Genomic DNA, 72089 nt, shown 5'->3' on the forward strand with positions numbered 1-72089 from the left:
ACTGGAAACTAATATATCAGCATGTTATCAACATTGTTCTCATTATAAATGCAAAATGTAGCACGTTCAAGCTTCTAGAAAAAAATTATCATAGCCAAACTGAGATATGTCCCATGATTTTACTCACTTCTATGGGAAGAACCAGCAGTTTGCTTCCCCTCTGCAGTATTACATTTGATTCACTGTCACCCCATGAGGAGAAGACAAATGCATCCCTAGTGACTGTTCACCCATCCTCCCATCTTGGGAGAAAACTGGGAGAAAAAAAAGTATAAAATTACAAAGTGTAATCAATCCTACAAATAATAATCAGTGCTGCTTGAAAAATAAACAAATAAAGATTTAGCCTCTTATTACCACAGTAGATTTCTTAGCGTAAATTCAAACCCTGATTTAAAAGCACAATCGAAGTTAATACGGTGATCAAGGAATGAGTCACATACAAACTTCTTAGTAAAAAATTCAGGAAAAAAAAAGATTTTCAGAGCTGTATTGCTAATAGTATTGTATGTGATTGTGAATAATATTAAAAGAAATTTACACAGCACAGTTGTTCCTACCCTTTCCACAACCCTATAAAGTTAGACCCTATCTAATCAAATAAAGCTTGTTTGTTAATTATGAAAGTAATTTAGGCAAAAGATGAAGCAAGAGGAACATATTTGTCCTTTTGTTGTGAAGGTCATAATACATAGAGCTGAGAAAATTTTGAAGAGGATACTTTAAGGGATATGTCAGGAGTTCTTACCAGCTAGCAGCAATTAACTACAATGGATAGAGGAAAAGGAAAGCATTATAAACTGTCCATGCCAAGATGCAAATAGGCAAATTGAAGATTTTCTTTATTTTTATTTTTGCCTTGGGGTTACTATTTGCTGGTAAGAGCAAACATAGCCCAGAAACCATTCAAGCAGAATTGCTATCTGCACAGTACCCATTTTATTTACATTGTTCCAGAATTGTAAGCCTCAAGACCCAGACTGGTTCCTATGTAACTGGGAAGGCACTGGAGAGACCAGTCAGTTGTCACTTTTACAGTACTCTGACCATTAAAATGCTCTTTTAGACATCCCTCAGTCTTGCTGGCAAAGAGAAAGTCATAGTCACTCTCACATCTGCGCTTTTCTCAGTTAGGCTTTCCTCTGTTTATTACACTTGAAGCACGTGGTCCACATATGCATGGTCTGTGTGCATCCTTGGTTGATGCAGAAGGTTTGCACCAAGCTGAGAGAGAACCAGGAGTTCCTAAGGAATTTCTCCCCTTCAACAGAGCAACACTGTTGAATCTGAGCAATCAGCTCAGCAATCAGCCAGCCTGATAAGAATTAAAAAGCTGTGTCTGTTGGTTAAGGAATTCAGTCAGAAAAAGAAAGAATCATGTGTTTTTGGTCTTTGCATCCAGTTCTGCTGCTTTACTTTAGCTGTGAGGCCACATGGAAGAATTGTGGTTGTATGGCCTGTTTGGAAATCAAGCCTTAACTAGTTACATAAGAAACCTGCAGAAAAATTGCTGAGCCTTAACCTTCCAAGTGCTCGTCCAGTCCTCTATTTAAACACATTGCCTTTCCTGAAAATCAGGACTGGGAACTGCCCTCTCCTGAGTATAAATCAGCATGGAAATTGACTCAGTGTTTTTTAGACATAGCAACTGTATGTTATAGTATTAGCTGGAAGTAATGAATACATTATTAACTGGGTTGTACAACCAGTAGTATCCATTTATTCACACTGCTTTTGTTTTATGATTCATCTCTATTTTCTCATCTGTACAGGGAATATGCATTATGTACATGAAAAAACCACAGAAGATGCTTGAAAAACTCTGTCATCAATTCCTCTTTTCCATACCCTTTCTTCTAATGATCACCTCTTTATGCCTGCACCATCATCATGCTGAAAGCAAATGAATTATAGGTTTCCTAAGTATAATTTCATGTAATTGATTACTAGCTAAAACAAACCTCAGAGAAAGCTCTGTTCTTAATTTTGGAGGACAGTAAGAAATCTTCTGCAGCACCAGAATTATTTATTAATGTACATAAATATTATATATGTTTTTATTATTCATATAACATTATAAATTTATTGTATTATGCATATATATGCACATATATGTATCACTTGTAATCAGTCATCATATGAAAACTTCTATCAAACCAACACATTGTTACCAATTCTCAGAAACTGTGGATGGCCTACGTGCCAGTTTTGTCGTCTCTTATGTGGTCACGTTTATACTTCTGCCAATGCAAAAGAACAGGGATATCTGAGCATGTTTTGACTTATGGCTTTCAGATACTTTAGCAAACTCATCATAACTGCAAAGTTGGCCATAGCATGAAAGATTCTGTGATGTATATTCATGTTTTCATCACTGACTCTTGCTACTCTTTACTAATTAATGCATGAGTAACAGTGAAGGGAGAGTAAGAATTTATTTTAGAGAATGAAGGAAAACTGAATACCAGGTAATCTACCTTGATAGCAGGCATGAAATTTTTATCAGAGGAGGAATACTGTGGACCAGACATTATTTCTCAGAAGTGTTTACAGTAGAAGATTAATTTACATTACTGATAAGGTCAGATTACTACCGCTTACAGTTTTATGCCATTTTACATTTTCCAACAGAAGATTGAGAAGGGAGAGGAGAGGAGAAGAGAGGAGGAGAAGAGAGAAGGAGAAGAGAGGAGGAGAAGAGAGGAGGAGAAGAGAGGAGGAGAAGAGAGGAGGAGAAGAGGAAGAGGAGAAGAGAGGAGGAGAAGAGAGGAGAAAGGATGAGGAGAGGGAGGAGAGGAAGGAGAGAGAGGAAGAGGGAGGGGGGAAGAGAGGAGAAGGGAGAGAGAGAGGAGCGTTGTCAGTTGGAGGACAGCAACAATATCATCTAGTGCAACTGTCAGACTACTCTGTGACTGACCCAATGTTTAACGTATCATTAAGCACATTATCCAAATGCCTTTTAAGCAGTCTTAAACAAAGACAGGCCTGGGGCATCATCCGCCTCTCTGGGAAGCCTATTCTTGCATCTAACTACTGCCTTGGTAAAGAATCACAGAATATTCTGAGTTGGAAGGGATCCACAAGGATCATTGCGTCCAACTCCTGGCATTGTCCAAAATCTTGAACTCTGGCAGCTTGGGAGCATGACCACTGTCTGTTCCATGCACACCGCCCTCTGGGGCAGACCCTGTTCCAAACCCTCAGCTGCCCCTCCCCTGGCAGAGCTCCATGCCATTCCCTTGGGCACTGTCACTGTCACAGAGCAGAGCCTGGGGCCTGGGCTTGGCTTGGGCTTGGGCCTGGGGCACCCCAGGGTGCAGTTGGTCCTTTGGGCTGCCATGTACACTGCTGGCTAGCATTCCCCTTTCCATCAAATGGAACCCCAAACTCCCTTTCTGCAGCTCTTCTCCCCAGTCTCATCCCCATCTGTACAGTGAACCAGGGTACACTCATGCCAGGTGAAGAATCCAGAATCCAGTTAACAACCATACAGTAGGAGATTGCCAGCCCTCTACTTTGTTTAGACCTGTCTGCAAGGCCTCTTTACAATTGAAGGAGTCAACAGCTCCTCCAATTCAGTGTTGTCTGCAAACTTAGAATAATTTCAAGGCCTGTATCCAAGTAATTGATGGCAACATTAAAGAGTGTTGGCTCTAAAATGGAGCCCTAAAGGACCCCACTAGCGACTAACTGCCAACTTAATGAAACTCCATTTACTATAACACTTTGAGCCTGACTCATTGCCAATGGTCACTGCACTATGTTTTTGTCGAGCTGCATGCTGGACATACTGTGAGAAACAGTATTGAATACTGCTGAAATCCAACATGACTGCATCACCTGGCTTCATTTAGTCAAATAGATGGGTAACCTTGTCATAAAAGGAGATTAAGGAGATTCGCTAAACATGACTTCCCACTCATGAACCTGTGTTGGCTGCAACCAATGACTATGTTGCCTTTCAGGTATTTTTCAATTTCACAATATCATCAGACAGCTCTTTGAGAATTCTGACATGAAATTCTTCCTAATATCCAGTCTGTCCTGTCCATGCGTACCATGAAGGAAGCATGACCACAACCCTCTCCATTTCCCTTCTTTGGGAAGATTTAGAGGGCAATGAAGTCACTCCTCAGACTCCTTTTCTGGAAGTTGAAAAGTAATGGAATTTCTCACACTGCATCCTTGCCAGTAACAGAAATCTCCCCAAGTTCTCAGTGGGCATTTGTCAACAAGAGCAAAGATTTCAGAACTGGTTCTTCTAACAATTTAACTTGATAGAGAGCAAGCCAGAATAAGATGCAGGTCATGTATCTCTCAATTTGAGCTTCACACCTAAATAAACACAATTATAAGGAGAACAGAAAAAAAAAATGTGTTTGTCCAGGAGCTGCCCTTCCAAATTTTGAGAAGCATTAGATACACCAGGTGAGGCAGCCCACTGGTTATGCAATGGGCACAATGAGCAGTGTGCTGGCAGACTGTCTCACCTCAGTGGTGCTCAGCAAGCAAAAATTCAGCCCTCTGTCATATAAACTGCAGAGGATTCTGTCTCCTCTAGCTTCTCTGAGATTTGTGTTTAAATTCCAAAGCCGGTGGTTTTAGTGCTGTATGGTAACCCATTCTTTACAATGTTTTTATTTGCCACATTATTTTGTTTGTCTCTTCAAACTGCTGCAAATGTGGTTTGCTGCTGACAAAGAATTAAAATATGTCAGTGCAGACTTGGCTGCTTTAAACAGATGTAGAGACTAATATATTTTTCTCACCTCGGATTCTTTTTCCAGTTTAATTAAGAGATTTATAGGGGTGTATTAAAGTATTATGATAATAAATACTTCATATTTTCTCTCACAAATAAAATAATTTCTCAAGAATTCAAGGCCATAATGATTCCTGCTTCTCAAGTAAGAGGAAAAAGGTTTTTAATTACTTCTGCACAATGCACTAAAATGTGCTTCATGGTATGCTTCTTGATGCAGACAGTTTGCAAGGTCATCTCTTCTGTGCTTCCTGTAATTCTGGAACCCAAGGCAGTCATGATGAATGGGCTTATTTAAAATTCAAAGGAAGAGGAATTATTAAGTAATAACAAGCATGAAGTAAGAGGATTTATTAAGTAATGATCTTGGTGAATTAAAAATTAAGATCATTATTATTTTCAAAAAGGAAACAAACGCATTTTTCCTGTTCAAACTTGTTTATTTCTATTTATTACTCAAACTTTCTAAGACTCACCATACGAAAAAGCCAATGACTTTTTTACTTCCTTTTGAAAATAATCTCTCCGAGTTCCAAAAAATGAGTAAATTTACTTTATTCTTTGAAAAGCAGCTCCCTCTGAAATGCACCCCTGGTTATTTCAGTTGACTGAAGGCATCACAATAACACAAAGAATTTTAAAGCCTTAAAGATGTTAGAAGTATTAATTTATCTCCCTGAGAAATCAGTAAGAGTTAAATATGATGTATCTTTTCAAGATACGCTTCTCTACGGATTATAAGGCATTTAGATGCACTGCTTAATCCCCACAGCTTCATTCAGTCTGCAGTGCACAGGTGCCAGCAGGAGAGGCACTGTGAGTAGGGTATGAGACACAGATGTGCCCTCTGGCTTATTCTCCTTTTTAGTATCTTTTACTCTCTGGCCACATCTATAGGGGAAGAAAAATAAGGACCAAGATGCTCCAGGAAAAAAAAAAAAAAAAATCAGTTCTGTTAATAATCTCTCCAAAGCTCAATACTATATTGTTTGCATGGTTTTATTACTTTAAGTCCGCATGCTGGACACAAAAGATCTAATAGGATATCTAGTTTAAAAGAGCCAGTTTGTGGGATATCTGTTCTTGAAATCTGTAGAGGGAGGTACAATTCTCTTGTGTCTTACTTCTTCCAAAAAGTGAGAAGGATGCTCTTTTCAATCTAATTATTTGTCATCTTGTCATTAAAAGCTTTTTAAATCCTGATCACTGAAAGTATCAGAGGATGATGGCATGGTCTCCTAAACCACATCAGAGAGGTTCCGCTGTGAGCTGTTCGAGTGAAATGAGCATTTCTCCAGGAAACTGTCCCCTCTACTAAGGATTTGCAGTACACAGACCATCTTAGCCTAGGGTGAGTTTCAGAGATTAGAAAACTGCTGTTTACTTAAGTATTAGGTGACTGATGGAGTATATTGTCCTCCTAAAGCCTTTTATCTGAGGTATGAGAACAGAATCTAGTAACATGTTTCTAATCTACCTAATTTGTTTTTCTTCCAGTTCTTTATGTACTTTCCTCCAAATCCTTGTGCTGCTCAGAAGAGGAAGAACAAAGGATAAATATCTTGAGGTATGACAATCAGAACTTCTCTGGCTGATGTGCTTATTAGTGTGCAAAGCTCCAGTACAGCAGCCATATACTGATTGCTGTAGCACTTTTAGTTAGAAGAAACCCTCATTAATTGTTTCTGAGAACACCCTGACCACAGCCACAGGCTGCCTCATTGACGAGTCTGTTTACATACCTCAGCAAAGCTGTCCCACCTTGAAAAACACTGAGATACTTTTACTTTGAGGGAAAAAATCAAAGACAATTGTGAAGACCGTGGCTGACGAGCTTGAAACTGTGCGTTATGGATGGAGTAATGTTTAATCTCTTTTATAACTGAAGTGATATACCCTAAATAATTAAATGCTTTGTTTTTTTTTCAGTGTTTCTCTAGTGAAATGCTGCTGAGAGCGCTGCTGGTAGGGTAAGGTTAGGTTGGGCATAAGAGAGAAAAGCAGGAAGGAAAGAAGAAATGAGAATTATAATGAATTATTGTAGGTGGGGCCAGAGAAAAGCCCTGAGCTCAATTAAGTGAAATGAATTGTACTTCTATTTCTATGTAAGTTCCTGTATAAGCTGGACACACTGTATTATGCATACATGTACATTCATGTGTGCCTGCATAAACATCAGCACAACCCTACCCACTGCACAGAGTAACCTTCTCACTCTTAGGTAACCTTCATTTTTTCACGTTTCACTTGCTCCCTTCCTCTTCATTTCCTTCCTTCATTAAGTCTACATACAGACTGTAAGCTTTTCCGAAAGGTTACTGGTTCCTACTTGTTTTCCAAAGGAAGCAAACATATATTCATGACAGAAAATCAATTTGTCATTAGCCATTCAGTAGTAGCATGCACTCATGCATAGAGAAGCTGCTGGAAGCTAATTCTTTTAAACAGTGCGATGGAAGTGATTTTCAATAGTTTTTACAAGGCAAACCATGAGGAATACAGATTTCTGAGGGATATTTCATGTAAATAGGAAACAGGAAATTAAGGCAGAGGTGGAAGTAGGAAACAGAAAAGAACCTGATGCTGCCACATGCAGCCTTGAAACCTCCATTTACAACACTGCTCCATGTATCTGACGTCAATGGCTTTTGGAAAAATACTCTAAATTTTGAAATGAAAAATGTTGATAACAATTTGAGCCAGTGAAAAAAAGAGCAGAGGAATGAGCTGAGCTTTAAAAGAAACATTTTATTTGGTAAAAAATAAAAGTAATAAATTATTTCAAGACATTTTTTGGGTTTGTATCTGTACACATACAGTATATCCGTAACATAGTTGCTATGTAATCTGGGAACTCCATCTGAAGAAACAACCGATTTACATATCAAGTATCAATTTTAAATGAGAACAGCACAATCGATTGCTGTAAGTACTGGAGCCAACTTGTCAGCATTAAAACCACCTTGATGGAAGTCCTTTTCTTTCCCCTCAGAAATTACTCAGAAAGACCTATTTCAAGTTTGATGTGTTTGTAGCACTCCTCATGGTTGTTTTGCATCCTCTTGATCAGCGTTCCTCAGCTTTTATTATTATTCAGTGACTGCAATATTGAAATACAGCTTCCATTTTCAACTAGTAAAATTCACATTATGAATGTGCACTTTTATGACTCTTCTGATTTGACTTGCTTCCATTGCTCTGTGTGGAAATATATGCTAAAGACTTTTTGTTTGGCTTTGTTCTGCTTTTAATAATCTGAATTCAGTTCCATGACACCTTTTGAAATCATGTGGATCAGCAGGAATCCACAGAACCTGCTCTCAGAAAAGCAATCCAGACCCTGAAGCCAAGAACAATATTCTCATACTGGCATAAATGAGATGTTGAAGAAATATGCCAGACATGATATCAAAATGCAGTGTTAACATGGGTAAAATTAGATGTGGCCCAAAGAAAATAACTCATTTAAGAACAGATAAATCATATACTCAACAGTTTCCCAAAATACGTCAGCTAGGATTACACTGAGATTTTTACACCAGTATTTAGCAAAACACATATAGCCATGGCTGGTGTAATGTTTTATCCCAGGAGGATTTAAACTGTCACAGAATCATAGAATCATTTGAGTTGGAAGGGAATGTTAAAGGTCATCAAGTCCAACTTAGGCTCAAAGTGTGCCTTCTTTAGGTAGTTTCATGTTAGATATAAGGAAAAAATAATAAAAAGAGTGGTGAGACACTGGAACAGGTTGCCTAATGATGTGGTTGATGCCCTGACACTGGAGACTTTCAAAGTGAGGCTGGATAAGGCCATGGGCAGCCTGATCTAGCTGTGGTGTCCCTATTCATTGCAGGGGAGTTGGACTAGATGGACCTCAGAGGTTCCTTCCATCTCTAAGGATTCCGTGGTTCTTTGATTCTGCAAACTCCCTTGCAATGAACAGGGACATCCACACCTAAATCAGGTTGTTCAGAGCCTGGTCCTAGTACTATCCTCCTGTTTTAAAGTTAAGTGGGAGTTTAATGCTTCACTGGATAGGTTTTTTCTGGGTATTATTCATGGTCTTGGGAAATTGAGGACAACTAGTCTGCATCGTGAGCAGGCTGATTGCTAAATGAGGCAAGAATAGACAATGTACAACAAACAAGTAAGAGTCCTGTGTTTGAATGCTAATAAATGAGTTGCATTCATTTCTCAAACATAATGAAATATTGCTAGTGGTGCTAAGTCTTTATAATAATGACACTTGGATTGTCCTCAGTTCTCTACTTCATAGAAACAAGAAGTAGTTTTTTTCCAGCTGTATTTACACATAGAAGCAACACTATCAAAATAAACATGGATCGTGAGCCTCTTTCTCCCCAGAAATCTTTTGTGCTTGTCCATGAATTTTTCAGTTAGCATAACACATCTGATGGGAGAAAGGTGCACAGTCTTCATAGAATACATCAGCTTCTTCTGAAGAGATATCCAGAGATCTTCCAGAAAAATACAAAGGTGTTTTCAAGATGTACAAAACCTTGATTTGGTAGCATAGGACCACAAATCCTCCTAGATTTTCAAAAATAGGACTTACTTTTTGCTTTAGCATTGCAATGTATGAAAATTGCTTTTAAATACTGACCAGGAGGATATTGCTAGAATCCAGAAGTGCATTAAGCAAAACTTAACAAGTCAATGTCATTAAAATGAAAACCACCAGCTTTGCCTTAGAGCAATGTAGCTCTATTCCGTGCTGTTCAAAAGCACGTGGTTTCTTCCATCCCATTTCAAGTTGTCAGAACGTGCAACATTTCTTTGGCACTGTGTTCAAATGTGAAAAAAAAAAGGAGACCAAACTGAAACTCCTTGTTAAGGGTTGGAAACAAAAATGTAATAGTCTACAAAAAGGTACTAAGACATCTGTAAGCACCTGTATGAAATTAAGAATGAAATGGCAAGATGGCATTTGAGCAGTGCAGACTTTTCTCATCACTGGGGTGCCAATGGAGTATGTATTCATGCAACTTAACACAAAATTGGAGAGTCAGATCTCATGTACCAATGAACTGCAGACTTATGTTGTTCTAATTCTTCTGCTTAAATCAAAATAAAGTTTAAAAAAAAACAAAAACAACAGCAAACCACAAATATTGTACTGTGCAGTGCAACACTGATCTGGGGAATAAGTTCTTACTGATCTCTGTTCATTACACCGTTGTACAGGCACTTGTGGTTGTACAGTTTATGTCAAGAAAGAGCAAGGAAAGAAGTGCTACAAATGAGGAAACTACATATTTATCGTACAGCGTAGTGGAGCCATTGTAAATTTTATTTTTACATTGTCTTTCCACAGATTTGGGGATTTTTTTTCTTATGACTTCTTTTATAAGCCACAGCATTCCCTTATATATTCCAGAAAGCCAAAAATGATCAAACACAGTTTTTCTCTGAATGGTATCGCTCTTGTACCTATCGGTGCACAAATGTCTATTACCCGATAAGCTTTCTTTCTGTCAAGGTTTCTAACAAAAAATATTACCCTTGTGAATTAGACAGCCGGAAATCCAATTTGTCTTCATTTTTATTTACACAAAGTTCATATTCGTTAGTGTGAATAGAGTGCAGTGCAAGCTCATTAATAAAATAACCAATGTTTTGCAGTCCAAGAGGCAGAAAAACTGTTTACTACAAGGCTGAAGAAATGAAGCAATTAATTCACTGGGTATTATGATCATATGCTGAGGTGGTTTATTTACAACACATATTGAATTTGCGCTGTATGAGGGGTCTGTATTTCCTGTATGCTCTGCCTTGTGCTGCTCATGGGGCTCCCGAGGGCCACATTCAGTACTGTGTAACTCTAATCATCTGGATCTGAGTTTTATCTAATGTGAAAATGACACATCATTTTTTAGTGCGTTTCACAACTCCCAAACCATTTGGCCAAATGACCGTCATGCACAGCAATACCTATTACTTCAGAGCCTTGCAAAACTGGGAGTACAGTGGGTGTGTGCAGGATGTAGCAAACCTGCAATGTGTAAAGCACATTTAGGACACACTGAACAAAGTGCATTTCCTTGGGAAGAGCAGAAAGATCAAGACAAGGTTGGGGAAAAGGAAGTTCAAAAATATAAGCACTATTCCTCCTTTCAAAAAGACACAGACTTTATTGATGCAAAGAGCACATGCATTTTTTCCACACTTATCTATTTTGTGGAACAGGTTGAATCCTCCACAGATAGGAGGCAAATCAGACACAAGCAGCTGAACACTGTTTTCCCACTTGTAACACACAATTTCAGTGGTAACACCAAGGCAGTTGGTCCCTGCCTCACCTGCCCTGGAGCCCCACCAGGGGCTCTTTCATCTCTAAAGCTGCAGGCAGGGCAATGAGCTGCTGCTCCGACAGTGCCAGGGTCACGTGCCTTCCAAGCAGCTTTCTGTTGCACCTCTAAAATAGTGGCATCAGTACATTATGTGTCTGATCCAACTTTCACTGAAGCCAGTGGTGATAATGTTCATTCAGTTCAATTAATCTTGGATCAGGCCTCAATGCAGGGTCTCTGAGGAGATACATGGAAATGAAAAAGAAAATTCTACTGTGATTAATTTTTTGCATTATTAAGCATATGAGCAGGCTCTTCACTGAAGGCACTTAATCTTCTGTGTATAAATACAGAATGGAACTATTTATCTAATATGGGTGACTTGGTAAATTAAAATACCTGCTTTCTCAGGACTCTCTAATGAGCAATCCACTCTGGAAATACAGAAAAAAAAATAAATCAAAATATGTTTCCCACATTCTACTATAAAATGCAAAGAACTGTCACTTCAAAACTTGCCAGATGGCCCTTTTTCTCTCTCTCTCGATTCCTTCCCAAATCTAGTATTACTTACAAATGTATGTCTGAGCTTATGAGTATGAGGAAAAACTCAATATTTTCCCTAAACTTATCTACACCGTAAGCTCTGATAGCACCTTAGCTTACTTCTTTTGCTGTACATTTAATTCAGGCACCATTCTAACATTCTGCCTTGCTAACATGTGGTAAGACTTACAAATAAGTGTAGTGCTGAAATGCTGTTGGCCGAGTAGCTGGGTAAATAATTTGCGCCTATGTTGAAAGTACGCACATAATACTAAGGAGATACATCTTGCCTTGGGATCTGGGCCTGAAATTGCTGCTTCTGACAGGCCTTTTGGGAAACATATCTGCTAAGGCATTTTAGCACGGAGTGATCAAGTGGCCAGTGTTCATTAAGAGATTCATAGTCTTTTCTATCCCAGATAAATCATAGGTAAAGGGGAGATTGAAACTTTCAGCAGAGGATTGAGACACAAGACCCTTAAAAATAAATACCATCCCCACAGCGAAACAGTAATCACTATAATGCATCAACCCTGTAAGTTTGCCTGAGAAACAGTTTGAATGAAAAGCTTGCATTGCTTCACTGAAATCACTGCCAATAGCTACAGCAAGTTCATGGGTCCAGGGCAGATTCTTAATGATGAGATTTCCATTTAAAATCTCCTCTCAGCACCACAGGTAGCACAGACAAACGAACTCAATTGAGCTGGTGCATGAAATGCCTTTTTGATATTTGTAAAGGACAAAGCCACCACCTCCACAGTAGGACTCTAGCATGGAATGCTGTAGGACCTTTTAGATCTAAGAGTGAAACTGTCTCATAAAACAGGCTCCTGAAACACGAAGACCCTGCATAAGGGACATTAAGCTTTCAGCAATGAAGTTTCCCAAATTTTTATTGTTGAAAATTTACAATATTGCCTAAAGCCCAAAAATTCGGTGTTGCCCAGTGCCTGCTGCAGGCACAGTTTTTCCTAAAAAAGCATTTTTCATGATCCCACTGGAGCTTATTTCTTAGTAGTTGCTCTCAAAACATGCCTAAGACATATCCAAAGAAGAGGCAGGAGTGCTAGCAAGGCAAGGATTTGAATATGCCTTTCCAAAATGATGACTGCCATAATCAGAGAAATGTCCATTTCCTTGTCTTCAGCCCTCTTATTATGTAATTATGTAAAGTGTGGAAGAACAGCTCTACAGAATTCAAATGGAACAAGACTGTCCCAAAGCATCTTGCAGCTAAATGGTTACGGGTGTTCTGCTAAAAGAAAAAGCCCACACCAAGGAGGGCCATGAGATGGTGGATGCTATGCCTACAAGCCGCAGGTAAGAAGTGGACGCCATGCTGCAAACACACCACATCCCTGTGTTTTTCTGTATGCACTGATCTGCCATAAGCACTTAGTATCAAGAAAATACTTATGACTGAGATACTGAGAGCCTGAATGAAGTCATATCTCCTTAGATTGTACCTAGGTGCCTGGATACCTTCATTAATGTTAAACAATTGCTGCTAGCACCCTTTATTGATACTTTCTTCAGGAGAGGTGTCATACTGCTTGATGTGGTGCCTTTCATCAGTCCCATTTTTAAATGTCTAATTGCTCCTGGTCTTCTGAGGTCTTCTATCCTGACATAAAACAATAGAGCATGGAATATTCAAGTATTGTAGTGTTGAGCGTACAACCTCCCTCACATGCCTGGTCTAAGCACTTGCAACCTTATTATAAAAAAATAGGCTATTAAAGGCAGAGTTGCACATAATCTGGCAACACTTTAAACAGACTGTTGCATATGAAACTCTAAGACTTACCTGAGACGTGGAAATCCACTTTTTTTTTTTTTTCACGGAAACAATAGAAAAATCTAGCAAAAGACTATTTTTAGAATACATTACAGAATACTGGCATGTTATACAAAAGTAATTAACTCATTGAAATCTAAACCAGTTAAAAGTTCTTTTGAAGGCACCTTCTTTATAAACTGTTGGGTTGGTGTTTGTTTTTTTTTTTGTTTTGTTTCCTTTTTCTTTTTTGTTAACATTCATCCTACATTCACATTTTAGCCATGTAAACAAGTCTGTGAAAGCTCAGATTAAGGTCACTTTAAGACATGTGCCAAATAGTTCAGAAAATGCATTAAATGGAAAATTCAATGAAGTAAGATCCATCTGCTGCCTAAACAGCTCGATATGGTGCTAGGGGGTAAATTATTACCAAGATGGAATCTATAAGAGGGTTTAAAAATGAGTTTAAAGATAAGTAACATGCAATGCATTAACATCTGTGTTTATCATTTGAAAACGTACATAAACGCTGAAAAGACACAAGCCGCTATTCCTAGTGCTATTCTATTTTTAAATGGAATATCTTTGGAAACAGTATTACTTGAAGTTTAAAAACACTCTCCATATTTCTTTCCCCCCACAGGAAATCTTACAAGATGCTAGCGCATACTTTCTTCACAAAGAAAATGTATAAAAGTAATCTTACAATATAAACACTATAAACAAATCCCTTGAGACGTTTTCTGGACACAGAATTTCTGTAAAGACTGAAGTATAATAACTCTAAGATAATTATGTAAAAATATGTACACTCATTCAAATGTCCTCGATTCTGAAGAAAACTAAGTTCTACAAAGTCGTTCATCAGTCTCATCCAGCTAGGAATGTACAGCTTTGCTACTCTTGTTGTATTCCAACAACAGCAACAGAAGTTTTATTTGTTTTTGTGTAGAAAGTTCCCAAATTTCTGCATAAATCCTCTCAGTTTATTTTCATTAGGCTGAAATGGATGATAAGCAGTTGAGTCGTAGCTGACCAGGTGATTACTCCTGCCATAGTTATTCCCTAAGGTCTTGTTTTTCATATCTGAGAGATGTGAACTGCTATTTAGTGTATTTCCTGCAAGTTGACTAGCATTTTCCATCTTATAGAATGGCTCAAAGCGACTATAAACACGCCTTTCACTTGAACGAGATCTGAGATCCTCTTGATGTTTTGAGCTTGCCAGTTGCGGAGTCATTGAAGTTGCTCTTTGTAGAGCACAAACAGGGGCGCTTTCAGGAGCAGCGTTTGTGGTAGTTTCCTTTACATCTTGATACTGAATCTGTTCCGTATTAAATCTTGGGGTAGATGCATCTCCTGCAGTTTCTATGAATTTAGTTTCAAGAGGGCACAAGACAGGACACTTTTTACTACTTTCATCAGATGGAGGTTTTTGAGGTTTTGGTGACTTTGGAGACTTTGGAGACTTTGATGGGCTCGAAGTGACATCTTCTTTACTTCTGTTCAAGCTGCCTTGTGAATTTGATGTGTTCCTCTTTCTCCTTGGGGAAGAATCCGTCTTATTCTCAGAGATTTTTGGTTTTTGATTCTCTTCTTCAGAAACTAAAGTGTCAGAACTACTACACATTCTGTAAAAGGCAGGACCTTTGTTTTTTACCAAGATATCCTTCTTGTCTGGTGTGAGATTAAGAAGTGACCGTAACTTTTGGGATCCTTTCTTTAGAAAACTTGGGGAACTCTTATTTTCTTTCTTTGATGTGCAATCCTTACCAGACTCCTCTTTGATAGCTTCAGCAAGAACTGCCATGGAGATTGCCTTGGTAGCAGTAGGGCCTTTCAGCTCTCCTTTGAGGTTCTTTTCCTCCTGTGGCGAATGGTTGGCCATACTATGCATACTTTTAGAGCTCTTTAGTGTATCTTCTGGAATTTTTGGACTAACTGGCTGCTTAAGCCTATTCCTAGTCAATGTGCTGTAAACGTAACTGGACGTGTGTTTATCGGCATGAGGGTCTAATATAGACTTTGAGTTGAACATGGGAAAACTTCTTCTTTTAAGGATATTTTCATTTTGAAGATTTTTCATGTTTTCTGCATGTTTTTCTGCACTGAGCACTGTGTATAAATAGACAGATGGGTCCCCTACTGCATCTGAATTTGCAATAGGCGTACTGTTTTCTGCCACTTGAATTTTGTGGTTTTTGGGTGCCTCTGATTTAGACAAGGCATTTGTGCTAAGCTCTTCTGAAGTATTATCTGTTCCATTTTCCAAACTTGGTGCATGATTAGATGTCCCTTTAGGTGTCGCACTTCCCTCTGACCCAATTATAGTTGAATTTGAAGAACTTGCACAGCTGCTTACCTCCTGTTGTTCAGGTAAAGTTGGCTGAAACACTATTGATGATCGTAAACGAGAATGGGAGTACAGGGCATGAGCTTTAATATTTTCAGTTGTGTCATAGCCATCATATCTGTCACCCAAGGCTGATCCATTAGACTCTACTGGATAATCAGATTGGTCATTTAAATATGACTTAATTCGCCAGTTACGTAGGAATGATTTTGTTGTGTGTTCGAGTGTTGGCATCCTTTGCTGCAGATGGCGGATTTGATTATCTGTCCCATTAAAAGACCTCCGTACAATCGAATTTCTTTCTGCAAGATTTACCTTCGGTCGTGAAAACTGATCAGCAAAACTTTGTTGGGGTGTATTGTAGTTATTTGCATATCCTCCTCTCAATGAAGATACAATACTAAGGCTATCAGATGGCATTTTCCAAGTATTTGTTGGATTATTGGCTCTATTAATAGCTCTGTTGAGCAGTAGGTAAGGTGTCCTTTCTGGCTTCTCCCCAGCATAACTATGTCTCTTCCAGTGCTCATTTTTTTCACTAGGTTGATACTGCTGGATAGAATTCTGAATATTGAAACTTGGATGAAATGGTTGTTTATTAAAAGATTGATTTCTCAAGCCAAATTTATCTATTTCATTTACTGCAAATCGTCCACGAGCTTTCAAATAAACAGGATCTAACTTGTGAATCTTGTCCTGTCTACCAAAAAGATTTCTTTGGCTAGAAACTGAAGCTAAGGAAGACACTGAGTGTTGGTACGTGTCATTATCCCAGAGTGTCCTGCGGCTGTTTACCCGCACTAATTCTGGGGCAAATGAACTAGGAACAGAAGAACGGGCATATAGTGTCCTGAACTCTTCATCAAAGGATTCAACCAGCTGTCCTGTTATAACTTGAACCATACTGAGGTTGGTTTTTTCAAAAGACCACATAAAGCTGAAAGAAAAAGAAATGACTATTAAAAACAGTTCTTTTGAACTAATATATATCACTGGTCCTTGAAAAAAAAATAAAAAAAGAAATCAAATAGACGTGGATTTAGTGAATAAAGAAATTGGGAGTAGGATTCATGCAATTTGCTTTTAGAGGATCTAATCTGATACAACTTGAACTCAGTGGGAGACTTCCACTGCTTTCAGCAGGAGCAGAAATAACTACTTAAACAGTCTTACAAATAGTGGATATTGCAAAAAGTATTCACAAGTGCAGAGCACTAGAACAGAAATACCTAATGGTGCAAAATTACCTCCACAAAGACTAAGCCAGAATTGACCATTAGTGTCAGAGAACACTAATGTATGGTTATGTGTTGAAACAAACTGCATTTAAAATAATACATTAAACTGTATGGTCTGAATGGTCTGAATATACTTCATTTTGAACATCTTCTCAAAAAGATGCACCTCAAAATTGTCAGAAAGTTTCATGTTCTAGCATGCACATGAGATTGAATATTAACATTTCTATTAAGTGCAACATAAAATATCCTGATGAAATGAGTTTTCTTTCTTTCAGTTGTGCACAGAAAAGCTGAACCATGCTTAAATCTAACAAGCTATGGCTACTTTATAGCTATAATATGAGATAAAATACATTAACACCTACATTAAGAATGCTTCAGTAAGCCTAATATCATGGTGTTGAAAGCATGCAGTTTGTAGACTACAGCAAATAAAAAACATCTGTCCCATGATCCTAATCTAATGCCAAAAATAATTGGGAAAAAAAAAAAGTTAAATGAAAGCAATAAACTTGTTCTATTTGCATTTCCTGCTTGTGAGGAAGATGATTTGTTGCATTCGTGTAAATAGCTTGCTGATTTAATTTTATTTGCTAGTTTTGAATTTTTTTGGGGGGGAATAGTGTGATGAGCTTAAACAAAATTATGATACATATTTATTTTTCTCTTTAAGTTTCACAGAAGTCCATATTGAGAACAGTATATTTTGTAATATTTGTTAAAAAAAAAAAAAAAAGTTCAGAGAGCAAGAATTCAGAAATACTCATATTTTTTGCTATATATCACTGAATTCTTTTTCAAAGAAAGCTTACTTTCTACAGAAACTGGTGATTCCAGCCTCTGTGCTAGGTCTTAAAGTCACGCTATTTTTCAAAAGAAATGAGAAAACCTATCACATTCTCACAGACTCTAAGAATGCGTGTAGATGTCAAAGCAGACAGACTCTCTCTGGACTCTCTTATACTGACTCATTTATGAACTTCTGACTTATCTCACTACCATTTACACATATCAATCTAAATTAGACGCTGTTTGAGTCTCAGAGGAAATAAAGAGACAGATTTTCAAAAGTTTACAGTAGTTGAAATATAGAAAAATCAGTGGGTACATGTATCAGTCACCCAGGCACTAGGCTGGCAGAAATTAATTCAGTAGGCCAAAAGAAAGAAGTGAACCATGAAGAAAAATAATCTGTGAGATAAAACTGGTACTGCTTTAACTTTTTTCCAACTCTGCAAAGCTGTAAATTCTTCTGACTTCTGCTTTGCAAGAATATATCAGAATTCAAACAGAAAGTAGAATAATAAAACATATCCTAATATAGACTGCACAGGAACATGATTTAGCAGAAGGCTGTTAGTTAGGGTAGTATGTTTAGGCCACGGTTGGGCTCAGTGATCTTTAAAATCTTTTCCATCCTGAGCGATTCTATGATTCTATGATTCTATGCCAACTTATCTTGGACAATTCTGAATTTGACCATGATATAATACAGAGTGCCATAGAGTCGGTCTATAATTTTAAATTAGTAAGATTGCCACAAGGAAAAAGTATCCAGTAAGTGAAATACTTAGATGACAGGTAATCTATGAGCACCTCAGTGACAGATCTTACCTGTAAGAACCATATAAAACTTTCTTACAGTCAACCAGAAGAAATTTTTGTTCCATTTTTCCATGGAATTTTGCTCCCGTTTTAGAATAGTAATCTTGTCCTTTTACTGTCCGCACCCTCATGTTCTGGAAAACATAATTGAAATACTTTAATTGATACATTGTATTTGACATTTAGCATATAGGGCTTTGAAAATCAGAGGTACAGTAGAAGAGTTACATTATCACATATCACTAAGCACCACAGGACAGTAAACTTTGATCGAACCTGTCCCCTGGAAAGGCAAAATGGCAAGTCATCCCTTTGTCTTAAAGAATGATGAGATTTCCTGGGCCATGCAAATTCCCCTATATGCCATAGAATTCACTCTCAGAAATGAGGTTCCAGTACAAGAAGTCTTTGACAAGAGAAAGAGATTTTGTACTCAAAATGTATCTTTTCAGCATCTGATTTCCAAGCATCTCTGATAGTTAAAGCATCACTATCACTTACTTTGATTGAACAGGACTGCTCTATCTATAAACACAGGCATCCCACTTTGTGGGATGAAATAGTGGACCATAATAAGACTTCTGAAGACAAATGAGTAGCTTGCTTCTTGTGACTACTGATTGACTGTAAAGGTTCAATTCTGACCCACATTTTGACGTTATAAGGCGAGGCTGAAAATCACAGCAGAAGTGTGCTCTGTGAAGGTTAGGTACAGGAAACTGATTAAATCTATTCATGAAGCAAAATGGATCAGACCATGAACTGTGTAAACTCAGGCTATAGCAGTTTTAAAGACAGTATGAACAATAATCCAGTGAACTTTTCCCAAACAGAAAAAAAATAGGAGAAAATACAAATGAAATGACAGACATTTTGAAATAACACGTGCTTGCTAAATCCCTCTATACTGTCTTGTTTCCACCTTAAAATTCTTAAAGATAATTAAAAAAAGTTACACATAAAAACTGATGAGTTGGTAAATTACAGTTTGACTTTATGGTTCTTTAAATATCGTTAGTTTTTATTTAGCTTTCTTTTCTCAAGGTATTTAAACAAACAAACAAACAAAAAAACATTTAAAAATGTATTTTTGCATTACAAATTTGCTAGAAACACAAGTGCTGTAAAACCTAGTAGTTATTTGGGCTCAGTTAAAATAAATGTGAATGCTCAGATTATTTTGAGAAACAGTTAAAAAAAGATCAATAAGAATCTAGTATGCATTATTTCAGGGGATGTTAACATTATTAATTGTCTCTTTGCATCTCTAACTGCTAATCACCTTTGATTATCTAGCATGGTGTCCTTTGTTATCACAACATTGACTTTCAACTTGGTATCTAAAAGAACGCCAATTTTCCCATTTTTCTAGAACTGTTTTGCTGAATTTTGAACAAACCAATTCCAGCAAAGAAAATTATTCATTCCCCACCAGCTACTTTAGCAGAAACTAGAAGTAATTAAACAACAACAACAAAAAAACCTTTTACTTTGAAAGTCAAATAGTGAACAAATAGTAATTACTTAAAAAATAAAAGAAAATAATGGAGTTTGCCCCATTATGAAGATTATCAACAATTGCTAACCTTTATTTAATGTAAATCAAAATGTGTCATTTAAAATCTGAATAAACTTCATAAAAACTGCATTAACTTCAATGCTAAGCATTTAAATTAATTTGATATATTATTTATGTCATAAGTGGAAGGCCACTTGAGATTCAGCTTATATATTTTCAAATAAGTGTAACAGAAAGCACAAATATAATGACATGCCAGTTGAATCTATCAAGTTTTTCTGAGATAAGGCCCAAAAAGTATTGGACAGAATATCACTGGGGAATCTGGAATGCTGTGGGCACAAGCAAAGGTAAGGGCTTGCAAGTTATCATACTGCATAAAAATCCCTTTGCCTTAAGTAATCATAAGTTAAAATACAGCCTCAAGTATGCTCTAAATCCTCTAAAAAATTATTATAATATATATATTTCACTGGTTTTTTTTTTTGTTGTTGTTTTTTTTTTAACATCTTAGTGACTGTTTTCTCTGCTATCCTGTTTTCCTTCTCCAATATTATTGCTTCTGCAGCATTTCTATCTTGCTCCCTTAATCCTGCCAACTCTTTCTGTGTCTCAGAATGTCATCCAGGAAAAGATGGGAACATGGCACTACAAAGGCATGTGCCAGAGATCACGCTCACTGTTCTTATGTAACACTTCCTCCACAACTCATCTGGCATCTTTCAAGCCCTCTAATTAGCTGCCAAGAATGCATCCTTTGAATAACCTCCAAAAATAAATAAAATATTTGAGAACATTAAGGAACTATGTGCTCTACTTAAGAGCACTAGCAGCAAATATACATATAATTGAATTGCTAGCCCTACTTTGTATGAAATGCTGGAATTCTCCTTCAAATGGTAAGTCTGTCTGGTCCTGTAAACCCCTAAGCCAAACCCAGGATCTTCTCCCCCCTACAAGAGCAGGTTGTAGTGTTGTGTTCCCAGTGTTTAAAATATTCAGTGTTTGTCTCTCTGTGCTGTAGTTTAAGGATGGCTATCAGGGTTATTCAAATAAATGACACACAGGTGATGAAGAGGAAACAAGCTCTTGCCTTCTCTTTACGCATAACTACTTTCCCAGGGAGAACCACACAACCACGACTTAAAATTCAGACTCATAATTTAAAATGATATATAATTATTCAGTAAAAATTCTCCAGTGTGATAGATAAGTACAGTGAGTATACTGGTCTCAAACATTTCACTTCAGCATTTTTTATTTGTAGAATCTGTTTTTATCAGTATTCAATTATTCATCCTGTACTTGCTGACAAGAATATGCATGAAGAAGGTAAAAGATGTCTATCTAATAGTTAGCCCAGCAGTTTTACAGAAGAAGAATATTTTTCACCATTAGTGATGTGATGTTCTTACTAAGAGTTAGCACTTGCTGTACAAATGCTAAGTAGCTTTCCAGCTAGGTTCTGCTGTAACTTTCAAGCTGATTCAGTGACCACTGAAGTCAAATTACCAATGACTTCTGACTGAAGTTTGGTCCTATGGACAAAATATTGCTGATATAAAGCTGAGCTGTGCATTCCTTTTTAATAACCAAATCTGACTCAGATCTGGAAGTAACAGATAACTTTTGATGATTTTGATAAAACTCATAAGAACTAATGGACTGCAGTCAGCTCTCATGAACAGTTTTTCCCGTGCATTTAAGCATATATACTTGGAGGTAGATCTCACAAAAGAAAAAAATCTATTCATTAATGTTTTTACTTTCTCATTTCCCCAATTCATTAAAAAATACTGAGAAGAGTATCACAGCATAAACAGTTCCTGTCAAATTTCTTGCAATATTCTCCTTTAGCAAGATGACTCTTCATTATTTCCAGAGAAGTAAATTTCTGTTCAATGTAGAGGCTTTGCCACATGCCATGACTCATATTAAGATTGGATATTATGAAAAAGTTCTTCTCAGAAAGAGTGGTGAAGCACTGGAACAGGCTGCCCAGGGAGGTGGTGGAATCAGTGTCACTGGAGGTTTCCAAGAAACATGTAGATGTGGCACTGAGGGCCATGGTTAGTGGGCATGGTAGTGATGGATTTATGGTTGGACTAAGACAATCTTAGAGGACTTTTCCAACCTTAGTGATTCAATGATTTCATTATTTCATATCAGATAAAAAAACTAAACTCTGACATCTGCTGAAGAGCTTGGTTGACTTCTTGGGCATTAATCAACATTTTCTACATTCTACATTGTTTGCAATCCAAACCCTTACGCATCCTGGTGATATTGAGGATTGTCCTCTCTGATGTGTTTCACAGTGCAAATTTACTTATTTCCTAGTTTGCTGCAGCACTTGACAGCAGCAGAAATAAACAACAAACTTCAGAAAAAAAATAGCAATTAGGTTTTGAAAAATCATTTGAAAAAAGTCAGGATCTGTATGGACTTTACAATATTCTATGCAAAGGAACTGCTGACTGAACAAGTCGATCTGGTGACAAAGTTAATCAAAAGAAGTTTAGACAGAGATGAGAAAGAAAGAGAAATACATCAGCTAATGGGGAAAAAATGTAAGACAGTCAGGAAACAGAAAAGTTAAACTGAAAGTGAGGAAATAGGAGAGTACAAGAAAGCCATTATCTATTCGAGATGAGCCACTGATGGAGATAAAGTAAATATTAAGTAGAAATCAATCCACAAGAAGAATTCCACTAGAGACTGGAAAAGCTCTTAGTAAATTCCCGTTTTATGTCCTCTATACAGAATTCACATAACAATCACATAATACATAGTCTATTTTTTTTTCCAGTTATATCTTTCAAAAAAAGACAGAAATATGTGCTGATATGCATTCACGCCACAGATGAATAAAACTGTCTGCACAGACATTTAGTGTAGATTTATGAATGAATCCTTTTTTACATACAGAAGACTGAAATGTAAATCTGAATTCAAAAATACAACCTCTGTCTTTTTATTTTTTGCTCACTGAAGAGAAAAATAGCCAGTGTGGGCTTTGCTTAAGCTAGAAGAGCTTTAGAGAAGCCCTTCTATTGGAGAAGAAATCTGCCATACTCCTGCAAGACAGAATCAAACCATACCAGAGAATAAAAAGAACAATGTTCGTACTGTATCCTGAGGAAAAAAAAATATATTTTCACATCTCAGTCCTCTTATTGCTTTCAGTCTATAAAAGGGGAAGTCCAAAAGTACAAAAAGTTAAATATAGTTCATTTTTGTGAACACAGAGGCAATAAAAAAAAAAGGAGAAAGGGAGAAAACCTTGTCAAATAATTGGCTCTTTCATAGTCACCATCAGTTTCTCTTAATCTTCAAGGAAGAAAATGATTATTGCCAGAATAGTAGAATAGTAAGCTTTTATTCTCATGGGAACAGTCACTGGGAGTAGCACCTAGCTGAGGAGCTTGAAGACATTTATTACAAGCTAAACCTAGGACACAACAGGAAACCCAGGACTCAACAGGAAACCCAGGACACAACAGGATTGCTGGATCAATATTTAGTTCTTTGACATATAGTTTTCATTTGCTGATAAATCTCAAAGCATTCTAAATAAATCTTTCAATATGAAAGTGTTTGTCCCATTATTACACAACAGAAGCATATAAAACATAATCTCAGTAAAGAGGCCAAATCCAAACCTCTTATGACCTACTAAGCCAAACCAAATCCACACCTCTCCAACACACTAACCCATACCAAATCCATTCTAATGTACGTACAGAGTTCTTTCAATCACAGTATAAATGTCTGTTTAATTGTCTATAAAACCATTTTAGAAAGAAAATTAACTCATCCCCAAAAAGTTAAGCTTTAGAAACAGCTACAGAAATATACTACACAGAATAAATGTGAAAATGCATACTATGGTGTTTTTTAGAGATAGAACTTCAATTGCATGCTCCTAATTTCTTTTACACTAGGCAAATAAAAGTCACGCTATAGAAAAAAGTGTATGCCATGTTAGGAATCTCTATGGTATAGTACCTCAAGTTTCAGCATGTGTGACTATTGCTATATATTGACTTTATGGAGGCAATCACTACTAGCGTCTACAGATCAGCAAAATTTCTGACTTTTTCTTTTTAAAAACTGCCATAGCTTTGTGTATTAAGCCACCAGAGGGCAGTCTCACACACTCAAATGCCCCCCACAAGGAACAAGAACAGGAAGTGGTGTGGTAATGCTCTTTGTTTCTAAGTCCAGAGCAATATAGATTTGCTCCACAATTAAAGAAAATAAAAATGCCCCATTTATTCTCACAAACATGACATATCTCTATGTGTTTTATGGGCTGGATTTTTAAAATGCATGTTAGTATGCTTCTGTAATTCTTCTTCCAGGAGTAAGCATGGCCCAGTTAGTAGCAAAAACAAGGAATTGCAAATGGAGCTACAAACAGAAGTTCAGACAAGGAAATATCTACATCTTTGCAGAGAAGCTCTCTACTGTCCTTGGATCATCTTCAGAGCTATCTACAAAAGAGTAAACCTAGGAGTATTTATGAAGCGCTTACGAAGCGCTTACGTCAGTTCAGTGCAGCATATGGTTTTTATTCTACTTACGGTTAAGTAGCAGGGTGGTGTAAGCAATTGAATGAGAAATGTAAACATTAATCCTCTCCTGATTATCTTTCTTACAGGAGAAAGCTACATATCTAATTTATAAAAGTAAGCCTATTATATTGCATACTCCCTAAGACATGCTGTCAACAGCCACGACCATGAATATTTTCAGGAAAACATTACTAATATAGAATCCCAGGCTTTTTAAAGCATTTTAATACATAATCACATTACAAAAAATAAAGATAAAAAATGAAGTAAATGAAGTATATCATTTATTTTTCCTAACAATTTACATAAGCTTTATGACTTTATTTGCAGGTTAATTTAGCATAAAGGTTTTCCAAACCTGGAGTATTCCGACATACATAATAACACAAAAATGTTTTATAAATAATATGTTAAAAATCGTATTTTTCTATTAAATACATAACATATGAAAAAGATAGAAGTGTTTCTGAAGAGAATAACATTAATAGGGAAGGTTCTGCTGAAAGTTTTAACTATTTCTACTTCACAGCTAATTTGAAACAGCAGTATTTGATAATCACTTTTTGAATACTTTTCACTTTTCAGTAGGTTGCAAAGGAATGAGTCGTGAAGGTCCAAGTACAGGAACACAATAAGTCTTACCCTCAGCCTTTGAACTTGGCAGCCTTGTTTCTCCGTCATTTTCAGAAAGTGGCCAAAGTTTGACTCATCAAGCAGGAGATACACTGCAATCCCTCTAGTAGATGCCTCTACAATTTCTCTAAAGATATCCACATCTGTAAACATATCCATAACTATGGCAATGACCTGAATAAAAAAAAACAAAGACACAAATTATTGTTTTATATACATATAAAACTCTTCACTGAGATCTACCCTGTAAAACTAACACTAATACTATTCATGCATCAGTCAGCTCTGCTATTTTCCATGTGCTACCATGTAACCGTAAAGCCATCTCAAGACTACTGAATTTTCTCTTTGAAAAGTCAGGCAATTGCTTGTTATTGCTTCACAACAAGCAGAAGACTCTGGCAAACAGATGAGCTTAGGGATGGGTGAAGTGAAAGCCAGTGGTAAGGAAGTGAATGGGAAACAGAGCAATATTAATACAGACAAAAAAAAAAAGAAATGGAATCACCACAATATAACTTCATAAAAGAAAGTTCAGATACACCCTTTTTATACAAGACAGTTGTTCAATCTAATCTAAATGCTGTTCTTTTTCATCATTTTCTCTAAAATAATAAGAGTTTGAAGAAGTCAGAACACAATGAACATCTGGAGCACTTTATCAGGACTTCAGGATCCATACTGACTCAGTCCACATGAAGGGATGAAACTTACTCAGGTGGTGAGACCTTGGTTCCAGGAGACTAGAGAGTGCTGCACACAAACTACTGATGTTCTTCAATCTACGGAAATAATGTAGGTATTTCTGATTTGGAAAAGTAGTGTACTGCTCGTAGTATTTTGGAGATGATAGACAACTGATTTATTGTTAGTGAATTGAAGCATTTGAGGAAACAGCATTGGGAGAACAGCTGTCTGTGTAACTTTTAAAAATGATATTCTTATCCATTAAAGTCCTCATAAAAAGTACCAGCGATACTTTTCAGTACAAATTTAAATCAAATTAAGTCTGTCATGGGTAAAAGGGCAAGCTTGATAGTGAGCTTGCTTTACCAATTTCACTTGTCTTTAAACTTTCTTTACATGAACATTAGCAGTGCATTTGTTGATGCAAGATCTCAACAAGGTTATTTCCAGAATCACTTTTGAAAAAAAGATTTTACTACTGTTTAACATCTGTTTCTGAAATTGCAGTGCTAATCTCCACCCCGATACTTACAAGAGGAAGCTAAATGACAGTGAAATCCAGCAAGGAACAGCAAAAATGATAGAATTCAGAGTGCAGCAAGTACATCAGAAAATTGGCTATTCCACAAATTCTGTTTCTTCTGGGCATAAGATTAATGTCCTGTGCCAGGAAAATTCCCTGAGGAAAAACACTTGAGTATTTTTGAGTACACTTCCAACCATTCTTATAAACTGCTGTTTTCTTTCCAAAACATTTGTTTCGTAAAAAAGAAGAGGTTTCTGCAAAAGCAAGCATCAGTGTTTTTAAAAGGAAATGTTGAAAGGCTGTGCAGACATGCAGGGCATACTGAATAGGGCAGCAGTTTTCGGCTGGAAGCTAAAACCACCAGGTTTCTGGGAGACCTTGCAGAACATAAGAAAGTTGTTGTCACCCTGATCAAAAGCGGCCTTTGGGAATAATTAAACATTTCACGCTTTCAGGGCAGAGAGAATAGTTGGCAGAGCAGAAACACTGATACCATGCGCAGCAAAAGTAGACTGTTGCCACTTGATTTGCAATTTGATAGGAAAAAACCCCAAACAGTCCAACAGCAAACTAAAAGTATAGCCAGAGCAGAAAATGATTTTTACTAAGTTTAATCATCTTATGTTGTTACTACAGTTCCTTTCTGCTCATCTTCCAACATTTTTTCAAACAGGTGAATGCTTTTCTAGGTTAAATTTTGGTTTTGAAGGCATCCTTACAGATGAAAAAAATCTACTGAGGTCAGTAAGTACAAAATAACCTCTAACACCGATGATAAGGGCACCAGCAGATACATATACTATTTTCCTCACCTCTGTCTTGAAACTAAAAATAGCTTTCAGGAGAAAAGCAGAGCTTCATATGTTAATGTTTTATTAAAAATCACATATACAAAACAAACAAAAAAACAAACGAAAAAAAAAACCAAAAAAAAACCCAACAAACAACCCAACAATTTTATTAAGTAGTATTCTGATGCAAGCATTACAAAACACTTCCATTGGTAAGCTGTGGTAGGAGTTGGAACAGGACATCCAGGGAGGTCATGGAGTCGTGATCCTGAAATGTGTGGATGTGGTGCTTAGGGACATGGTTTAGTGGTAGACTTGGTAGTGTTAGGTTAATGGTTGGACTTGATCTTAAGGGTATTTCCCAATCTAAACAATTCTATTATCCTATAATGTTACTCTTTGAAGGTTAAAACAAACACTCAGTTGAAATTTCTTGCAAAACTAAGCAGATTATTGCAAACTAAGAATTAAGTACACAATAAGATGACATCATGCTGTGTATTATGAGGCTGAAAATGGAGGTTGATGCACAGTTCTGTTGATCTATCATACTATAATGAATAGTCATTACTCCCAGGAGTTGCCAGTTTGAGCCCCATTCACATGTCCTATGTTTACTTAAATTTATCTCATCTTCAGAAACAAACTCTGTCCAAAGGCTTATACAGGAGGAAGCTGCCCAGGCTAACCCCAAAAATGCAAATACATACATCACTAAACATCTCCTAAGAATGTCTAGAGGGAAAGGAACTGTTTATCTGGTCTGATAATAATAGGACAAGAGAGAATAGTTTTAAATTAAAAGAAGGGAGATTTAGATTAGATGTTAGGAAGAAATTTTTTACTCAGAGTGGTGAGATGCTGGAACATGAAGTCCCATCCCTGGAGGTGTTCGAGGCCAAGTTGGATGGGGTCCTAAGCACCCTGATCTAGTGGTTGGTAACCCTGTCCACAGCACAGGACACAGCTATTTTACTGACAACTTCATTATCCCAGTATCTCTGCTCCTTTCAGAAGTACTAATTACCATTCTTTGAGAAATGTCTTGCAGAGTGTGTCATTTAACACTTCATTTCCTGTAAACAGGAAAAAGAGAATCCTCTAGTGCCACTGCTTCCTTAGGCCAGGCTTTACTGGAGACACCTACCATGATATCAATAACCTATTAGTGAATAATGCTACTGACCTACATACACTGCAAGAGTATTGATTTCTTGTAACCTAAGGGAGGCTTACTCCAGACATCCTATGTCGAAAATCCATATTGCTGTGCTGTGCTTTTGACCACACCTCTGTTCCTTAACTGAGGCCAGAAGAACCATTTTTTTTTTAAGTGAAATATGTTGATTCTATTTTGTCAGCCTTCTCCCTGGTTCTCCAGTTGAATTTTTTTATGGTTCTAAGTTTCAGAGAGAATCTCCTTGTGGCACAGGCTTGATGTTGCTTGAATGTGGCCTTTCTCAGAGAGCAGGCAAGCAACAACTCTTGCAAAAAAAAAATTCAGAAAGAAGATACAGTAATTAACAGAAATTAAAAAAAAAAAAGAGAGACAAATATTGTGATCAGCACAGACAGCCTTCCCAGTAGGAAGCTGTATAACATGTCTATTGAGAATTACCATGGTTTCCAATTATATTATGCTGTGTTTTTATACTTGGGGGTCTAGAACACAGACCCAGGTTATGCTTGATGAAATTCATATTAACTGCATGTAGTCAGTCACCTGATATCCATAATTTCTGGCACTGTTTCTCAACACCACAGTGTTTCTAAGATTCTGGTTAAATTCACATTTATTTTCAAAATTATACTTAGCTCTGAAATGGTTTGCAAAAGTACATCCTTCCATTGCAAAAACATTCTTTCAAGCCATTGTGAATCGCATCTGGGTTGGCTGAACTGCTGGGGTCTCACACAGCAAATGTAGCAGATCAGAAATATTGAGATAAAGTCTCAGAGCACAGTATAATGAGGGAAGCCCTCCTTTGTAAACAAGAGTGTAGATACAATCACGCAAGCGCTAATCAAACATCTGAGTATGACCCATTCTCCTACAATTACTATGGCAGTGTAATGGAACAAATAGTGATTGATACTTATATAACTTCTATGAAGTTAATGTCTCTACTTGCGACATTATCATCATCAGAATTGGCTTCCTGATTTATCTAACTTCGCTCTGCAGTCAAGGAGTGATTGACCATACTCATACCATGTACTCTGAAATATACTTCAATTATTACACTCTTTAAGTGCAATTTAATGAACTGTATAGTGAAGACACTCCACAGGCAGCTAAGCTACCTCAGAACAAGCCCTCCCAGCCATCATGGTCCTCTTTGCCTCCTGCTGCTCCAAATCATTTGTGTCATCAGTTCTGAAGATTTACTAAGTACGCAGTTAAGAACTCAACGCGTTTTCTGAACACCAAGCTGTTGCTGATTGTCACATGCCACCTGCACACCATAAGCATTTTAAAGTGAAAACTAAGTTTAAATGGAATAAAAATTAATGTAAATATGTCCATAACCACAAAAACTTCTCTCTGTAAATGGCTGTTAGGTTTGCTCAGCATGAAGGAAAACTTGCTGAGCTCTGCTCTGTGACAGCGACAGGGCCCGAGGGAATGGCATGGAGCTGCAACAGGGGAGGGGCAGCTGGGGGTCAGGGACAGGGTCTGTACCAGAGAGCAGTGGACATGGAACAGGCTGCACAGGGCAGTGGGCACAGCCCCGAGCTGCCAGAGTTCAAGCATTTAGACAGCGCATTCAGACACAGGGTTTGAATTTTGAGTGGTTCTCTGTGGGGCCAGGAGCTGGACTCCATGACCCTTATGGGTCCCTTCCAGACTCAGGACACTTTGTAATTCTATGAACTTTTCTGCAGGTTACCATAACTCTAAAAACTGGATGAGAAGGTCAGGATTAGTTCTTCCACAAATGAAATTGAAAACAACACAGAAGAAAAGTTCTTTGAAGAGAAGACTGTCTTCTCTGAAAAGTAAATGTATAAAAGCCTTCTGCATTACCTTTCAGAAAATTACTGCTGGCTGAGCTAGGTTGTAACATACCATACACTGTCTTAAAATCACTCCTCTGGTGTTATCACTTTGAACTCAGACACTGGTAGATTTATAGGCAGGTATCTTGCAAAATGTATGGGAGTGAGCTGCATCAATTCTATAAATATGATCCATATCTATGGGCTTGGTAGCTGTTATTCTGGCTGAAGGATTAGTGAGATATCTGTCTGACTTAAGGAGGCACGACTCACTGCAGCCGGCAGCAAAGGTACTGATTCCTCTGCAGCTGACTTCTGCCAGGCAGTGCTGAGGTTCAACAAGGCAGGGAGAGGAAGAGGAAAGCCTAGGATTCTTTGCAGGGACTTTCCAAGAAGCATTTGTAAACCTAGCCGTTGGAAGGAAGGAAAGAGCTTGAACATTCTGCAAAGAAACAGCTGCTGCCCAGTGACTGGCAAAGCACTCATGTGAAAAGATTTAGGAAAAATTGAAAAGCTTAAAATAAAACTAAAGTTTATTTACCTAAATCTGCATAGAAAAGAACTGTCAAGACCATCTGAAACAACAAATATTCAAAGTATTCAGTTTAACTCTTTCCTTCCTGCTTGCAGTGCTCTCATAAACATGTATATCACTTCTGACATATAATACGCAAGTTGTTTTCTTTTCTAGGAACGGCAGCAGGAAGAGGTCCTATAGCACGGCAGATAACACAGTGCAGAAAATCATGGGTATTACAGAGGGAATATGTTTGGGAGCTTGCTCTACCCCTCCAGGAGTGGGGACAACTGCTTACATGGGTTCATAAAGATAGGACAAGGGGGAATGGTTTTAAACTGAGACAGGGGAGATTTGGGTTGGATTTAAGGGGAAGTTTTCTGCTCAGAGGGTGGTGATGCACTGGAACAGGTTACCCAGAGGGGTTGTGGTGCCCCATCTCTGGAGGCATTCAAGGCCAGGCTGGATGTAGCTCTGGGCAGCCTGGTCTGGTGGCTAATGACCCTGCACATAGCAGGGGGGTTGAAACTAGATGATCTTTGAGGTCCTTTTCAACTCAGGATATTCTATGATTCTGTGACTCTTCTCTTGCCATTGAAGTCCTTGCTCTGTCAGGTCCTATTCTCAGTGCCATGTGTGCTGCAGCTGGTTGGGTAGCAGGATTTTAATAATTGCATTTTGCTCTTCAGAATATTCTTATTCATTGTTATTTTGGGAAACTGCCAAGCTTTTCCTGAGGAAAGCAAACAGAAAGGAAATGCCAGGATTTTCTGGCGGCCTACAACTCAGCTAGACCAGAATGGAAATTCACGACGAAAATAAAAGGTACTTCTTTAGCCTCCAGCTTTCTCTGTGATGAATTTCAAAGACTTGATGCTTTAGAAATAATTTCTTATTTAAAAGAATATTAGCAACTTTAATATGTGGGTTCTCACCAGATACCTTACTATTCAGGGAACGTTCAGTCTACTTAAATTAATATGATAATATTAAACTTCTTATGTTAAATTTGTTTGTAAGTAGAAACACTCAATTAAACATGTGCACATTACTTAGTGACTGCCTAGAAACAAATAGTGCGTAACCATTGATAAGAAAGCCTTAATTATTTTTTATTAAGTGCCAATATTAATTAAAACATGCTTTATGCTAAACTCTTCCTAAATTGTACTGAGTTGCTGTGGAGGACTGAAAGTCTCCCGTGACACCTTGGAGGCCAGTCTCAGTCTTGAGATTTCAATTCAATGTTCCTAGCTATCTTGTGGCTTGTAAAGAAAAGCATGAATTTACTGCCAAGGATCTGAAAACTCTTAGTACTTGAAAGTACAAGTGGCTGCCATGCTTTGCCATACACAGCTAGATACATGGGGGAAAAAATAAAAAATAAAAGAATGGGAAAACAGAGAAAAGTACAAAATCTTTAAATTTTAACTTTTAACAACACTAAAATCACCCATTCAAACTGTTCCTGCTTACAAACATTCTTTGTGTCAAAGCAAACTAGTCTGGATCCCAGTAAGTCTGAGGGCTCTTTCTAAGATGTTCTCAAAGACATTTAAAAATACTTTTACTACTCATCAATCAATCAAAGTAAACGCATTAGACTTAAATTAGATAACAATTCTACAAGTGATATCTTACCACCCCTAAAAATAGATTTTGGTGGAGTTTCTCAAAGGGAAAACAGAATGAAGTTCTGAGTCAGCCTGCCTCTCCACTGCTCCATTCAGAGCATTTATACAGAAATCCTGTATAAACAAATTGTCAGCACTGAACCCCACTTCCTGGGATTTTACTCATTTAAAGAAAGTAGACAAGGTACCGAAAGCCATAGTTTCAATGAACATTTACAGGCTGTAGACTATAACCTATTAAAACAAGCAACATTACTTCAGAGTAGACAGCTTTGCTGGCAGTTATTAATTAAACACTTGGATACAAAGACTGTCCTTAGTTAGAGGCAGATTTAGGAAGAAGAGATGATTCAGACAAACTTTTCTAGACCGAGAAGAATAATTTTGCTTTGAAATTCTCTTGTGCAAGAATTGTGCAGTGTTCATCATTTCGGAGTTTCAAAAACAATGCCTTTTTGAAAATGTTTCTAAGAGCAGAGAGATTTTGGTCAACTCAAGTCAGGATGTAAACTTGACGCGTTTCAGACTTGCTTGCAGTTCAGACTTTGAATGCATATATGCAGTATGTTAACTACAGTCTGCAAGAATATCTTGGTGATGGTCTACCAAACATTCTTAGTATGCAGAAAAAAAAAATAAAAATCATACTTTTGTGATGGACTTGCAAACTTTCCAAAAGAAAACAAACCTATTTTGGTTCTCAGTACACAATTAAAGAAATATATCTAATTGCTGTATTTCAAATTAATGGAAGTCTAAACACCAGTGACCATTACCTGATTATACTTAATACTGAGAAACAATTCATAATTATATAATTAGTTGTTGGAGGTTAGCCACCTGTAGTTACTCAAAACCTCTTCTTCCAAAAGGTGAATTTCATAATCCTATGGAAAACTGCTGGTGAAAGTGTCTGGGAGAGAAATGTGGAAGAAAATCAGGAATAAAACTGGAAAGGAAGTCCTTTTGCTAGACATTATTAGATGTCCACAGAACCACAACTGATAGGAGAACGAATTCTGGTTAAAAACCTCCCTTAGTTTACTGTATATCAAAGGTAGCATGAAAGTGGAAAAAGTAATTCTCAGCGGATGTTCTTGTTTCATGGAGTCAATATGGTACAGTACCATCCTTTAGCAATTTTGACAGTAACTGCAGTTAGAAGATCTGGGTAGCTTACACCTAAAAAAGGGAATTCCCTAGTGCTTAATATACAGCTGAGTATCAAGGAGATCCCACAACACTGAAATAGCCTTTCATGCTCAGTGTTCAAAGACAGTTCAATGCCCAGGGTGGTTGTCTGGCCTGACATCTGGTCAGAAAACCAAAGCAAGATTCAATAAACACAGAAATAAAGACTACTCAATAGATTCAGGGAAGGGTGAGTGAAGAAAATGCCATTTCAAATACTGCGGATTTCATCCTTTTTGAAGATTATGGCTTTTGAATTCAACTTCATCTATTAGATTAAAACATCAATGACAGACACTGTAAGTATACATTTAGGGGCTAACTGGTTAATGGACAGAAGTTAAAAGCAGTTGTTCCGGGAGAACATTATGACAGGACAGAAGTATTTTTAGACATTAAATATTTTCATAATAATGCAAGAAAAATCATTATAACTTACAGATTTTATGGCCTACTTTCAGTTCCCCCGCCTCCTTCCCATTGTTCTCTCTTCCCTTCCCTTCTCTCACAAATTTCAAGGATCAAATTCTGTTTAAGAAGCACCATTCAAGTAGTAATATGGCAGCGAAAACAAGAAATACTGACAGTTGAAACTGAATTTACTGGTGACACGTCAGTTATAGGCTAGTAAGAAGGAAAGTCATTGATCCTCCTGAACAAATAGAAGAGAATGATTACTGACAAGCTTCCTGAGGGCTTAACTAACAAAATTCTCTGTTCATCCTGTACATATATCCTACATAGTCATCTTTAAATTTTTCTCCTTCGGCTACATGACCCAATAAAATGCCTTGATAAGTAAAATTACTATCCCTGCATAAACACCAATGGCAACATTTAAAGAAAGCAAGAACAGTGGCATCAGATCAGCATTTTGCAATATATATTACAGACTAGCATACAACTGCATGACACATCCTTACACCAGAGCACCAGGTAAAGAAACAGCCAGACAGATTTCTTTAACCATTTATTTTCTTTAACAGGGTTTTACTGAGTAGATATCAGCTCTCCTTTGTTCTGCTTTAGGAACCTCCACTGCAATCAGGGAGAAACTCATTGTGCCACCTACTTATAGAACAGCCACAGTTAATGGTGCAACATTTTCTTAACGACCACATGCTGACTGCCTACATCTCAATGTCACCTATTTTAAAGACAGTTTGTGAAACTAATTAATTATTGTCTGCAAAGCACGTTGAGATCCTCAGGTGAAATCCATTACCCTGGCATTCCTGACTATTTATTACAGATCAGATGAAAATGGGAAAATAATTGTAGACTAGCATGAAAGCTTCAGTAGAACGTCCTAAGATAAGATTAATCTAGTTAGTAAGTAATTATATGTAGCTTTTTAGGGAAAATAATTGAATTTAAATATTACCAAATGGAGCAAGATGTCTGAAATAGTAGGGAAGTAATTTAAGTAAAAAAAGCTCAAACCTCCAATGGAGCAAACAAATGAAGCAGATAAACAGTTCTAGAACCCTTGCAGACCCTGGAGAATATAGATAGCAAATAGGAACTTCAGTAGCCAACAAGATTTAATTTCTTGATCAAGCACAGCAATTAAATAAATGAGAAGAAAAAAAAAAAAAAAAAGAGGAATAGCAATTAAAATTACTATTAGTTAAAATAGTGATAATAATAATAATGCTATTTTTTAAAATACTGTATTTTAAAAAGCTATTTTAGTTTTGAAATCTTCTGATAAGTTTTTAAGACAAATATGGTGATTCTTGCCTAAAGGCAAACCTTCTGAAGAGAATGAGACATTTGAGGGAGCGTCCAGTCAATAGATAAGAAAGGAAACTGGCATGGTTTGGGCTGAGATAATTTCATTTGTAGATGCTGGTATGCTGCTATATTTTGCATTTTTGATTAAAGTAGCAGTAATGACACATCGATGTTTTAGTTATTGCAGAGCTGTACAGAGACAAGGAAGTCTTGGTTTATCACACTGCCCTGCCAGCAAACAGCCGAGGGTGCACAAAGAGCTGGAAGGGGACAGAACTGGGGCTGGGCAAAGGAATATCCCATAGCATGTGGTTTCATGCTGTTCAATATAACTGGGGGAAAGAAGGAGGAAGGCTTTTCAGAGTGAAAGTGACTGTGTTCCCAATAAACCATTAGGAGTGCTGAGCCCTGTTTTCCTGCGAGTGGCTGAACATCTGTCAGCTGTAAGGGAAGCAGTAAATTAACTCCTTGGTTTAGTTTGCTTTTGCATGCATGGACTTTGCTTTCCCCAGTAACCTGTCTTTATTTCAACCCATGAGTCCTCACACCCTTACCTTCTTTCCCTAGCAAGCAGCTGGGTGGTGCCGAGCTGCCTACTGTGGTTGAACTGCAACAGAAACAAGTTGAAAAAAAAAGAAAACCCTTTCTTATTTATTTCTGCGAGGCCTTTTTCTAAACTGATCTTTTGGTCTCAGTGTAGGCTCAATTTTGAATCTTTGTCAGAAAAGCCAAATAGCTTAATAGTGATCTTTGTGGCTTTCTTTGTTTCCCGGTATATGCATCAGCTTTCACTGATATGCACACAGGTCCTCAGCAAGTCCACAGGACAAATATTAATTAATCATTTGCAATTTGGTATCATAATAATGCAAAATAATAGGAGATATTTTTTGGCCTTTCTGGCATAAACAGATCAAGTAGCCACAATGCTCCATCTTTAAGATCTGGTCTGTTAATTTAAATGTAAAAGTTTATTTATAATCTTTACAAGTTTAATCAGTGTGTTTTACAATATTTTCCTACATCAGAGTCATAGGCTACTTTCAGGATGCACTTTCAGCCATGGGCAGGCAAGGAGACTTTTTGCTCACAGTCTACTCTCATTTTTCTCATCCTCAGAGGGACGATGTGAAGCACTCATTTGTGTTTGAATAGGCAGCACAGAACAGTTATTAAAATAAATGAGTTATCAATGTGCAATTAGCCAAACCCTTCATACTCACTTGAACTAGTGACCATTATTGTAAATAATGCAGTGCTATTATTAATGGCTATAAAAGAAACAGGCTATCAGAAGCCTTCCATTCTACAGCATCATGTACACGAGACCATTCTCCTTCCTAAATAACACTCCTCCAGATGTGCACTCAGTGCCAACTATACTCCTTCTCACACATGCATTTGAGTAGCAATAATCCGGGATCTCAGTCTGAAGCATGATGAACTTCTGCAATGAACGTCTGCAAGAAAAGCAAATCTTTTGCTAGGGCAAAGCAGTCTTTTCTTCTGCCATAGAAGACACCAGGATATAGAAGTAGGGGATGAAAAACAATCTTGGCACCTCCTGCAGCTCTTCAGGATCTTTCCACAACAGCTTTCTTTGAAAGATCAGCTGCATATCTGCACCAGTTTGCAGCTCCAAAACATTCCTGTGCTGAACAGATACATACTTCATGTGCATGTAAACATGAAAGGTAGGGAAGACATAGAAACAACTGGCTTGCGTTGATAGCAAAAACAGAAGCACTTTCTGAACTGTAGGGAACAAGAGCAGAAACACCACTGAATAAGCCACCCAGGAACTTACATTAAGCTATGTTCAGGTGGAAACTTTTCTCTTGAAAAATGTGCAAAGCATGATAAATAGCATAACATACTACTTGACTGGTGTTGAAATATGGATAAAGATGAGAACCTGGAATACCCTGATGGAGGAGAGGTGAAAAATTTATTCCAAGAACACTTTGGAAAGTAATCGCCTTTTGATGCAAACTAGTACTTTTCATATAAACATTTTTTCTTAATGAAGTGCCTCTCTGATCTGAAAAAAGAGCTTCCCTTGAGTAACTCACAAATTCATGCCAGTAGGGCTCTCTGCACCAGGCTGCTGTGCATTCTCTGCATATGCACTGCTAAAAATCACATTTTCTACAACAGTTTGTGTGTGCACTTACACTGACTAAAAAAGACATATTCAAATGTTTGCCTCTTTCCTTCCTATATATATATAAAAGTGTGGGAAAAAACAGCACTTGTTTCTGATGTAATAAGATGCAGCTTTTCTCCTTTCCTTGTGGCCAGCAGGGAGAGGGAGGTGACTGTCCCCCTCTACTCAGCTCTTGTCAGGCCCCATCTGTAGTACTGCATCCAGGCATGAGGCCCCCAGCACAGGAAGGACGTGGAGCTTTTGGAGTACGTCCAGAGGAGAGTCACTAAGATGATCAGAAGGCTGGAACACCTCTCCTGTGAGGAAAGGTTGAGGGAACTGGGCTTGTTTAGATTGGAAAGACCTCACTGTAGTCTTCCAATACTTGAAGGGAGCATATAAACAGAAGGGGGAACAGCTGTTTATGAGGGTGGATAGTGATAGGACAAGGGGAATGGTTTTAATCTGAGACAGGGGAGGTTTAGCTTAGATATTAGGAAGAAGTTTTTCACTCAGAGGGTGGTGATGCACTGGAACAGGTTGCCCAAGGAGGCTGTGGATGCCCCATCCCTGGAGGCATTCAAGGCCAGGCTGGATGTGGCTCTGGGCAGCCTGATCTGCTGGTTGGTGACCCTGCTTGTGGCAGTGGGTTGAAACTGAGTGATCATTGTGGTCCTTTTAAACTCAGGCCATTCTATGATTCTTGCTGATGTAAAAATGCTTACAGCTATTAAGAGCCTTCCCATGTTCTGAAGTTGCTGCCAGGTGCTGGTACATCTGCATGTACTACAGCTCTGAGGCACAGCTTTCAGGTAGGAATCTTTCACGCAGTGCATTATTTTGGTCAATCATGAGCAGTAGGTGGTACTTGAAAATATTCTTGACTTTTATGAGTGATAAAAAATATGATCTATATTATCTTAATTCAGGCAAAACTGGGTGTTTTTGTTGTTTGTTTTTTGCAGTGGAAGTGTTGGGCATGCGACAGGTAAGATTTTCCTGACGTTTATATGACTATCACTTTAGTGGGAGGTATTGCTAATAGGTGAACAGTTAGACTGGATGATCTTTTCCAACCTTGGTGATTCTATGATTCTATGACTAAGCACATGCTGAAATGCAGCCTAAATAAAAAACAGTATTTCCAGAGAACAACAGTTATTTTCTTGTGCCTGGCATCAACATGGAAGGAATAATGTGCCAGAAAGAAATGGCAGAACATGGTCCAGAAATAGGGGAGTGAAGAGTCCTCCCCATTTTATTTGGATAAGACTGAAGGATTTCTGCTTAAGTGCTAAAAAACCAAACAACCTTATGGGCAAGAACAATTATTACAAACCCTTGGGCAGGTGGATTCCAGATTAAGCTCTCAATGTTGTGCTTGCTATCCCCAGTATGAGTGTATGAGTGCCCCATACTTTGCACGTCTTCACAAATTACTCTAAGCTAATATTAACATTTATAGATGAGAACTTATATGTTTAACTTCTGTGGTATGAGAGAACATAAACTTCTGAAAAAGTCTAAATAATTTGCCTGAAGATAAATGGGAAGTTTGTGTCCCAAAAGGAATTTGTTTGCCACTCTTGCAAGTTCTACACCTATGTTTCTCATTTTTCTTTCTTTTTTTTTTTTTTAATGTAAAACATGTTTGCATGGAACTAAGAAACCACTCTAGCATTTTAGCTAATTCTAGAGGATATTAGCATAGGAATACATTTTTAATATTTACAGCCTTCTAAATCATTCTCTACATACCTATAAAATTAAAACTTATTGAAGTCACCTACTTTTCTGCCATAAAAGACTTAGCAAATCTACTAGAAAAATGAGCAGCTTTTTGAATTCCTCTTAAATTACTTGCAATAACACTTAAGTACCTATTGAAAGCTTTTCATATGTAAAGCTCAAACCGCTTCATAAATGTGGGAATAACACTATTACATCTACTTTTATCTGGGAAACCACAAATGGACAGGGTGTGTGTGTGCGTGTCACACCGCTGTTCTGTGCAGGGACATCTGAGTCAGCCCTGGCTCATTACTTGTGGAGCTGGAAGCAGCCTGGTCACGCTAACGCTGAGTTCTGGTGAGGTGAACCACCCAGTTTCTTGGGAATCTGCTTCTGCACTTGACCGTTCCATGTATACAAATTCTCAGAGCCTAATGGCTTGCATTTACAGTGATGCTGAGCATCCCAGTCCCTGTCAATACAGTTCCTGCAGCCGTGCAGCTGCAGAGCCCAACTGGGCTCCCTGGTCTGCCATTTGCAATCCTCTTTGCCCTTTGGCTCACTGTCACGTCAGATGATGAGATGCTCAGGCACAAAGCTCAGGCATGGCAGGCCTGGACTTATAGAATGGCTTTCTCCAAGCAAATTTCATGATTTAGAGAAAAGGAATAGTACCAAATACCCGGTCTCTGAGAAATTATGGGTTAGATCCCCAGTGCTAACCACGAGGCTGGGACCACATGTTCTGAGGTCGGATGTACTCTTAGGATCAGTTCTTCGAAGGTGCATTAAGGCTTGTGCTATACAGGCAGACAGATTTCATTATTGTAACAGTCTCTTCTTGAGTCAAAATTCATGAATCTGTTACTCTTATCAACATCAGCTGATTTTGCAGCCTGGAAATGGATGCAGAGATAGGATAAGATCTGGTGAGATTCCAATGGACACAAATATTGACAACAGGAGTGTGTTTATGCAGCTTTTTTCCAAAATAACTTCCAACCAAATCAATTAGGAAATTATATCTGAAAAGAAAAGCAATGGCATGGCCCATGGAGAGAACATGTTCAAACAGCTGCCTAAGATCAAAAAGCTGCATATAAAAACTATCAGAATAATTAAAATATCAGAATTGAGACCAGATCATTGGGGAAGATCATGTCTACATGAATGAGCTCAAAATTAAAGCCTTACCACTGGGATTTGTCTCTGTACCACAGCAAACCGAACTGAATGCAGGGGCAAAGATTCACTGCCCTTCAGATGTCACCCACAAGGCACCCAAAAGCCTGCCTGAGAATGAGCAAGTCAGAAGAAGCTGCTGAATGATCCTCAACATCACAGAATCAGAATCACAGAATGTCAGCAATTAGAGGGGACCTCGAAAGACCATCAGTGAACACCTGGCAACTTGGAAATAAATGGAATATTTAATTTGAGGTTTTCTTGGTTCTGTTGTTTTTAGCAAATCCGAAGGAGATGGTGTAATATATTAATACTGAAATCCTTCCTGGGAAGCCTGCTGACCTTCAGAACTAGCTGTGACTTTGAAATTAATTAAAAATGTCCTAAGTGACATGCCATCGTCAGCTTTAATTTAGCTAAATGCATTAATTTAGCTAAATATGTTAATAATTACCATGAAAGGACTTTCAGCGACGTCATGCTCAAAGCACTCCACATTTCAGGCCACGTAGCACACTGCTAGTTGAGGCCACTGCTGATAGTCAGCTTTCCAGAGAAATTCCAGAGTGTGTGTGTGAATGCCCACTGACATAAACACTGTAGAACATGTTTACACTCTTTGTTTGAAGATCATTTAACATCACTTTTTTCCCCATCTTTTACAGGTAAACAGATCTCCTCTATTGGGTTTACGTAGTTTGTAGCAGTTTGTTTTGTTTTACTGTTTCAGACTAAAATCCCACCAAGACCTATGAAGAAGCAATTTAAGAACCAGACCAGAATACATCCATGCTCATGATTCACATTCCAGTTGCCACAGACTTTATTCATAGCTAATGAAAAATATATACACTATGATGCAAAAATATGATTCAATGTATTTATACTGTAACTCAGAACTGTAAAGAGTTCTCCAAAATTTTGTCACCTACTCATATCCAGTTAAGATCACTCAACAAGTCGGCCAAAACCAAGTCTGTTGAGCAAGGAAAAATTCTGCTTATACCTCAATCCATTTCTTTTTGCATACATTAAACTCCACGGGTCCCATACAAAGGGTGTGAAAACAAGCAGTTTTGAGTACGTTTCATTTTGTTTTTTAAAACTAGAACCTCAGTGTGAACATCAGTGTGAAATGAAATGCACCAAATAGAATGTTGTTGTCGCTTTAAGTGTCTTTAAATCAAGTCAGGGAGCTTTCTGCATTAGCAATTAAAACACCACAACATTCTATTTCTCATTCATTACAATAATTTCATATCACATAACATTATAAAATTGTGCTGCTAGAAAATTTCAGTCAATGTACTTTGCTAGAAATACAGAAATAAAATCTTTATATATCTAGTTCTTTGTGTTCTTTTAAAAATAATTACAGTTTATGGAAAACAGTCTGTCAAAGATCATCACCTAATTCATGTTTGAGATACACAACTCAGATTGGTAACTTCAATTTCCGTAATTAAATACTATTATTATAAATTTCAGAAATTAGAGCTTTCCTTTTTCAAAACATCTCTATTTCTGTTATTTATAGTCTACTATCTTCAACACAGACAGCTGTGTTATGAACTAATGAATGATAATATATTCAACTGATACGCTTTTTCTTTTATTTTTTATCTCAAGGGACTATTTTATATCATTAATGCAGCAAGACACCTCCTCTGAAAATATAAGCAACATCTCTATGAAATTTAGCAAATATTGAAATTCTCACCCCAAAGATTTTTGAAACCACCCTAACAAAATTCAGAACAAATACATCTATGTACACACTGTTAATACGGGCACAGTGTCATAATAGTCCATTAAAGTATTTATCAAGGTATTTTTTTTCTAAATATTTAAGTATATGAAATATTTTAAAAAGCCCAAACCTAGAAACTATTTTAGACATTTCTATCTCAACAGCTAAATTCCAGATGATCAGATCTTATTGCTTTTTCTTTCATTCTTCTTGCTTGCATACCAGCTTGCATGAAAAAGTATGTATGTTTCTAATACAGATTGGGCAATCATTTCAAAAGTCTCAGAGTACACACTGAGAAACTCCTCTATGGAATCTATGGAATTTTCCTTGTGTGTGAGTAGAACAAGCATGTGCCGTGTGGCAGAAAATAACAAAGTCTCTGTCCCAAGAACAAGCTCTTCAGGTTTGTTAGCAGAGAACTCAATAATTTCAGTTCAGGCAAGTCAAAGTAAGTTAGAGAAAAAATGATTTTTGCCCAGATAAGCAAAACCAATGTTTGCTCTTTCTGCATCATGAGAAATTTGTCTTGTTCTAAGAACTGGTGTTTTTATTTTCTGCAACATTCACATGTGTATCCATTCCTTTGGGATAGACACTATGGAATATGTTCCATGCATGCCTCAAACAGTAAAGAACAACTGAGTGATGAGATAGCATTTGGAGAGGGAAAAATCTTCCACCTCTTTCACTGTCTTGTTTGGATTTCAGATATTCAGATATTCAATTCAGTTACAATTTACAGTTTTTAAAAAGGAAAGCAGTTTACTTATGCCCTGGTTTCAGGGGCAGAACAGGGGTAACTGACATCAGCTGGCCAAAGGTACATCCCAAACTATGTGGCGTCATGCTGAACAATAAAACTGAGGGAGGAGTTGGCTGGGAGGGCTGCTGCTGCTTGGGGACTGGCTGGGCATCGATCAGTGGGTGGTGAGCAATTGCACTGTGCATCACTTGTTTTGTAAATATATATTATTATTTTCCCATTATTTCCTGTCATACTAAACCATCTATCTCAACCCACAAGTTCTGGCGTTCTCCCAGCTCTGTCCCCTACTCACTGGGGGAAGAAGGTGAGTGACTGTGCAGTGCTCAGCCACCTGCTGGGTTAAAGCACAACAGGTTGGAGGCGCACAAATCTTTTTAGTTGATCCGTGGATGAAATCAACTAAAGATGTATGTTCATTTTGTATTACAAGTTTACTGTGGCACTATTTAATAGAAATGGATAATTCAAATATTTAAAACATGATTCGTAATGATAAACTGTTAAGATCTGTAGGTGTCAATTCTGCAATCCCATATGCTTGTTAAGTTAATGGAACTTCTCATGTACATAAATTAAAGTGTTTTAAACCTTTCAGGATAAGGGATCTAATTTTGCTTCAAGAAGAAATGCCTGTAAAACATTTTTCAACTTGTCTGAAAAATGAGACAAACTGTGTATGTAATCCATTTTTGTAATGAGTCTATTGTAGTTTCTGACACAGCTTGATCTCTAAATTTCACCCTTGCTCCAGTAAAATTAGAAAACAACATTTAAAATTTCAGCTTACTGCAAAGTAAAAGAGAGGATGAGTAAGATGGCCCTAGCCAGGCAATAACCACTCTAATCTTTTGGACCTATGATTGATAATGAATATTCAGAAACTTGCCAATAAAACAAAGTGATTTGACTAGCAATCTGAAAGGATTATCATACTAAATATTGGTATTTCATACATCAGGGAAGACAGAAGATGGGGTGGAATGACTGAGGCCGTGTACTACATGAGATCAGGGATGAGAGCAGAAATGTCTGCACATTACAGACCCCATGCACAAAATCACAGAATCAGAGAATTTCTTGGGTTTGAAAAGATCTTTGTGATCATCAAGTCCCACCATCAGCCTGACTTACTGAGTCCCATCCCTAAGCTGTGTCTCTCACTCCCATGTCCACACTCCGAAAAGCCTCCATGGATAGGGAATCTATCACTTCCCTGGGCAGTCTATTCTAAGGTGTGACCACCTCTCCATGAAGAAATTATTCACAATGTCCAGTGCAAATGCCCCTGAATGCATGAAGCATGCCTTATTTCTATCAATTTGATGCTGATCCCCATGGAGTCATGCCTGACTGATACATGACCGAGCGGAACAAGCCCCTAATCAGGACAGAGTTCCTGCATCAAGAGCCTGCATTGCTGTATAGCAGCACTTCACATCAAGCCTGCACCTCCATCACTACATTTAAATTGTGCATAAGAAATCAAATCATCTCACTAATATGACTTCCAGCTCAAGTGACTGTCATCATAATTCAATAAGCCTGAAATTCATGAACAAAATAGATAGTGATATCACCACAAAAATAACTATTTCAGCATTATTTAATTCTAGTCATTAATATAATATGATCACACAGAACTAAGAGATGAAACAAAGTGACTGCAAATAAAAAAGCAAATAGAAGTATCAGTCATAAATTCCCAACTTCATCTCTATGCTTATTTTTCCTATTTTGAAAGTATTTCCTCTGAGCAAAATAGAGCTTTTGTTACATTTTAAAGCAGCTTTCTGTATATTTGTTTTAGCGCACATGGAAGAGCTGAATGATATTTTTAGACCTATCTCCAGAAATGACAGGTTACTGACCTCTATCAAAGTCATTGTGCAGTCACATCTACTGCCTATTATGAAAAACTAAAAAGAAAAACACGAAAAACAAACAAACAAACAAACCACAGCCTTGACAGTGACATTTCAGGCAATTATTCTGTTTGTGTGCTATGTACCATTAAGCAGCAACAAGGAACTACTATCAGAAGAGTTAACAGCCTCAGATATTATTGTTACTTAAGCTGCTGGCTGGAGCCCCAGTTCTGCTGACTGGCAATTTGTCCCTGGCACTTGAGTGACATCAGTTCTACTGTCACTGCTGTCCCCAGTGGTTCTGATCAGGAGGTGCTGTCCCCTAGCAGTAAATTCTGCATGGCTTAAAAAGGTCTGTGCATAGTGTCTGTAATGTGCAGGCAGGTAGCTCTGCTACTGCTTGGGAAGGTCCCACAGAGGATCAGCAGGAACCTGCTTTTCTCTCTGCTGGTTATTCCACCTTATCCTTGTTTATGTCTGCCATACTGAGCATCAAAAGCCTAGTAGGAAAACACTAACTGCAATACCTTCTGCAGGCAGATGCCACTCAGATTCACCTGAATTAAAAGGTGATGTCTAGTGCTTACCTAGTGCTTAACCCATAAAGGAAGTTTATTGAGCTGAAGTGCGGCCTGCTTGGGAAAGAGTGCCTGCAGCTCCAGGAAACAGCATGAAAATGAGGCAGAGATGTTACACCTGCTGTTTGAACTGAAGGCACACCCGTTTGGCCACCTGAGCACACAGCCTTGTGCTTCTGTTCTAGCCTGACTGCTAGTGGATGAAGCAGATATCAAAGTTCTCTTTTCATCTCTGAGAGATACAGCACAGAACTTCTCACATTACCTTATCAGGGCTTCATCTCTCACAGCAGAGCGCTTGCAGAAGCAAAAAGGCCTGAGGAGATCTGGTGCTGTAGTTAGCAAAATCTCTGGATAAAAGGCACCCCACCAAAGCTTTCTGGAGGCAGCTCTGTGCCCACATGCCTGGCTGTGAGGGCAAGGGTCACAGCAGAGTCTGAGTTTGAGGAATTAGTTCTAGTTCTCTTATGCCTTGAATCTTCTAGCAAGTGCTCCAGACTGAGACATAACTAGTTAAGGCTATCTGCTCTTACCTTAAGTATGAGAACAGCCCATGTGTGTCTTGAAGAAACACCCTCTTTATCTGAAGATAAGAAAGACCTTTACGCTTTTAAATACATATTTGAAAAGTAAGCAGTACAAAGCTACTGTCATATACTAATGCAAACACGTCTGGAACAGTACTGAAGTTCCTCAGACATTAGTTTTCATAGCTATAACACTAAATGCATAATTATGATTTTTTATCAACCAAACCTACAGAGATGAGAAAATAACAAATTTGTTATCTACCCCCTACTTGCTCTGTTTGCTAATGTATATTGGTCTTTGGCTTTTGATTTATAATTGTCTCGTTTTGAACTATGATATATAATAATTCAATGCCTTTGTGGCTTGATATTCTCATCTACAAAACTGTAAACACTTTGGTCATATTCTTTGATCGCTAAGGATAAAGGAGAGCATATAAATTCTGAATCCACTGTGGCAGTGACATTTCTGCTAATCAGGAACACTAAGATGTCAGTCAGCTGTATAGGATACAGACTTAAGGCAAAACATAACAATGTTAACAGCTTAAGAAAACAAATACACAGCAAATGGGAAACAGATACCAAAGGCAAGAGCAACAGAGATAGCTACATTCATAAATAATACTACTGTAAATTCAACAGGCTTACTACTGAGTGGACAATGTACAGGAAAATTGTTAACTTTGAAGCAAGCTGTAGCCAGACCTTGCAATTATTTATTTTGAACAGCTGTATTAAGGTGAGTCATTTTATGGATGGCAGTAGGAACTCAAGTGACGAGCTCAACCCCAGTTACAGCATGTGATTGCTCTGACAGCCCTCACTTACCTCTCTAGGTAAGGTAAATCAGGATAGGAATTCAAAGCACAAAAGCTTTCTGAGGTCTGTCATGCTGACTTTAATTTTGGTTGTACAGAATATCACCTGTTTATTAGGAAATAGTAACTACACAGAAGGCCAAAGGGAAAATCGTGGTCACACTGATTTCATTGAAAAAGTCTGCACTTGTTTTGGAGAGGTGAATTCTAAAGTGTAGTTCAGTTATTACAGTGCCTTGTACTACTCCATGGGGAAAATAACACAACTACCAGCAAGCTGTTCTGGAATAACTACAAGTGAAGTACACACTTGTATTAAGAAACTAAATACAAACAACGCAGTGGCATTCACCCCCGCTTCTGAACAGGAGAATGGGAAATTCTGACAGCAGCTAGCAGGTTTTTGTGCTTCAAGACTGTTTTCCTTTGCGTCAGCAGATCTCCACGTTCCATGTAGTTTCTACTCTACTGTACTACAGAAACACTCCTGCAACAGGGTAGAATCTATACTGCTCCTTTAAAATACATTAATAGGTAGTACAGCATTTGAGTTGTCAAATTCTGATACATGACAAATGAATTTAAAGATTAAAATTGCCCAAAATGTGTTCTCCATTCCTCAGAGCACCACTGTCTATGTTGGAAAGTTCTTCGAGATAAAACACTATGCTAAGAGATCAAAAAAAGGCTGATGGCAATACTGAATGTGAACCAATTAAGCCTGTAGTTCTTCAGGCAAGATTGTTCCCTGGCTGAAAAACTTGTGAAAACTCAGATTTCTTGAGGATAAAAATTCAGAAGAACAAAAATAGCTTCAACATGGGTATCAGTTTTCTTTTGAAAAGAAGAAAAATAGATAAGCAACCCCCAAATCCGCTGGACTAGCAACTAGAAGTACCATTTTGCCTGGGCAGTATCACTTTATGTCATCAGTTTTGTATTTGTAGCAAATTGTTACATATAATCACTTCAGCACATTGTAGTACAAAGGTATTACTGAATATGCCTAAAGAACACTTTACAGAATGTACAAGAAGTATAAATGAGTTTTTAATAGCACTCTTTTGTTTTCACTGACAAAAATACTGCTACAAAACATATGTGTATGCTTACTTCTCATATACTAGGCAGACATTAATAAATACGGCTATCTGTAAGAGCTGATCTTTGCTTTTCTTTATTTTATTTTTAAATCCATCATAGATGTAAAGTATTTTGATAGTGCATTAGCACAGCTGTGACATAAAAAGGCAATGCCTATCAATCAGTTCACTGTGCCTTTTAAGAGAGAACACAAGCATCAGATCTGGTGAAGAGACCTGCAAACCTTTGACTTGACAGAAACCTGTGAGCAAAAATTCCTCAACTGATTACATTGGTTTTGGTCAGATTCCCCCTCCCCATGCTAGCCCCAGCCTCTGCTTGCTTTTTTGTTTTAGATCCTGTGGATGAATATAATGTATAGAGAAATGGTGTAGAAGAAATGCACTTAATAGAAGTCCTAGGCCTCTGGTGTTTGCTTGTGCTCTTTTACATCCCTGCCCTCCTAAACTTTCACATCTCAAAACCATCCCAACCTCTTCTCCAGAAGTTATAAAAGTTCTCCCATGTGTTAAAAATTCAGGTCAAATTCAGATATTTCCTGTTAGCAGTTAAATTAGCATTTCCATACACTTCAGTTTTAAGAACAGTTTGATTATTAAGTCCTTCCACTCCTCTTACAAAATCTGAGTGGCCACTTCAAAGAGTGTCCTATTGATGTCTCTTCTCTTTGTATGTATCATCACTTGTATGACTGCGCTTATGCAGGCAGTGTCAGGGCAGGGGGCAAAGGGGGCAGGTAAATAAACAAGGGTGAGAATTCCAAAGGCAAATTCAGTCTGGTGAATACCTGACATGATTACTCGCCCTGAGCAGATAACAAAGAACAAACACCAAATCATACAGTAGGAGCACAAACAACACAACACATCCTCTTCCAGTGTGTTGCATGTCCCCTATATGATTAGAAAAACTGGGACATGACTTTACTCTCTCTAATGAACCTACAAAAGGCTAACATCATGTTTCACCTAGAAACTAAACACCACTGACACTCTGGTTTGCAAATACTAGGAACCCATTTCACAGAAAGCGGGCAGAAGAAAATGATGAATGCATTTTTTTAATGTAGCACTGGTACTAAAACACCAGCTGAAGTCCCTGTGTAGTAGCATATCTTAGCAAGGAAAATTTTCTCCAGACATCTTCAACTGATAACTTAAAAACCATATCCATCATTTGTCAGGGACTCAAGAAATAGCACAGAATTTTTTTCTTTCAGTGAGATGACTATTTCATTTACCAACCTCTTTCCTGGAATTCAGTAATTTTTTTCAAGCTTTTATGAATGATAAATTCTAGCCCCTCTCTCTAATCTACTTGGACTGCTGAAGTTAATGAGCTAAGATAAGCACTGCTGCAAGCATAACTCACTATCATTGTTCCAATCTCTGTTCAAATTATATTTAAAATAGTTGGCAAAGAGTATTGTTGAGAAAGTAAAAATGATTGCTTAACAGACTTCCACACCCATATTCTACAAGTCTTTTTCTGCATGGAAGCATCACTCTTTATATAGGCATGGATAGAGCCCAGTTTTCTCTCATATTTATATACGGTTAGTACTAGATCATTATTTCTATATCTATGAATGTATCCAAACAAGAAGATCAATAGCATATGATCATTTTTTCAGTTACGTGCAACCTCTTGCTCATGCCTTAAACAATTATCAAACCAAATCAAACAAACCTGGGAAAAAAGGAAACCAGAAGAAATTATATTTCTTTTTCCATAGTTGTAAAAAGAGTCAACTGTTTTTGTTTACTTTACTTGGGCCAGGACCCTGCAAAACAAGACAGAATTGATACTGAGAATTTGTACAATAGTTCCCAGAAGAGCTCAGAAAAGTCCTTTGAGACTTACTGAAGGCCTACATACAGGGGGGTCCAGCAAGACTTAATAACAAGTTACACTCTTTTACACTGTAACTTAATTCTTTCTCTGGGATCCAAGTTTTGTAAACATTAACAACCCCAACTTCAGCAGAAACACCTGCCTCTCTTTGATTTTCCAATATAGTCATATGTTAACCATCTAAACCTCAATTTAATCTTCTTATGAAATACCTTTTTAAAAAGTCTTACAACTAACACTGATATTATGAATCCAGGTTTAAGACTGCTAGGCTATTTGAATACAATAAAATCAGTGCAAAGTGTGGCATATTTACTGGATAGCCTGCAAGTTAACACGTTCCATCAGGAATCCCAAAAGTATGTCAAGGAAGTCTTTCAGTGTTTTCTGGCTTGTGTTGCAAAGTAGTAATCCTTGGGTTGTCCAAACAACATGATTCTTAACAAAACAGGTTTGAATTCTCTCCAGGAAGAGCTGATCCTTATTTGGACACCAATCTAAAAGACTCAGAGCTATGTATTCTCTCTAAGGTATGTAGGAATGTCTCAGTGGTGGAAAGGGGAATCCAGTTAATGAAGTGAGAGAAAAACACGCAGCCAGAAGGACCCTGTGCTGCTCTATCCTGCCCTTTCCCCATTCTCTTGCCCTGTCAATCATGCTTGAGAAATCAGTACAAGATGTTTGTAAAACCTGTGTGCAAGCTTTACAACTTACAGTTTTAAGGCAACTCATTAAAAGTCATACAGGGAAAGAACATTTCATTATTGAAATCTCTGTTACTTTATAATAAGTGAAGGAAGATTCACATTAATTTGACAAAGATGAGTAATCATCTTGATACCATTTCTCAGATGAATAATCTTGTCAGGAAAAACTGCTAAACATTATCAGTTGTGGTTCAGACAGCTCAGCTGGGATGAGTCAGGCTGTAGGAACACCTCAAGCTTCAGAGAAGCCAGAAACCTACCGGAGATTAAAGGCAGAACCTTACAAAACACACAAGGAGTACGGCTACCAGATTGTTTGCAAAAGTCTGTCCTTCCTTAAGGTCAGACAGGCCTCACAGTGCTTTCTTCCCCACACATCTGAAAGTTACATCTTCAGTTACATCTGAAAAAGACTCACAGTTCACGAACTGACACAGTCCTGCCAAACAGCCTCCTTGCATGAACACCAGTTATGTCAACAGAGGAGCAGGGTTGGCAAGCTGTATCATTTGAAGATGAGGTCTAGTTACACTAACAGTAAACCCATTTAGTTGGCAAGTTGGTTTGACCTGAGGCATTCTGCTAACCTCACTCTGACAGTGTAGCTGTCCCACAGAAGTACTGTAGACTGTGATGTAATGTCATTTTATGTACAACAAATTCTATTCTATGTTTGGAAACATATATCACAAGTACGCAGTCCACTGTTATGAAATTCCATTGTCATATTGACTGGACTTAGCATGAGGATGATGTGCATAATTTTTCTACACATCATACAATCACGAAGCAAGATTTTCTTACGACACCTTTTCATAGTCAGTTTTTAGTACAGTGTAGCATAGCCTTACATATGGTTTTCCTCTTCAGTACGGATAAAATTGCTGTCAGCCAGCAAGTTGCCTAACGTTGTTTACAGCATGTTTTCTTAAGGTCAGAATTAACATAAGTAATAATCATGTTAAGGAGTGACACTGTGATGCATCAAGCATGAAAGAGGTCAAAAGTAAGTCCACTAACAATGCCATCTTATCCTTATATATCTCCAAACATTCAAAAGAGTCTAGGTTTCATCTAGCTTAGTTCCAATTATGAATTTCTGGGCTAGTAAATACAAATAAATATGTTGAATAGTTTTCCTTAATGGGTGAATCAGTGCAGAAACATTCTCTGACTTGTCCACGTAGGAGTTGGTTTCTCACTGCACTGAGTGTTAAGGTAGTTCAGGGAAATCAATGCCTGAACTCAGATACACAGGTTTGTACTTAAAGTTTTGGTGGTATGAATACCCTCATCTCCAACAGTCTGTTTATTTTCCCACTGAAAACAGGAAAATGCTGAAATTCTCATAGAATTTGCTTAGAGCTGTATTGGTTAAATGTGACTTGCTGAATAACTTGTTTATTCTTTACAGGTTTCCTTTTTCATGTGTGACCTTTTTTACTTCCTTTGAAAATTATCATATGACTACACGTCTCCACTATTACATAACACAGAACTCTGTTTAATATAACTATATTTTTATACATGGCTTAGGAGAAGTAGGTTAGCCTGTTTACAAAGTGTTTGCCTGCTGTAGGCATGTTTTAAATACCTTACTTTACCTTACTTGAAATCCTTTAAACTTTTCCACACATATCACAGAAGAGGCTGAACAAGCCTCTGTCTTTTAGATTTAATTGCTTCCTGAAGTAACCAACCTGTATCACTGTATCAACAGTGTTATGGTTGCTGCTCCTGAGGTTGTACTGATCAACAACACAAGCCTTTCAGATGTTGTAATCTGGCAGTGACACATACATCATATCCTCTTTGTAACATGGAAATGACACAGATTATACTTTTTGAAAAAGAGGTAAGAATCACACTTTATTCTCCTGCCTAGCTGAATTCAGAGGAGGCATACTAGCTAAAATGACATTTAACTATATAGCCCTTGAGAGCCATTGGAGATGGCCTGGATTGCCTGTGAACAAAACAGGCAGGAGTGAAAATGGACTGGAAACAGTATTTCCTCACCGTGTTTCAGGACCTCACTAAACTGAGCCGGCCTTAACTCTGTTTTCCTTCTTTCCCTTCCAGTAGATACATTAGTAGCTCTGCAGCAGTTGTTGAAAAAGATCAAAGTATGCCAGCCAAGCCAAGTCCTACTGCATCCAAAAGCAGAAAACAACTGTCAATTTAAAAGGGACAGTGAGGGGAAAAAAAAATAATAATTCTTTTCCTTGTGTTGAGAGCAGGCAGTAATTCAAGGCTGTAAATTGCATGACAAAAGGTCTAGTGATAAGTCTATTGTGGCAACAAATTATATGCTTTATCTAAACAGAGGAGAGACGTCATAAAAAGGCATCCTTCCCTTCCACACACCCTTTTTAATTCACTTCTACTGCACACATTTACACGCATGTTTAAGTCAATATAGTGTTTACAGAGGTACTTGAGTTGGATGTCCTACAGATTTAAAGCCCTTACAGAGCAGAAATAAACTTTTACTATGGGGAAGAAAGGAGAGCATGGTATACTTGCTAGGAATACTTCTGAAACCTCTTAACATCTGTTTAGGGAGGTAACATGGCCCAGAGTCCACCTCAACTGCTTAAATATAGGGGTTTTTGTTTGCTTCTTTTGTTGCTTTTTTTTGGTTAAATATAACACTAGGAAGAAAGAGGTGCATGCACTGTACATAAAGTGCTCTGTCTTCTCAGTGTGAGTCTTAGGAAACTGAAGATGCACAAGTCCCTAAGCAGAGAAACACTCAGAGAAGCATTTCTTCTAAGTTAGAAATTAGACAGAAATGGAGTAAGGTAACGAAAAGAGATAAAACTCATTTCCAAATCTGTTTGTTTGTTTGCTTTTATTCTCAGATCTCTCTGATACCCTCCCAATTAACTTTCATGATGATAGTGGGGATGCAAAATCACAAAAGCTGAGAACCATAAGGTATATGAGCAAAACGTACATAAAGATGTTATTTTCTTCTAACAACAGGTAAGCATACCAAATCAGTGCATATTCCCACTGCACATATTCCCACTGATGGACAGAAACCTTAGGATTATACCCTGTAGTTGGATAAACTGTGTCATTTGAGGCATATTCAAGTGAAGTCAAAGAGATGGTATGCTGATTACCAACAAATTTCTCATGGACTAATGGTCAGCAGTACAGTAAAACAGTCATAATGCTTCATTAATTCCTTTAACTAATCCTTGATCCCTTGTAAATGAGGTTAAATTGTAGGCAGACAGATAATTTTTTTCTTGCCAGGGAAGAAAAATGCTTCTGATAAAACATCAACTAGATTATTTCTGCCCTCCCCCACCCCCCAGTATTTTTCATGTTTACCTTTCTTGCATCTCGTATCATCTTCCGAATAGTTTCCTTTATGGTGTAAGGCTGTGCTCGTGGTGGATGAAAAAGCAGATCGATATTTGTGCCACCAGAAATTCCAGGCATCAGGTAGGGCCAACCTAAGTCAAGATTTGGAGCTTCCACATCTGATTCAATAGGCCAGTAGGTTCCCGAAGAAGAGGTGTCATCAATGGCATTGTTAGAGGAATAAACTGTGTTTTGGGGAAGTTTATGAACATTGTTCAAAATATAATCAATTTCCTCATCTGCAAGGAACTCGGAACATCTCTCTTTCGAAAGAAATTCTTTGTAGGCTTCTAAACCTCCTTCAATTAGGGCATCAATAGCTACTCGGTACCATTCCTTGTAATGAGGTTCAATATAGTTGTCTGATCTGCATTCATCATGTAGGGATGATAGCAAAGATGAGGTTTCCATTTTCACGTATATTTTGTACAAAGTCTCTTAAACTTCCATTTGCAAGTTGGTGTAATATACCTGTAAGGAAAGGAAAGTAAGAAAGTAAGACAACAATCAGAATATTTGTAGCAATTTAAGTCAGACACACGCACAGATATTATGCAAAATACTTTTCTGATAATGTTGCTGACACCTTTTTCTCACACCTTCCAAGAACATCAAAGAGTTTTGAAAATGCTCAGGGATGAATATTCCCAAATGACTATTAGAAAGTTACTTAAGGAGCCTCTTCTACTTAAGGCAATACTAAGCATGTGAAATGATTTGGTGAAAGTCTTCTATTTAAAAGACACAGCAGAACACTGAAGATCTGCACCAACAACACATACACAAAGTACATCCCAGTATACTACTGTAGGCAGTGTTTCAAAAGTCTCTTTATAATAACAACTGACAGAGTAGTGTTGAGAGAAACACTTCAGAAAACAATTGTTTCCTAATATTTGATGCAACACATACCTTTTCTCTGTCTTCTTTGAAATTACAGTAATTCAGGTCCAACTCCTTATCTGTTTATTCTCCCATGCTGATCTAATCCATTTGCTGCTCCTAAGCAGGAACAGCCTACCTCATTTCAGTGACTTATGAGGAACTCCCGAAAGATGTCTCCTCCCACATCTGGGATCAAACTCTGAATCAGCAATCTGATGTCTAGTTTCCACCCTGCTCATTCCTTCTGCCAAAAGGAGCGGCTGCTTTAATCTCACCATTTTATATTTTTTTTTTCAAGAACACTTATAATAAGCAAGCTCTTTATTGCTGACGGTATAAAAATTCATCCTTACCATCTTTTTCTATTTCATTTAACAAGGATTGAAAGTCTTGGTTCCTGCTATGTCAGTTTTGGATTTAAGGCTGACAGAGGACAAATGACCAACATTTCTTCCCTCGTGACTGTGCAGCTCTACAGAGTTTCAGCAACTCCACAGTTTGCCTAGGACCTAAATTGCAATGACTTTCTGCACCAGACAGGAAACACAGAAAAAAAATAATGTCATAAGAATAGCATGACTACAGTCGTGTGAAATAGAAAGATGATGTATGGTAGTAGTGTCTCATTTCTCAGTGTGAGGACATGAGCCTTGCATCACTGTGGAGGTTGGGAGAAAGACAACAGAAGTAGGAAGAACAGCCAGTGAATCCAGAATAATTATGATAAGCATACACAAAGTATTGTTTGCAAGTTAACGCTAGGTTACCTTGCAAGCCTAATTATTAGTATAGCAATATAATAGGAATAGTTGTACAGAGTTTCATTTACTGACATGTAAATAAAATTCTCTATTCACATCAAGTCCTTTCAGATACTTTTGTTAACAGTGTATTCATTTTCTACTGTCTGCTGGAATGGTTTAAATCTTCTTGAAAGGAAACTTGGGTTAGCTGCATTGACCTAGGAATGGAAAACAAAACTTCCATACACTGCTCATATTCTGAAGTGCAATGAAATGTTTGATTAAACCAAGATTTCTGAGGATCTTGGGAAGTCTAAAGTTAAAAAAGGACAAAGAAAGAATAATCCAGATCTAAGGCTGGCACCAGCATGTCATAAGAAATAATCCCATTTGAATCCTGTCTCCCAGCCAAGTAGCAGGATAGATCTTCCCAGATAGGATTGCTTTCGAGCCTGGGGGAAAGGAGTGTTTCTTACTGCTTCCAGAGAAGCTCTCTGTGATGAACAGGAACGCAGCAAGCAAAAGGGATCTGATAGCTTTCCTCTGATCAAGAATTGTATGTATTCCTACAACAGATACTCAGGGCTTCATTCTACACTTCATTTACAGTCAAAAAGACGACACAGAATGGGAACAATATCATTTCCACAAACACGCTGGCCAGATGCAGATGACAGCCTGTGGGGTAGTGTGGCAGAAGAACAAACAAGCATGAAGCACAGAAAAAAAAACCAACAACAGACTATTTCAAAGGTCAAACTCTAAAAAATATTGCAAAACTAAAAACTTCAAATCAGTGTATCATGAAAAGCAACCAGGTGGAACAGCTGCTCAAGAAATTTTAGGCAAAGAATGTAAAACTACCAGGAGTACAAAGTACACAATTACCCAGCTGAGTTGTTCTGAAGAGTCTCAACCCTAACAGAGATAACTTTACTAAGCACCCCACATATTCCTCTTGTAGGACACATATTCCTCTTTCAGGACAAGGATCACCCCAAACAGTGCTAGAAAACAGTCAGTCTTAGAATGACATTAAAGTGTCAATCTTTATTTTACTAAGGCAAATGAAAGGTGTTTCTGAAATCATTAACATTTTAGAATGGATATTCTCTGAGTAGTTTTGTCACTGGTTGCAAATATATATGGTTGAGAAAGACATCTAAGTGTTTATTTCAAAACTTTGGCTAAATCCCTTTCTCTTCTTCTCTCTCCTCCCTTTGACAACAGCACTAGGGAACAGGACTATATTTAGTATGCGAAGTTGTGCAATGTATAATATGTAATGTTATGAACACATATACAGATGCAGAAAGTGATTGAATGTGTGTTCATTTGTGACCATTAATTGTTGCATGGAGCAAATACAATAACTTATGCTCAGCATCTTCCAAACAAATAGTTATTTTACAGGAAGCATCTTTGACACTGATCTTTGACTTACAGGTGCTTTTTATAAAAGAAGTTTAAAGCTGCATATATTTATTTAAGAAGTAAATGTTAAATCTGTCAACATGGAAACAATCATAGAGAAGACAAATAATTCTAGTTGGACTTTTTTTGAAGTAAGGACACCAGCACGTGACATGATCATGAGAAGAAACAAAAGAAAACTCTCCAATTAAAATTATAGTGTTAGGTGTATTTGACAAGGAGTATTGAATCAGGGATTTTCTTCCTTAGAAGGCAATTTTGTAGAAAATATATCTATGAAATCAATATATTTTGGACAGAGAGACTGAGGTTTAAGCAAAACTCTAAAAGAACGCTTTGATGTCATTTTCAACCATATCTAACTTCTGCACAATCAGCTTCATTCCTCAAAGATCAGGATTTATCCTCCTTGAGCAAACAAATCTATCAGCAAAGTTGTGCTGAATGAGGCCCTTATCTGGAGGCATCCAGGATCCTGGCAACAGCCATCGTCCCACCTCTGCAGATGTCACCTATGCTTTGTAAGACTCATGATCACAAATGCTACCAGGAAAGCTGTTGTTCAGACCCTGAGAAAAAAGCTTAACTGTTACTTCCAGCTCACTCTATCACCCACCTTGAGACCAGCAAGAAGAAAAGATAAAAGAAAAGCAAGCATGTTTTTTATGGGAAGATACTAAGAGTATCCCAGCTTCCATAAAAACAACCAATGAGAAATGCCCACTGCAGAAAACAACAGAATACTCTGAGGTGGCTCCATGAGCACAGCCTCCCAGGCTATAGAGCCGAGGACAAGAGACTTCTTTGCCTAACTATTATTCTCAGGATTTCAAATATTTCCCACTCAGCAACTCTGGGGAGCAGCCCCAACTTCATGCTGTCATGGCTGGTCCATGGGAAGGCCCTGGCCATGGTGCTCTCCTAGGGACATCCCCAGCCCCCTTCCCCAAATACATGGCCAGTTTCTACCTAAAGTTTCCATCTCTACACTTCAGAAGAGGGGCATTTCTTGTCCCAGCCCCTTCGCATGTGGTCTCTGGGGTTCTGGGAGCCTGGTGCTGTCCTGGGGCCTGCATGGCCATTCTGGGAACAAGCGGGTGTTCAGCACCTGCCCTCCACCAAACACTGCATTAAGGAACTGTACCAACTGTACCACGCTATTTACTAACACCAGGCGGTGACAGACAACTGTACCATCGCTTGCACCAAATCCAAGCAAAACCAAACACAAAAACAACACCGCAAGCGTTCCCACTCCTCCACTTTTGAGGCTGGAAGTTCACTTTTCAGGCAAAACAGCCCTCCGCGGGCACCGCCACGTGCTCGGGCACGCCCCAGCCTCGGGGACATCGCACGTGTGGCACCTACGGCCACCTCGAGGCGGGCAGAAGAGCCCGGCGGGGCTCGGCGGCATCTCAGCTCCCATCAGCTCTGCCCCGGCCCCGCCGTCCTGGGGAGCCCTTCCCGAGGGCCGCCCGCCCCCAGCCCGGTCCCCCGTAGCGGCGCTGCCGGAGCGGGCCGGGCCCGAGGGGGGCGAGCGGGTGGGAGGCGGACGGAGAGTCACTTACTGCGCCGCTGCGTCGCGGGGGGACTTCGCCTCTTCCCAGCTCTTCCCGACCCGGCGGGGTACCCAGCTCCTGCGATTGCGGCCGCAGCGAGTCAGGGCAGCGCAGGGCTCCTCGCAGGTACTTCCCGTCGCTCTCAGGCGCGGTGGGTGTGGAAACCAGTTACAACATGTCAGGACGGTGTCGCACCAAAACCCGCCGCAAAAGCGGGGCGAGAACTTGTCTGAACTGGGGAAGCCCGGCCCTCCCTCGCGCAGAACGCAGGGCAGCGCCTTCCCAGGGGCGCGGCGGGGCCCCCGGCCCTTCCCTGCTCTTCCCTGCCCTGCCCTGCCTTGCCCTGCGCTGCGCTGCGCTGCCCGCCGGACGGGCCTGCGAGCGGGGGCAGCAGGGAGATAACACTGACACTGCGCCGTGAGCCGGACAAACGCACCCCTCAGCCTCCAGACACGGTTTCCAACTTAACAGCAGGGAGAAAGACGCAGCAATGGAGGGATATGTGTTTGTACAGGGTTAGATAATGTGGACTTAAGCCTGTCATGGTTTAATATCTTTAAAACGCTCTTCATCTGGTGATGACTTTTGTTAAAGAAACGGCAGAGCACTTTCTTTAGGACCTCCTGCAGCCCGAGCGCTGAGGTGGCTGTTCATTGCTCCCAGCCCTCTCCGAACCGCCCATCCAAATCATAACCATCTTTGCAGCAGTGCCATGAATCTACCTGCAGACCAACACTAGGCTTAGTCAGTTTCAGCCAACAGATAGGAAACTCCTTATAGACTTTACCCCTGTGGGACGTAACCGCTTTTCCATGAGCGGTGTCACAGTACGAATGATATCTTATCAATAACAACTCATCCAGTCTGGCTGTTTGTGCAGACTTCCACCCTTCACAGTCCTCTATTAAGTGCAGGGTACGTCCAGTGTCTGAAGGTAAACACAGTTCTACTCTGCACCTTTTGGACTCGACTCTAAGAAAGAAAAAAGAGTGAAAATAAATAAAATCTACACAGCAATGCACTTGTGTATATGTATGCATTTACATATATAAAAGTGAAAATATACAATGTCTCAACAACATACATCTATGAAAGTATGTATCTAGAAGCTACTAAGCAGTAGGTTCTGCTGCACTGTGAATTCGGGTAGTGGAATGCATGAGCAAAAATAGCTGGTGTCAGCATGCTTGTGGACTGCTGCTTATTGACACAGAATAACCTCGATTAAATGATGTAATCCTTCACACACCTGTAAAAAGAAGTTACCTTTGTTTTAGATGAAGTTCTTGTTATCCCATTGTGAAAGACAGAACTGTTTTTAGTTTATTGTCTCAAAGTTTGCTTTCCTGAGGCCTTTCTGATGATAAGACTCTGACAGGCAACTGCTAACTATCCAGGAGGGTGAATGGTGGGTGTTATCGTGCCATCCCTGCTTAGGACTGCAAAGATAAGCAGGAACAAGACAAGCAGTCTTTTCCAGGGGTGCTGCTGGGAGGAGCAGACCCCTGCAGAAGGTGGTAAATCTTGTGTCTGGCAACAGAGACCTCCAACCCTTGCTGGCTTATCTGTGGGACAGGAATGTCAGAAAAGTTAGTTTTAAATCATTTTACAAAGAAGTGTTTGTTAAGAAGAAGAAAAACCCCCACCGAAATGGGGGATAAAAGGCCCTCGCTAAACTGGGGACTTTGGAGACAAACTCCCAAAGACACCTTTGACGGAGAATTCCCTGAGGGGGAAACTTCGTCGGAAGAACCCCGGGACCGGCTTGCTGCGGAGCTCCCTGGCTGTCTCCCATCCCCTGCGGCGATCAGACGAGTTCCTGAGATCATCGGACCTACTGTGTACCTCGCTGGACCCACGGTGGTGACTCTCTTTCGCTCTCTGCAAAGACTCCTTGCTTACATTTCCTACTTTTTCTATCGCCTACCTTCCCTTCCCCATTTCCCTAAAAATAGCTAGGACTTTAATAAACTGGTTGGACCAACATTTGAACCGTTGCTTCTTAATCTCACGCCTTGTATACACATATCAAAGAACCTTGCCTCCCTCCTACAAATTGGAGCGAGACACCCATGGAAAATGTGTGGTCAGGAAGGAGAAGTTGTTTCTGCGGAAACTTGTCCATGAAGATGTGGAGCCATATAAGTTTCTAAAAGCACAGATCTATTTTCTGAAGTTAATTTGGAGGGTAAGAAGGTGGGCAGATGATCCCCAAAGGAGTTTTGACCTCGACTGAGTTGTTCAGACTTTCATTATATGAAATTTACAAGTGTTCCTGATTCTTCTTATAAAAATCAGTGCTTGAGTGCAGGCTTAGCACAAACAAAAAGCAGTAAAGAGACCAACCATAGTTTTCTAAATAAGGAAATCTACATGAAAAGAGAACCTAGGATTTGTTGGTTTGTTTGTTTTGTTTGCCATGTTAGTATGTGATCAAGAAAAGTTCTCTTCTGTACCTGTACAGTGCCCCACTTAGTGAGAAACTGATCTGCTTGTAGCTATACACATGTACACATGTAATAGAAATGAACAATATAATATAAAACAACAGAAATAATACCAGTAATAATAAAGTATTATTAACGTTGCCTTTGTTGCTAAGGAGAAAGGTTTTCTCTCTGTATAGGTATTACGCCTTGCCAACTTTAAGACTGACAGGTAAACTGAGTGATGAGAAGAGACAGAGGAAACTTAAAGCAGACCTTTTTAAATCATGAGAAAGTCTATACATAGAAAATAAAAAATGGGGATGGCAAATGCTGATGCAGATTCTTTCATGCATTTAGGGAGTGTGTGAGATTATCAATGGAAGCCCTCTGGTAGCTGTGCAAGACATGACATTACACAAAATTGAGCTAGAATAATGTGTTATGAAAAATAGATACTTTAACCAACTGTTAAAATAATGAATGCTTTTATTTAGCAGATAGCAAACTCATGGATTTTGCAACCACAAAGTGTAGATACAAACAGTATTAGCAAGCTCAATATCAGTAAAGTTACTTACACTTAGAGTTGTGGTTCTGCGGCAGGGGAGGAAATGAACTTTAGAAAGTCTGCAGTCTTTCTTGTGCCTGAACAGCCTTTTCCATTGCTGTTTTTCGAAATAGAACATTGGGCAAGACCAAATTTTATCCTAATGATTGAAATCATATTACTGGAACCTTATAAAAAAAAATTAAAAAATCTTATTCTAGAAGTAGCTTGTTCAAGAGAAAAAAAAAAAAGAAACTACTAATATCATCATATTGAGAATATTATCAGAAAGAACAGTGATTACCTGAAGTCACCTAAGAATTCCTATGATGTTATTGATGGGCAGTCATCTCTGTGAGATTCCATTTATCAAGTATGAGGGGTTTTTTGTAACTGACAGAATATCTTGCCATTTACTAGTCTAGTTGAATGCCAGCGGAAGGTGAAAGCTTTTTATACATATACAATGACACCAACCCATAAGGTTAGAATATGTGTTATTATTAATGATAAATATATACATATTTATATATAAATATAATAAATATAAATATATTCATTAAATATAAATATATTCATATATATATATATGAATAAGACTTCTATTCCTACCTAATGCGATTTAATTTAGGGAGCTTTCAGCAGTAAGTGTTTGTATGGTGCATGACTTATTAATTAAACTTTGCTGTTTTTAAACAGCTATAGAAAGCGTAAACTCCCGAAGATTCATGATATTTACAAATAGAAGGCCTTCTCATCTAAATGATAAGCACAGAGACTGTACATGGAAATTTTAGAACCAGAGGAAATGTGTGATTAGAGATACAGATATGGGTATGGGTATAAAAGGAACTGCACTGCATTTGTACAAAGATGATTAATGCTGATACAAAACTCCCACCTTTCATAAAGAAACAGAGAGAAAGATGATGCAGAAGAATAAAAATTAATGTGGAGAAGCTAATATCTTACTCTCAGTGTGTGGGGTTTTGTTTTTGTAAAATTAAATGATCATAAACTGATCCTTTTGTGTTGCACTCCAAAGTCAGGGGTACATTAATTTTTGGTAAGGACATAATAAAAACGTTTGGGAATGTCAAAATGCTGATTAATTTACCAGTGACCTCCACTGTTTCAAGAAATGGCCAGTACTTCACATACAGATAACTAAAGTCAAGGTCTTTCACAAATGTTCCTGGCAATGTTCCTAATCCATATGTTGTGGCCTGGGTATTTACACCATCTACTGTATAGCAGATTTTTCTCCTTGGTCAGGTCTTGTGTCAAAGCCTTGTGCAAACATATGGATAAGACTTCAGGAAGTTCAATTGTGAAGATAATCTGAGTGTTTCCTTTAAGAAATCTGTGGTTAGAGGTGGAAAAAAAAAAAATGTTCAAAATATTCTATTTTTTGAGACACAAGTAAATAAAATTAAAAAAAAAAATCCGCCAGTCTTCACTTTTTTTTTTTTTTGCGTACCTAACATATATACATAACTTAGGGACAGGATAAAAGAGCAGGGTGAGAGGGGTGATCAAAGTTGTAGAACTTCCAGCTGAGGAAGAAACACACAAACTGAGACTCTCCAGCTTGGGAATGCAGTTGGTGCCTGAGGCCATCTGATGTGGTTCATCACATAGCGTACAGCTCTGCTGTAAAACAGGGCTGGATACAGGGGGGGAACCTCCTCTGAGGTCTGTTCTAATACATGAATGGTCAGGTATCTTCTTCAAGCATATCTAAACATTCATATTTTCTGTGGCCTTCTGAGATTTTATCTGTCCTAGTTATTTAGACTAAATCTTAGAAATCTTTTTGCCCAGGTGGCATTCATATAGCAGTAATCACTTCCAAAACGCACAGGTTCTGTGAGTGCTCAGCTCTTTGAAGGAAGATCCTTAAGGAATGGTAAGCTCTCCACTGTTGTTTGCTAGTAGTGTTTTAGTGAGCATTGATTCTGAATTTTGTGGTAGACAATGGCCAAGGTCCTGAAATAAGTGCATTGTGTTTATGTAGGCACTCTCTAGCTTTAAGGATATTCTGATGAAGAGGAGATTTCACACATAAGCTGTGCTGTTTCTTACTGAAAAGGAGAGCCCGTAAATAAATGCATAGAAAGAGAAAAATAAGGTAGGGCTAAGGGGAATAAGTTGCTGCTTGTTTTGGACATGGCTTATTTTCAAAGCTATTACCACTTTGACAGGCCTGTGTTGGCACTTACCAGGACCCACTTTTGGTTTAGCATTCACCTCTGTGCTTGAAGGTGAGGTTGGCAAAGGGATGAAAGGTCTCTGTCTTATTTCAATCCCAGAATTGCCTGAAGCTACTTTTCCTTCCATTGCTGTTTATAGTAGATGCTTGGAGCTCTCCGTGTTACCTTGCTGTTTACTTGGATGCTTTTGGTCCTAATTATATTTGTAAACTCAAGCCTATTTTTCTTGTAACCTTTTTCTAGCACTGAAGTTTAAGAAGGAATAAAGGTTTCAAGATACCTCTAGGAGGTTTCTGGCCATCAATAGTAATAGTGGCAGATGAATAAATGAAGAATAAACCAGGCAGTAAAGCAATGCCATCAAATAATAAAATTATATATGAAAGTCTCAGCAACATAGAAAGTTACATTAATCTTCAGCTTAAATTTGAATACAGGAGCTAGAAAATGGCAGGTTTATTCTTTTCTAGGTAGATTATTGAGCTGTAAATAAATTCACAGCCAAGAAAGTTATAACCAATGTTTTAGCTGTAAAGAAATTTCAAAATCATTCCATCTTTTTCTAGCCATCCACACACTTGTTCAGAAAACACAAATGACTTATGATTAGCGATCTTTTATTAACTGAATGATAAATGAGCTCACACATGAGCTCAGAAAACACTTTCCCACAAATCTGTTGTTGCGCAGTTTGCTTGAAATTGTTAATCAATATATGCAGTTAATGAAATAAGCACCATTTACTCTAACTTTATCCAGTTGTCTTCAGAATGAATGTAGAAATAGTGTAAATGAGACAGGAAAAGGAAAAATATAGATTATGCAGAGTTTAAAGGGGAGTAATGTTTTTTTGTCAGATCAGCTAATATTGTTCTGAAAAGTCTACTTGCTTACAGATGCTCAAGTTTCAGTAAGTCTGAAGCAGAAGTAAACTTCAAATCCAAGTACAAATTGTAAACAACACCTCTGAGTTGAATAACAGATGTATCAAGTACAGAAGAGGTGGTTGAGAACAGCCCTGTGGGGCTTGGGGATTCTCATGCATGAAAAGCTCAACACAAGCCAGCAGTGTACACTTGCAGCCCAGAAGGCCAACTAAATCCTGGGCTGCATCAAAAGTGGAGTGGCCAGCAGGGAGAGGGAACTGATCGTCTCCCTCTACTCTCATGAGACTCCATCTGTAGTATTGCAACCAGGATTGGGGCCACCAGCACAACAAAAAGGTGTGAAGCTGTTGGAGCAAGTCCAGAGGGGGGCTGTGTGCATGATCAGAGGGCTGGAGCATCTCTCCTGTGAAGAAAGGCTGAGGGAGCTGGGTTTATTCAGCCTGGAGAAGACTCTGGCGTGACCTCATTGTGGCCTTCTACTATTTAAAGGAAACTTATAAACAAGAGGGAGAATTACTTTCATACAGCTAGGTAGTGATATCACAACAGGGAATGTTTTTAAATTAAAGAGGGGGAGATTTAGGTTAGATGCTAAGAAGACATTTATTACAGAGAGTGGTGAGGTACTGGCACAGGTTGCCCAGAAAAGCTGTGGATGACCTATCTCTGGAGATATTCAAGGCCACGTTGGATGGGGCCCTGTGCAGGCTGCTGTAGCCACTGGTAACTTCACCCATGGCAGTGGGGTCAGAAGTGTATGGTCCTTAACATTTCCTCCAGCCCAAGCAATTTTATGATTCTATGACTCTGTGATTCTATGGTTCTATGATATAGGAGTAGCTGCACTAAGTTCAGCATCAGAGCTGTGAGAGTGCCTGTTATTCAGTGTAGTGGCTTTGACTGTGCATATTGTTAAGTGAGTAGAACAAAAGATTTGGGCAAGTTCTTCAATTGCCAGCTCTTTCAGAAGCATGCAGGAGTTGAGGATGACTGTGAGTATACTGAAATTCCAAGCATGAATGAAATTCCAAGTAAGGGGAGGGAGTCACTTATTACAACATAAGTTTTTAAAAACTCTTGCAGTAAGGTTGTAGAAAGAGGCAGATGCTTTGTAATGGCTCGTAGGCAGTGTTCTCCATGGCAATGTGATGATAAGAAACAGTGCGCATAAGTTGCAACAAGGATAATTCTAAATGAGCACCAGAAGAAATCCATCTCTGTGGCAGTGGTTAATCATTGGGATATGCTTCCTGGACAGAATGTGGAATCCACTGCTGTGGAGGTTTCAAAATATGACTTGACAAGGCCCTTTCCAACCTTTTCTAAGTTTTTGGTTAGACTGCCTTGAAGCAAGAGGTCAGACTAGGCAAATTCCAGAAACAATTTCCACCCACATTTTTCTGTGACACTGTGATTCTATACTTACTTTCCTGGCTGTAATTGTTTTAATTCTGGCAGAATTTACTCCATCTCTAGAGTAGTAAAGTTGTCCACAGATTTTCACTAAAAAGCAATTTTTCTTTATGCTCCTCTCTCACCTGTGTGTTAAAATCCCCAGTCTTTAACTGCAATTACTCTGTGATAATCAAAATTTAACTTGTGATTATGAATTAATATTGTTGCCTGATGTTGTCTATTAATATTATCAGCAACTGAATGGCTGATTTCTTTCATACTTAAATTGACTCTGAAGATAAAACTGTAGTAGTAATGAAAGCCATTCAATCCCTGCACTGGACTCATCAATTAGCTCTGTGGGTGTCACAGAATCCCAGGGTGGTTGATACTGGCATGGACCTCTCAGTCCATCTGGTCCACAGTAAGTTGCCCAGGACCATGGCCAGGCAGCCTCCAAAGATCTCCAGTGAGGAGACTTCACAAACTCTCTGAGCAGTCTGTGCCAGTGCTCTGTCATCTGGACAATAATTTTTTCTTTTCTTCTGACATAATCTCTTATGTTCAGTTTGGAAACTTTGGTTGTGTTGCAGGGCACCAGGGAAATTTCCATGTTCGTAATCTTTCCATGTTCGTGTGTCTGATTATGAACATGGAAATCTGTCTTATTATACCCCTTCAAGTATTCAAGTATTCATTGGATCCAATGATGCCTTCTCTAGGCTGAATAGTCCCAGCTTTCTTCCTACAAGAGGTGATGCAGTCCTTTGATCATCTTTGTGGCCCTATGTTGGGTTCTCTCCAGTATAATGCAGAGGCTGAAAGCGGACACAGTATTCCTGTACATCGATGCTGAGAAGAGTGGAAGGATCAACACTTTGCTAATGTAGTAAATATTCTTAAGGTCTATCTAAAGCCCAGAAATACGTATTATTTTTAAATACATGTTTAGATGTGAAACCATAAGTCAATGGGGTTAGGAGAATTCCTTGTACATAGCCTATGTATGATTATTACTGAGGATACTGTAAGTCAAACAAAAGTTTACTGGTTATCATAGAATTATAGAATATCTTTGGATATTCTATAGGAAGAGACCTACAAGGATCCCTGAGTCCAGCTCCTGGCTTATTGCTGGACTCTCTTGTCAAAACCAGAAACTGTGTAAAATGTTTGCAGACAGAAAAGGTGAAAAGTTTCTGTACAATATCAGTAACACTGATGTAGCTGCATGTGATGTTGTTGTACATCAGGCTTTGAAATACTTGAAGTCCAGATATTGGGTTCAGTAGGATATTGAATGGTTAATCTGAAATAGATTCCTGAACAGTATCATGGGCAAAACATACTCCTAAATTCTAACATTTGAGAATTCTCTCTATTCACTTTAGATATGTGAAATGGAAAATTGTTAACTTGATAGAAGTACAGAGATCTCCTTGCTGAAGTCAAGGTACACTACATCCACTGCTCACCCCCATCTATTCAACCGCTGATGACATCATAGAAGGCAACCTCATAGCCTTCTATGATGATGAATGTATTTTTAGGTGGTGATTCTATTCTGAGTTGTACTTAGTAAGTAAATGAGTAAGGTTAGTTCTACTCAGGACAAAAAGTTGGTAGGCTAAGGAGTCATTCATTAAAGGTGTCTGATTATGAACATGGAAATTGGCAGCTGCTCTTGCTAAGAATTGAACTTCTTTTAGACTGGAATCATTTACACAGGAAAAAAAAAAAAAGGTGTTTTGAAACTTAAAAATATCTGAAGATCAGTTATACTGAACTATAACCATATAGCAAACTAGAATGAAGTAGCCTATTATTAAAAAAAAAAAAAAAAAAGACTGCATAAAAGTTTCTGAAAATGAAGTAAATGCTATCCTTTCATTTTTTTTATCTAAGGCTGCACAATTTCTGTGTAAAACAGACAAAATGACTTCAAACCTAAAAGGGGACTTCAATGACTAGCACAGGACTTCAGGCACCTATACTGAAAATTGTTCATCAAATAAGCCCTGTTCAACTGTTATTTAAACTGACTCCATGGGGTCTTATTTTCCCATTTTAAAGCTCCAAGGCGCCTGTCTTTATATGCCTTTGTATATGCAGATCTTTGTCCTTCTGGGCACCTCCGCACCTAATTCATAAGCCTGATCAACATTCAGAAACTTTGAATTACTCCTCTTAACAGACCACATGAAGCTCAGATCAAAAGATTTTAGAGGTACTTAAGTCCTGTGCTGGATCTAGTCCTCCCAGCTATATTTATGAAAAGTATATTATAGTTTTCATTTTCTGTCTGATTTGCAGTGGAAAGAGCAAAACTGTTTCCATTCCTTCTAGCAGTTTTAGTTCAGCCTTTTAGTAAACAAGGCAGATCTTACTGGAATATTTTTATGAACTAAGCACATCAAAGACAGAAAAATTTGAGTTGAAACTGAACTTTGAAGATCATTCAGTCCAGCCCTCTGCCATGAGCAGAGATATATTTCAGAAGATCACGTTGTTCAAAGTTTCATGCAGTCTGTCTGAACAATTGCATGGTGAGACATCTACAGCTTTATGGAGCAACCAGTGCCTGTGTCTCACCACTCTCATAGTATCCAACCCAAAGCATTTGATATGGTCCCACATCATGTTATTATCTCTAAATGGGAAAGATGTGGATTTGAATGGTGAACTATTCAGAGGAAAAAGAGCTGGTTAGATGGTCACAGCCAGAGGATTGTCGAGAGTGTCTCTGTATTCAAGTGGAAGCTGGTGATTAGTAGTGTCTCCCCAGGGTCCAACTACAGATAAGTGCTCTTCAACATCTTTATTGATGAATTGGATAGCGTGATTGAGTACACCCTCCAAATGTTCTGATCACACTAAGCTGAGTGGTTTAGTTGACACAAGAGAAGGAAGGAATTACATCTAGAGGAATCATCTGGAAAATCTTGAAAAATGAGCTCATGAGACCTTAATGATGTTAAACATGGTCAAGTACAAGGTGTTGCAATCCCAGTGCTTTACCATCTTCACTGTGAAGGTTTTCCCTATATTCAACCTAAATCTACTTGGTGCCATTTCCTCTTGACCTATCACCACAGACCCTACTAAAGAGTCTATCTTCTTCTTTCCTGTAGCTCCCCTTTAGATACTGAAAGTATCTACCAGTACCCCAAGTCCCTTCTGATAGGGCTGTGCTCTGTCTTTATGTCCTCCTGCTTGTTACTGATAGTGAGCCACATGCAAGACCTTGCACTTGGATTTATTGAACTTCATGAGTTTTATGTGGACCTGCTGCTTGGGCTCTGTCAAGGTCTGTCTGATTGGTATCCCATCCCTTGGGCATGTCAGCTACAGCACACAGCTTGGTGTCAATCCTCAATCTTGATGAGCGTGTAATTGATCCCACTATTGATATTACTGATGAAGATGTTAAGGATCATCAGTCCCAGTACTGACCCCCAAGGAACACCATTCGTCACCTATCTCCATCCTCAGATGATAGTGAGACAGGTTGCTTTGGATGCCCTATCCCTTCCAGATGTCCTATCAAGGCTAGATTGGATGGCATTCCGTGAGCTTGTGTAGCGTGTGGCAATTCTGCCCATGGCAGGTGGGCTAGAGCTAGCTAATCTTTAAGGTCCCTTCTAAGCCATTAGACCATTTTATGGTTCTATGATTCTGCCATCATTCCATGAATTTAAGTCTAGCTTGTTTGCACTTAAAATCATTGTTACTTGTCCTGTCACTACAAGCCTTATTAACAATATTTCAGTATCTTTCTCATACGAAGGCCAGAGGATAAACTGCATGAGGTGACCTCAGAAACATACAATATCAGTGACTTTCTACATTGTGAATCACTATGCAACTTGTACACACCTACCATAAGAACAGATACAAGGTCATGTGTAGTTATGCATCCCCATAAAGGCAATATTAGAATAGTGGATTTGAAAGACAAGTAAACAACAGCATTTTGACCAGTAACCTCAGAATTGGAAGTAACACGAGGCATTTAATTGCTATATTATTCATATAGAAATAGTTTTTCATGAAGGAGGTTCATAATGAATCGTGGTCTGAATCTGGGGGAGTACAAACTATGTTGAAAGTAACAGGAAGAGGGAGAAAAGGATGAATGAAAAACATCAATACAAGTTTATTCCATATGTGATAAGAATGGTAGTGTTATTTGAGGTCTGTTTTTTATAGGCAAATGACTTAATTGTTGCTGTACAATTTCTCTTGTCCCCTCACCTGAAATGTATACACACACGCTGCTGCAATATAACATTTCAGCAATGCTTTCCCTGGTTTTCATTCAGTTTCCTGAGATAGCCTACTTTTGAAAAGTTTTAATTCCACGTAGTGTGAAATTAAAGTCCTAATATAGTGTTACAATTTATAACAACTACTGGGATCTACTTTCTTAACAAGAATGACATATATTAACCAGAATGCTAAGAAACGTTTAAGAGCAACTGGCAACTTTGAGGACTCTTGTTACAGTGGAATCAACTCCAATGAATTACTGACATAATCATAAATGGAATTAGAGCTGGAAATAGCGACAATTCATGCTAGACTTAAAATATTCAGATTTGAGCTTAAAATATTCAAATCAGTGAATTTAACACCAAAATTAAGCACACAGAATATTCAGTGAAAAGGAAAAGTATAATAAAGGGAATGATATGATAGCAATTATTTATCTCATAGGCAAAACTAATGAAATTTATGGAACTATCGGCGATGATCTGTGATATTACATAACACATTAAACAACACTAAATATATTAGTCTGAATGTATGTGAATTACAGTCTGCATTAAACACCAATAAATACAGTGAGAAAAGTGTTCTGATCAATATAGATCTTATTTCTTACCTTTCACTGTTTCATCCATCACCCCACTAAATTTTGGCTAAACCTTACCAAGCAGCAGGGCAGTTCACTCTGTTACTCTTCTCACAAGGAAAGCTCTTTATATTTTATACTGCTTGGTTTTGTAGGACTTCTCACAGGAAAAGTAGTAGGATTTAAGCAAAATTAACAAATTGGCATGTTTTTATTAGAAAATTTAAAGCTGAAGTGACCTGCTTTGCTTATCAGATGCAAATTGCTAATCATGCAATAGTTACTATTTTCTGTCCTAAATAAATTCACTTTTTTTTTCTTCTTTCTCTTGGAGATGTAAGCAGAATGTTAGGATGTTGTGTACATACATGCAGAAGAGCACTGTACTGGACAACAAAAATATATATATATACATACATATATATATATATGTATATTTAATAACAATTGGATCTTTTTGGAATGAAAGCAGTTATTATAAAACATCAGAACTCTATTTCTCCATTCGAGTCCATATACTACATGCATTATGTAATTTAATGAGTTCAGTAAGAATAATGAATACAATAAATTATTCTGTATGACAATAAATAACATTTACAAAAGAAATAACAGTTACAAAGAACAATAAAGATGGTAAACAACAGTGATAACAGTAAAAAGAGCAATCAAATAATTTTGTTTATGAAAACTAGAAATTTAAATTCTTGTACATCCTTCAGCACTGAATAGAAATAAAGGGGGGAGGAAGAGGGGGACTAATCAAACTGGAGGACTAGTTTATACAATAAACTCTTCATATACTTAAAATATTTACCCACAGGGAGAAATCATGCCAAAACAGTGGTAAGAATTGCAAAGTGGGATGATTAAAATGTGAGGGGATTAAAAATAAAGGTTTCCTGTGCAAATTTGATTCTACCTTTTTTAATATATTATAAGGCAACTTTCAATTATTTGATTATATAGGTGTTTTGTGTGTTGGTTTTTTTTCCCCTCTTTGAGAGATTCCCCTTTTTCATTGAAGTGTGAGTTATTCCATATTATCTCTTGTTATTTTTCTCATTCAGTATTTGATATCTGATCTTACTCAACATCTAGCAGGCAAATCTTGCAAAGGACATAAAATTATTTAATATTTTAATGGCTGGTTGTGCTATGCTCTCACGATAGCATGTAAGTATTTCATAAAATTAGCTAATCTATGGTTCCTTATGAAATTAAGTGCCATTACTGTCTTCATTTTATAACTCGGAAATTGAGAAACACAAAAATTAAGGCCAGAATTGTCAAAAGATTCCCTAATTT

The 72089-nt window shown here is 38.2% G+C and overlaps 1 protein-coding gene across 2 annotated transcripts; it reads right to left on the minus strand.

The window, feature by feature from the left end:
- Window positions 1-7490: 7490 nt before the first annotated feature.
- On the minus strand, window positions 7491-58858 carry FAM83B (family with sequence similarity 83 member B). 2 transcript variants are annotated; one of them, XM_015859222.2, is made up of 5 exons: window positions 58465-58858; window positions 53802-54305; window positions 25343-25507; window positions 18614-18738; window positions 7491-16695 (listed from the first exon to the last, which is right to left on the minus strand). In XM_015859222.2, exons 2-5 carry the CDS (start codon window positions 54243-54245, stop codon window positions 14340-14342), a joined length of 3090 nt encoding a protein of 1029 aa, XP_015714708.1. In that variant the 5' UTR covers window positions 54246-54305; window positions 58465-58858; the 3' UTR covers window positions 7491-14339. The 2 variants fall into 2 exon arrangements, with proteins under 2 accessions (XP_015714708.1, XP_015714710.1); XM_015859224.2 differs by lacking the exon at window positions 58465-58858 and adding an exon at window positions 55073-55362.
- Window positions 58859-72089: the final 13231 nt, after the last annotated feature.

This window comes from Coturnix japonica, chromosome 3 (assembly GCF_001577835.2).
Source record: "Coturnix japonica isolate 7356 chromosome 3, Coturnix japonica 2.1, whole genome shotgun sequence".
Taxonomy (NCBI): domain Eukaryota; kingdom Metazoa; phylum Chordata; class Aves; order Galliformes; family Phasianidae; genus Coturnix; species Coturnix japonica.

Excerpts from the sequence above, each read along its gene's own strand:
- FAM83B (XM_015859222.2), bottom strand. The coding sequence starts at position 54,245 with ATGGAAACCTCATCTTTGCTATCATCCCTACATGATGAATGCAGATCA. Across the intron at positions 18,739-25,342 it reads GCCAAGTTCAAAGGCTGAGG|AACATGAGGGTGCGGACAGT; the intron begins GTAAGACTTATT and ends TATGTTTTCCAG. Across the intron at positions 16,696-18,613 it reads GTTTTATATGGTTCTTACAG|CTTTATGTGGTCTTTTGAAA; the intron begins GTAAGATCTGTC and ends TTTTTCTTTCAG.